At 32.5% G+C, this 64,475-nt stretch overlaps 10 protein-coding genes across 13 annotated transcripts in view; 5 read left to right on the forward strand and 5 right to left on the reverse strand.

Annotated features, from left to right (window-relative positions):
• LOC122605101 (BES1/BZR1 homolog protein 2-like) overlaps positions 1 to 1,489 on the reverse strand; it is a 1,712-nt gene extending 223 nt beyond the window's left edge. Inside the window, exons 1-2 of the mRNA XM_043777976.1 lie at positions 1,178 to 1,489; positions 1 to 617 (exon numbers count right to left, since the gene is read on the reverse strand). The exon at positions 1 to 617 is cut by the window's left edge and continues 223 nt beyond it. Coding sequence (XP_043633911.1) covers positions 1 to 617; positions 1,178 to 1,402 — 842 coding nt within the window. The 5' untranslated portion in view covers positions 1,403 to 1,489. The remainder of the gene's footprint in view (positions 618 to 1,177) is intronic.
• Positions 1,490 to 6,798: 5,309 nt separating this feature from the next.
• Positions 6,799 to 9,725, reverse strand: LOC122605900 (NEDD8-conjugating enzyme Ubc12-like). 2 transcript variants are annotated; one of them, XM_043778857.1, is made up of 6 exons: positions 9,632 to 9,725; positions 8,359 to 8,469; positions 8,041 to 8,149; positions 7,554 to 7,632; positions 7,316 to 7,432; positions 6,799 to 7,127 (listed from the first exon to the last, which is right to left on the reverse strand). In XM_043778857.1, the coding sequence occupies exons 2-6, from the start codon at positions 8,462 to 8,464 to the stop codon at positions 6,990 to 6,992; spliced, it is 549 nt and encodes a 182-aa protein (XP_043634792.1). In that variant the 5' UTR covers positions 8,465 to 8,469; positions 9,632 to 9,725; the 3' UTR covers positions 6,799 to 6,989. The 2 variants fall into 2 exon arrangements, with proteins under 2 accessions (XP_043634792.1, XP_043634794.1); XM_043778859.1 differs by lacking the exon at positions 9,632 to 9,725 and having other exon boundaries at positions 8,359 to 8,552.
• A 4,109-nt stretch (positions 9,726 to 13,834) lies between these two features.
• On the forward strand, positions 13,835 to 16,918 carry LOC122603574 (RHOMBOID-like protein 9, chloroplastic). The gene is made up of 6 exons (XM_043776312.1): positions 13,835 to 13,941; positions 14,555 to 14,991; positions 15,077 to 15,242; positions 15,624 to 15,794; positions 15,880 to 16,034; positions 16,593 to 16,918. The coding sequence occupies exons 2-6, from the start codon at positions 14,561 to 14,563 to the stop codon at positions 16,837 to 16,839; spliced, it is 1,170 nt and encodes a 389-aa protein (XP_043632247.1). The 5' UTR covers positions 13,835 to 13,941; positions 14,555 to 14,560; the 3' UTR covers positions 16,840 to 16,918.
• Positions 16,919 to 17,107: 189 nt separating this feature from the next.
• LOC122603624 (membrane protein PM19L-like) lies at positions 17,108 to 20,828 on the forward strand. Its single transcript, XM_043776377.1, has 4 exons — positions 17,108 to 17,688; positions 20,053 to 20,230; positions 20,338 to 20,386; positions 20,460 to 20,828. The coding sequence occupies exons 1-4, from the start codon at positions 17,556 to 17,558 to the stop codon at positions 20,634 to 20,636; spliced, it is 537 nt and encodes a 178-aa protein (XP_043632312.1). The 5' UTR covers positions 17,108 to 17,555; the 3' UTR covers positions 20,637 to 20,828.
• Positions 20,829 to 20,939: 111 nt separating this feature from the next.
• Positions 20,940 to 24,113, reverse strand: LOC122603623 (ultraviolet-B receptor UVR8-like). The gene is made up of 10 exons (XM_043776376.1): positions 23,960 to 24,113; positions 23,724 to 23,868; positions 23,333 to 23,443; positions 23,192 to 23,252; positions 22,917 to 23,035; positions 22,747 to 22,832; positions 22,435 to 22,636; positions 21,782 to 21,835; positions 21,458 to 21,625; positions 20,940 to 21,354 (listed from the first exon to the last, which is right to left on the reverse strand). The coding sequence occupies exons 1-10, from the start codon at positions 23,995 to 23,997 to the stop codon at positions 21,148 to 21,150; spliced, it is 1,191 nt and encodes a 396-aa protein (XP_043632311.1). The 5' UTR covers positions 23,998 to 24,113; the 3' UTR covers positions 20,940 to 21,147.
• A 1,342-nt stretch (positions 24,114 to 25,455) lies between these two features.
• On the reverse strand, positions 25,456 to 27,775 carry LOC122602795 (14-3-3 protein 4). The gene is made up of 5 exons (XM_043775392.1): positions 27,686 to 27,775; positions 26,496 to 27,010; positions 26,289 to 26,411; positions 26,062 to 26,178; positions 25,456 to 25,680 (listed from the first exon to the last, which is right to left on the reverse strand). Exons 2-5 carry the CDS (start codon positions 26,979 to 26,981, stop codon positions 25,636 to 25,638), a joined length of 771 nt encoding a protein of 256 aa, XP_043631327.1. The 5' UTR covers positions 26,982 to 27,010; positions 27,686 to 27,775; the 3' UTR covers positions 25,456 to 25,635.
• Positions 27,776 to 33,481: 5,706 nt separating this feature from the next.
• LOC122606007 (probable carboxylesterase 17) lies at positions 33,482 to 34,721 on the forward strand. The gene has a single exon (XM_043778977.1). It carries the CDS (start codon positions 33,506 to 33,508, stop codon positions 34,511 to 34,513), a length of 1,008 nt encoding a protein of 335 aa, XP_043634912.1. The 5' UTR covers positions 33,482 to 33,505; the 3' UTR covers positions 34,514 to 34,721.
• A 4,089-nt stretch (positions 34,722 to 38,810) lies between these two features.
• Positions 38,811 to 40,002, forward strand: LOC122605012 (ribulose bisphosphate carboxylase small subunit, chloroplastic). Its single transcript, XM_043777876.1, has 3 exons — positions 38,811 to 39,052; positions 39,167 to 39,301; positions 39,511 to 40,002. The coding sequence occupies exons 1-3, from the start codon at positions 38,882 to 38,884 to the stop codon at positions 39,739 to 39,741; spliced, it is 537 nt and encodes a 178-aa protein (XP_043633811.1). The 5' UTR covers positions 38,811 to 38,881; the 3' UTR covers positions 39,742 to 40,002.
• A 2,106-nt stretch (positions 40,003 to 42,108) lies between these two features.
• On the forward strand, positions 42,109 to 46,326 carry LOC122603504 (caffeoylshikimate esterase). 2 transcript variants are annotated; one of them, XM_043776224.1, is made up of 9 exons: positions 42,109 to 42,184; positions 42,300 to 42,511; positions 44,148 to 44,177; positions 44,254 to 44,380; positions 44,459 to 44,605; positions 44,925 to 45,055; positions 45,126 to 45,263; positions 45,334 to 45,501; positions 45,927 to 46,011. In XM_043776224.1, exons 1-8 carry the CDS (start codon positions 42,133 to 42,135, stop codon positions 45,472 to 45,474), a joined length of 978 nt encoding a protein of 325 aa, XP_043632159.1. In that variant the 5' UTR covers positions 42,109 to 42,132; the 3' UTR covers positions 45,475 to 45,501; positions 45,927 to 46,011. The 2 variants fall into 2 exon arrangements, with proteins under 2 accessions (XP_043632159.1, XP_043632158.1); XM_043776223.1 differs by having other exon boundaries at positions 42,118 to 42,184; positions 45,334 to 45,432; positions 45,927 to 46,326.
• Positions 46,327 to 47,322: 996 nt separating this feature from the next.
• LOC122603455 (zinc transporter 5) lies at positions 47,323 to 51,732 on the reverse strand. Of its 2 annotated transcripts, none has more exons than XM_043776165.1 (10): positions 51,506 to 51,732; positions 50,025 to 50,217; positions 49,789 to 49,874; positions 49,211 to 49,295; positions 48,886 to 48,964; positions 48,654 to 48,784; positions 48,363 to 48,553; positions 48,141 to 48,271; positions 47,820 to 47,972; positions 47,323 to 47,684 (listed from the first exon to the last, which is right to left on the reverse strand). In XM_043776165.1, exons 1-9 carry the CDS (start codon positions 51,565 to 51,567, stop codon positions 47,860 to 47,862), a joined length of 1,071 nt encoding a protein of 356 aa, XP_043632100.1. In that variant the 5' UTR covers positions 51,568 to 51,732; the 3' UTR covers positions 47,323 to 47,684; positions 47,820 to 47,859. The 2 variants fall into 2 exon arrangements, with proteins under 2 accessions (XP_043632100.1, XP_043632099.1); XM_043776164.1 differs by having other exon boundaries at positions 47,830 to 47,972; positions 51,506 to 51,729.
• Between the last annotated feature and the right edge of the window lie 12,743 nt (positions 51,733 to 64,475).

Raw genomic sequence — 64,475 nt, forward strand, 5'->3', positions numbered from 1 at the left:
TCCCACGCTTTCAACGTATTGCTCTCGAACTCAAATTCAGGACCCGGCCCACTCTGCACCACTACACCGTTCTGGAAAAACGATTGTTGGCTCGCTGGTTTCATTAGGTTAAATGTTGGTGAAGTTGGTGCAGCCGATGCAGCCATGGTTTGGAAGCTAACCCATCTGCCTGAATCAACTGTGGAAGCATCAGATTCATCACATTCTGGAATAGTAGCTGGAGGTACACGGTGGTGGCGTGTAGGGCTAGTTGGAGCAGACGCTGCAAAAAGTGGGTGGCGAAAAGACTGTAATGCACTTGTGGATAGCATCTCCCAATTGGGTTTTCGCTTGGTTCCACGAGAAGTTGGGGACGAGATAGGTGGGGTTACAGGGGCACTATTGGATATTCGTAAAGGGGGCAATGAAGGTAAGTTGCATAGGTAAGGAAGAATGTAGGATGAATGGTTAGGCGGGTTTTCACGAGTAGGGCTAGGGAATGACGATGATGTTGGGCTGGCGTGGTATGATGGAGCTGGGCTCGGGAAAGCTGACGACATTGGGCTCGGTTGGATCGAGGAACAAGTACTTATGTTAGTTGACATTCCAGCCATTTCATTTGGAGGTGGCTTGCATCCCTGTAAAAAAACCAGATATATGATCATTTAAGCATTTCATTTTTACTTTATGGTTATCAAATTCAATCCAAACTTCACAAAATTAGAAGGATATTGCTAAATAATGCACTAAGGTAAATGATCAAACTCAACAATTTTAATCACAGAGCTATATAATGAATTCATAGTTTTGATACTTATATTATAGGCATAAAAATGTCACTATAATCTCCCTAAACATAGAACCTATATGAGTTGATTAAATACTTTTGGTAACTGAGCAATGATAAGTTTAACCCTTTTTAGCAAACCCTTAATCCAAATTAAGTCACAAGTAACAACTTATTATTGTGCAGTAAACATATAGATTAAGAAAAACTTATTAATAAACAAACAGTAACCATTTATGTAAGATCTAAGTCAACTCACCATATAACAAACATTTTCTAATTTCATTAGTAGATCTAGTAACAAAACTAACAAAAAAAAAAAAAGTTACTAGTCTTTTAACATCATAAATTGGATTTAATTTACAACAACAATAAGGTGAAAAGTAAATAGTCATAATATAAAAATAATACCTTGGGATAAGTGGTACCATCTTCTTCAACAACCCAACCAGCTTCAGCACAAAGTGCTTTTAAGACTTCATTATTATCACAATGTTTAGGCAATCTATAGTTTCCTTGAGATCTAAGTCCAGCGTATATCTTTGCAGCTATGGCCCTTCTTCTTCTTTCTCTTCTTTTGTTGTTTTCTCTTTCTTTCCATGAAGGAAGTCGTCCAGATGAGCCACCGCCGGTCATTGATCCGGCGACTGTTTTATAGAGAGTGTATATGTGTGGATATATATAGTACAGATAAATGTGAATACTTTTTTGATCTAAAGACTGGTCAAATGGTCAGTCTGTGATGTACTGTCTCATGTATATTAAGAATAATTTTTGGGGAAAGTTTATTTGCACCTTTAGTCTTTGTTAGATGTTGGTGTTGAGTCCTTCTAGTTTTATTCAATGAGTTACGGGTTGAACTTTGGAATGAATACATAGCTTATTTTGTGAATCCTAATTTCTCATGCTTAATTAGTTTGTTCATGTGCACAATTTTTATAATGATTTATCTATATGAATATTACTATATATAAATCATTGGCCTCTCAAATTATAAGTCCGATATATATAAATTTTGCTTAATATTCAAATGCACCTATCATTTAACATATGTGATTTATCAAAAATACTCTTTATAAAATAATGTGCAACATTTATCTCTCTAATTCTGAAATAACTAAATTACCAATATCAAATCAATTATTTTTGTATCAATAACCTACATTACTCGTTGTCACCATCACCAGTCGATGTCACGACCACCCTTTGTCGTTACCACCATCACTCCGCACCACGCGAGCATAATTCTAGTCTGAAAGAATTCTCTCATTTAATGTTTACTTTTATAATAAAAATTTGTTTCTATGAGACTATTTACTTATAACTCTATATATTTCAACGAAGCATTTAAATACCCCATATGTGAATTTGGTGTTTAAGGAGGGGATATATGAAATTCACCCTAAATTAATTGTTTTAAAATACAATATGCATATGATTATTATCTTGATACCGAGAGATTAATACACAAGCTATTTATTTGTGCTTAAAATTGTATGATTGGTGATTCTAAAGGACTGGTTTGAAATAAGATGAAAAGCATAGGGTATTAATCGGACGAAGGCGCATACTTGAACCCGTTTTCTGAGGGAGGTGATGACGTGGAATTATTAAGCCAGAACCAAACCGTATCACGTGTGGACAAAAGGATGAGGCTAGGATTGAGTGCGGTTGCCGTGGGGACCATTACAGACACATCACACGCTTCTTTACTTTCAGATGGGACCCCCTCCCGACAACAACACGTGCATTAGAATAGCTATAACACGATTGGAGTATTTAATTCTTTTATATGACAACCAATTATTTCTCTGATAAATTAACGAAACAGTTAACAGTATGGGAATGAAACTACCAGGGACGATAAAAAGACTTGTTGCATGTGACAGCTTGAAAATACTCCGTAATAGGTTTGTATAAATGGATGAATATATCTATGTTGCCACTACACTAACTAGGGTGGTGTTCACGGTTCACCGCAATGGATCGGAGGGCTATTTACAAAATGCCTCACACGGGTCAGCTTAACAGCTAACTATATTTTGTAAATAGTTTTAATAAACTAGAAATTCTTATCGTTATGATCAATAAGAAGTTTATAATATGCCGTGTCCATGACGACTATTCTATTTATGTCCGCAAATAGAATAGATGATTAACATGTGTCGTAAACTATTTACAACGAGTGACGACTAATCACAATACCACAATTTTTTCTCATTAATCTTTTACTATATGTCATCGTTTAAATAATTAAATGCAGTCCTATTATTTTGTGCATGTTGTTAAATAAAAACTTGCTTTTTGTCGTTTGGGAACTTACGTTATGCGATTCAATAATAACATAGATGGAGTTGATTTCTTAAAAGGGACAATTAATCCTACAAGTAGGATAACATCTCAATTTTTTCCCCTCATTATAAATTAAAATTGTAAAGTAAGCAAGTTTATGTTTTTTGTTTGTGATATATCTCCTAAAACTAATAATGTAAAATACTTTCTTAATTTGTTTAAAACCAATAATTTACTTGTTTAACACAAAGAGACTAATGTTATTTTATTACCTCGTTACAGATATTAGTTTAAGAGTTAAATTATTAGTTGATGACTAACGTGATCTATCTTTTCCTTGTTATGGTCTAAGACTAGATTAGGCTCGTATCAAATACACAGATTGTTTATGACATTTTAAAGATAAAATTAAATATATTTAATAATTCAAAAAAACACTGTGAAACAGTAAACCAGTTAATTCAAATATAAAGAATGTAACTAAAATCATGAAATAACAAACTGTAAATTTAAATAATAAATAATGTAATGAAAATAAAATAACATAATGTAATATTGTAACATTGATGAAAGAGTTTAACTTTTTCGTCTATTAATATCATGTCTTGATGTTGTAAGAATTTTCTTAATATTTACCATGAAAGAAAATTTTTGTTGTGTTATTAATATCATGTCTTGATGTTGTAAGGATTTTCTTAATATTTAACATGAAAGAAAATTTTTGTTGTGGTATTTCTTTTTCATGAGAGTTTTAAATTGTATATTAGTTGTTTATTAGATATATTATACTTTTTTTAGATATAATCATTGATAATTTGATAAGTTATAATTATAGATAACTTGGATAAATTATAATTAAAATGAGATGAAGATTAATTGTAAGCAAAGTTAATTTTTTACTTTTGAATAAGTTATTTTTTTTATTAATTAGTTGGATATTTGGGATAAATATGAGTTTTATACAGTATTTTATTATTTTATATCAATAAAATTGTTATTTTAAGAAATAAGTTTAAAAGGTAAATTGATGATAAAATATTTAAAATATAGTTAAATTTTATTAAGGATGATTACGTGGGTATATGTATATTGTGGTTTATATTGGGTTTCTAATATATAGTTTTTATATATAGTTTGATTACAATTATAATTTTTTAATTATAGCTATAAATTTAAAGATTAATACTAAAAATTATAAAGATGAAGTTATTGATACGTTTGGATAAACATTAATAGATGTTTTTGAATCAAAAGAATTTGTTTACGTGAATTCTAAACTATTCATTAATTTTGTATATTCTTAATGATAAAAAAATTTTGGTCGAATTAGTTGTATTTATATCTATGTTTTTTTGTTATTAAAGAATATAACTTAGTCACATGTTTAATAATTTAATTTTGAGAAATTAAGAATTGTGATTGGTCAATTGAGGTTAAGTCAGTAGCCTTTTAGTATTTATAAAGATAAAGATAAAGATAAAGATTGAAGGGAGAGAATTCTTCTCTCAAGTTACCCTAATATGAATCATGTTAAGATAATCTTATTGCCAAAATTTATAGATGTCTTTAAATTTTAACCCTTAATTTTTATCAAGGGTCAAGATTTCAATAACTTGACTTAAGTTGAAAAATAACTTGGGGAAATCTCTTCTTAAAATGGAATCATGTGAAAAATAAATAAATTAGTCAACCTTCATTGTTTTTTTATTATTCAAAGACTTTATTGTTATAACATACCAACAAGGAATTAGCCTAGTGGTAAGGTAAATACTTGATAACCTTAAGGTCTCAGCTTTGATCCCCGTTGGAAACAAAAAATAATTCCTTTAAGGTACCCGTTGGGTATCCAGATCATGTGAAGTTTATGAAGGTATTTTACCGGCAGCATATGGCTCATATGGGGTGATGGATATCCAATTATGGTACCGGGGCGCTAGGGTTTACCCGGTACCCCTTTTTTTTTTAGAATAAATTACATTTTTCGTCCCTGAAGTTGGCACGTTTTTCACTTTTCATCCCTAAAGTTTAAAAATTACAATTTTGACCTAAAGTTGGCCAATTTTTTCAATAATTGTCCCTCACCAAACGTCGTTAAGTTTCAGCTGTTAAGTAGGTCACGTGCAAAACACGTGAGGGACTGAAAGTGCAAAAAATTACAAGTTCAGGGACGAAAAATGAAAATTACTTTTCTGTTGTCGGAAAACTTCATCTTCGTCGGAAAACTTGGAATGTCGATATCTCACTCATTTCTTCGAATTAGACCACGAAACCACCACCAAACTTCTCAAAATTCATTTCCGCACAATACCTAACAAAAGTTGCAGAGGTGATCATCATAGCTTTGTGTGTCTAAATTACTACAATACTTAATACATATGGATATTTATTCTTTACTTAAAAAGATTTTTGGTAAAACACAAAACTCCGTGTGGCATATAATTTTGGCACTGCACGTATTAACCATTTTGCAAAAAAGAAAGCACAAAATCATCCCTATGGCATGTATATTTCCACCTTGCCTAGCTTGCTATCTGCCTTTTATTTGGGTTAACGTCACTCCATTAACTGACAATGGTGAAGAAGAAACCACGGTGGAGACGTTTTCACTTCTATGGATATAGAAACCAGGCTGTTTAGGAGAAGGCAATGAACTTTCTCCACCCAACATCGAAGCAACAGACGGTGCGCTAGGTCTATCTTCCGCCAGTTGTTGGACACACAATAAACCAATGTGTATTGATCGCGACACTTCAGAAACGGAATACGATTTACCAAAAGATGTGTCAACTAGATCAAGAGACTTGCCTTCTTTGTAAAGCCTCCATGCCAGAAATCAAAGGTGGGGATGGTTTGTATGGTGTTTGAATGTGATCAACTTTTGTTAGGATTCGTGCGGAAATGAATTTTGAGAAGTTTGGTGGTGGTTTCGTAGTCTAATTCGAAGAAACGAGTGAGATATCGACAGTCCAAGTTTTCCGGCGAATTTTCTGGCCAATCAGCCGGAGAAGATGAAGTTTTCCGACAACAGAAAAGTAATTTTCATTTTTCGTCCCTGAACTTGTAATTTTTTGCACTTTTAGTCCCTCACGTGTTTTGCACGTGACCTACTTAACGGCTGAAACTTAACGACGTTTGGTGAGGGACGGTTATTGAAAAAATTGGCCAGCTTTAGGGTCAAAATTGTAATTTTTAAACTTTAAAGATGAAAAGTGAAAAACGTGCCAACTTCAGGGACGAAAAGTGTAATTTACTCTTTTTTTTTTATTATTGTTATAACATACACACATATTATAAAGCAAAGATCTAAAAAGATTACAGTCAACCTTTCGTTTGCAAGTTTTGTTTAACCATCGTTAAAATAAAAAAAGGTTTAGCAATCAGGTGATTCAAGTTTCCCTCAATTTTCCATAATCAGACTTTAGCTCCATCTAATCTAAACTTCTGGCTCCGCTTGAAAGTTCCTCCTATGGCCTGATGACCAATTTACTAGATACATCGAACTTGATTTAATTAAATTGTGTGTACGTTGTTGCCACACGGATGTCAAAAACAATATAATCGGTTAATAAACTAACTAATGCACTGTAGAAGATTAAGATCTGCTCAAACAAAAATTTGTTTATATTTTCACCATCTTGTAAAAAATTGAGGCTTAATGAGTTGTACCTTTGTATGATAAGAAGGGAGAAGTTTTTGAGTTATTAAAACCTACAGAAAATAGACGAAATTTTAACATGTTGTTACATAGAAATCTCGATTCTTCCTCCTTTTCATTGATGACCAGAATTCCCTGTAATTCCGCAAATACATCCACCAACAAATTCCCTGTATAGCATTCCTCTTTTTAATTTTAATGAAATAAAAAGGAAGACATCAATCATAACTCATAACACAAGTCTAGTTCTTCACCCATTGCAAAAAAAACAGATTGTTAGGTACATCGAGTAAAATGCGTTCCCCCCACACGTCCTCCACTCATTGCTATCTTAACGTTCGCTTCAAATGTTTTTGGGTTGTCCCTCAGAACAGTAGCGGCGTCCTGATTTAGAGGATCTTCATGGTTTGGTTCCTGCACAGTTGATCATTGGAAAATTATTATTCTTTAAACAACGTATGTTAATATTTGGTAGTCATTAGATGTTGACATAATTTATGTTTTTTAGTAGTTGAGGATTCAACTTTGGTTGATCAGTATCGACAAATATAATTCTTGACCGAAAATTGTGTATATATTTTATCAAAGAACGTAAGCTATACCGTGAAGAGATGAGACAATCCGTAGACAATTGTGTTGATGTTAAGAACCGGTTTCCAATCTTCTCGCAGAATATTGAGGCATACATTTCCTTCCAAGTCAATATTAGGATGATAAACCTGCAACAAAGAGGTGCGGTAAATGGATGTTAAGGTAAATAAGACTAGATGGTGCACCATTGAAAAAGTTGCAGAAGCTCAAAGTAAATATGGAAGAAAAAAAATTACTTTTACGGTTTACCTTGGTTTTACACTTGACCTTTGGCGCTTCATGTGGGTATATTGCAGATACATTGAAGGTAAACAAAAATTTCCCTCCCCTGGCACATCAAAAAATGTTGGTCAGGGTAACTAAATATTGACACGCTGGAAGATAAAAGTAGCAACATGGGTGGATCAAGCAGGTTGGATAACAGGTCAAAATAAGTATGGATTGAAACAAGTCACTTAAAATATAGTTCAAAACGGGCTGAGTCCAGTTGGGTTGACCATGTCACCAGCAACAAACACATTTTTGTCCATTCTTCAATAAAAGAATTTATGATACTGTCAGAATTAACAATATACTTTGAATTCCTTTCAAACTGTACAAAATTTGTTACGTTTTTATCTGAACTTTTTACGTTTCAACTATTTGAATTAATCGGCAACCCAAAAAGCAACTCTAATAAAAGATAAAATTACTGAAACAAAGCAAAACAAACATCGGGGTGTAGTGGATAACTTACTGGTAATACCCTTCATCAGGTTTCATGGAGATCTCGAAAGTCATCAGATCATCCTTGCCATTCGGAAAGGATATGGAGCATGATTTTGGCAGGTTCAGCTCACTTATGTCTGCAAAATACAAGCACACATTCGTTATAATTTACATAAGATATACATTATATCGATATCACTTCTATAAATAAAACATGTGACACATTATTATTTACATACAACAAACCCATAACTCTTATCAATTGATCAGTCTAATTTCAACAGCAGATATTACTTTTAAGTTACGTTGATCAAATTGAAATGTATAGATCGATAAAAAGATTGACCTTTATGAACACGCAGTTGCCCTGCACTTTGCTTCTTAAAACCCCTCCCGTTTGCATTTTCAGCTTCTTTACTTTGCTTTTCCTTGACTTTAAACAACCTAATCATCGTTCCTGTGGTAACATACAAGTGCCACAATCAAGCCTTGCAATAAATTTCTAACTAATGTATTGCACATACACAAAAAAAACGCCATTTGTGCTTAGCCCAAATAAAAGACAAGTAACAAAATCATACTTTATAATAGAATACAGAACTTAATTAACTAAGTAATGTATACATTTATAATGAGGTTAATTATCTAAAATAACAAAATTCTAAATGTTTTGTCTCTTAATAACAAGTTAAATATTCTCACTAAGAAATCTACTTTCTATAATTTTCCTTACTAGCCATTTTGGTAATTAACCTGGATACCGCAAATTTTTTTGGTATTCAAGTTGTCCTTACAACGTACATTACTAATAGAAGATTTCAAGTTAAGTTATTTCACACAGTCATATCCAAATTAAACAGTATGATTTTAGTGTATTTTGCGGTATCCTGTTATTTTACATTATCAATTGGTTTACATGATACCTTATATAATTGCAAATGAGCTTAGCTAGTAAATATCGATCAATACTGCATCATCGATGCTATTGCTTGAACGAAAGCTCTTTGACTTTGCGGTATTTGAGTAGACCTTACAACCAAAAAAGTGGTTCTAGCTAGCTATTCTTCTTGTTCATGTAGTACGTCTAAATAATATTCTCCTTCTAATAAAAAAAAAAGACTAGTACTTAGCGAGTTAGCAATACCAAGCTGGTTTTACTTAACCCCGGCTAACTTCTACGTACCTTTAATCAAATGCCAACTACAAACATCGATCCATGAAAACTAAACTGTCTATCGCGATGTGTAAAAATCTAAAACAATGTCTCGTGTTCTGAAGGACGACGACTCAAACATATATGATATATTCTTAGTACACAAACCTACAATATGGCAAATAGTATATCAAAACAACAACAATTAATTAACCGAATATTGATCATGCAATAATCCTATCTTTCTCAACTTCTCATGCAAAGTTAGGGTTAGGTCACAATAACTTATAATGATTATTAAGTCGAACGAACATAATTTTACGATATACACAATTTATATTGATAGACGAAAAGCGGTAACTAATAAAAACATACAAACGCAAAGTTATGATATGAAACCCTAGAGTGCGAATAATTAAAACAAAAATATCTATATACAAATAAAAAAAATGCTTAAGATCGTTACAAGTTGATATGTTACGTGCGGATGAATGAACACAATCGATCGATTAGGTATCCCGGGAAGCTTAATCCACAGGGTAAGGAATTGAAGGGAACAAACTGATATCCAAATTAAGCGTGAGCAAAATATATATAAAGGAGAATTTTAAATTGAGGAAGTAAGGGTTATTTTGCAAGTTTGGAAAGTGCGAAATAGAAAGCTATAGTTACGCCTTTATCTTATGAATAGTTGTCAAAAGAAGTTGTTTTCTTTTAAGTGCAAGTATTTTTATCCGCGTGTTTTCTCTAAATAAAAACAAAACTATGATGATAAAGGTTAAAAAATATTAAGCCGGAAAATAAAATTTGGGTAACAAAAGTTAAGAAAATAAAAGTTGTGGTAAAAAATAAAGAAAATAAAACTTTGGTAACAAAATTTAGAAACCAAAAGTCCAAAAGTACCGTGAGAACTCCTAATTTTTGTATTGAAAGTTTATTCACATGTGAAACATTATAAAACATATGTTGCAGAATTTTTTTTTCAAAATTAACCTTTAAAATATCTCGTGTGAACTTGTGAATAAAATTGTTCATGTTTTCGTTTACATGTGAACAAAAAACAATATAATAAGGTTGTCAAAAAATTTTGTTCTACATTATACATTTTTATAACTTTTCACATGTGAATAAATTTTAAAACATATCATCTAATTCATAATTTATGAGTTCTCATCATTCTTGAAAAATAAAATGATTTTTGAAATAAGAGTCCCCTATGTATATCCAACTCTAAATAATTTACTAAATGAGTTATAACAAATTTAAAATTTACAAAATAAAAAATTATCAGTGGATAAATTGGTATTTAGGGAAACTTAATACCTTGAAGTTTGAGGTAAAATTTTAATGTTAACAAAATGACCTTGAGAATGGTTAGAGAGACCAATAATAAGTTTATTCTAACAATGAAGTTGAGCATTGAACATATGAAAAAACACCCCATCGAGCTCCAACTCTTTGTTATAAAAACACACTAATATATTGATTAATATATTGATGTAAGTAACATTTTTATCCTTTTCCATTATTATGTTATTAATATATATGTCAAACCTCCTAAATGAAATACAATTGAACTAAAACTTCAGTAACACCTCAAAATGTAAAGTTACATTATAATTATAATATAAGTTCACGGTTAATAAGTTATAAATTATTATAACTAATATCTTAACCGCGTGTTGATGCAGACCACGCTATTTGAATGTTAATGTGTTGGTACAAACTTGATAAAGTTATTATCAAACATTAATTTGGGATTGTAACAAAACAGCTAATGCTCACTTGAAAGGAAAATAACAAACACAACAAACATAGCTACAACTAATATTAATTAATTTTCCATTAAAAAAAAGGCGGAAAAAAAAATAAAACCTCTAAAGTGGTAAAACCATAAATGTGTGAAAGTAAATAGACGAATGCAAGACGTAACAATAATGGAAATTACATATAATAAAATGGGGGAAAATAATCAAAATCAAATATTAAATAAATAATAGCAAAGGTGAAAATCGTAAGGTTATAAAGTTTGGGGTTGAGAAAGAAAAGGAACAAACGAATGCAAAATCATGAAGGGTAAAAATTGTAAATGTATGATAGCTGTGTGGTGAAAACATGATTACCGAATTGTTTGATGCTAAAAAATGATATTGAAAACTTGGTGTGGGAAAAAGTTAAAAACTTAAACTTTAGAGAATAAAAAATCAAAGAAGCACAATCATTATTATATATTAAAAATATTACATGTAATGAAACACAATAAAATAATCAAAATTAAATATTAAAAGGTATAAACGGAAGTTGTTTAATAGATAAAAACCTAATCTTAATCTTAATCTTATCTTAATATATAATATAACACAGTTGAACTAATAACTTATTAACCAATCAAATCGCTCAATTTCATCAAATTGATTCTCGCTTATGTCATCATTTAGATTAACTATAAATTAAAAATCATAATAATCATTATCCAAATATATTATTATATTAGTATTTATATTAATTTGTAGAAAAAATCTCATTAATTTACACTTTTTTGTTTTCCATCAATAATTTACATTTTTTAGCCTGAATACTTAATTTATATTTAACTTTAGCCATGAACTTGAGAAAACTTTTTAAAATTTATAATCATTTAATTAATTAAATAAATTTCAACATATGAAATATTGTATACAAAATATTATTTCAAAACCTAATGACTTATTAACAGATATTAGATTAGATTTTTATAAATTATAATTATTAATATTTAGTTTAATATTTAATATAAACACAATTTGAACTCTAGATACATCTTCCAAACATAATAACAGATAACGGTATACATCATCATTATCCTAAACACAATAGAAATCACAGAACATGAGACGATCACAGAACAAAACACGATTTACAACAGAGGGTTATTTGATTACTAAATCCAAATCAATATGAACTCTATTCAAGATTCATTCTATCTCTCAATAAAAAATGTTCATAATTTTCTCTTTTTTATATATTAGCTTTGCATATTAATGTTTGAAGTTACAGTTGTCACTCAAATCAAAAGTCCTAATTGTTATCAAAGAATCTTAAAAATAATCCTAATTGTTATTTAATTAGGACAGATGATTGAAAATAAATCTATTAGTGTTATGGGTCCGCATCATGATTAACATATACTTGAATGTCAAGTACATGATCACAAGTATGTTTATATTTTACAGTAATTCTTAATTATCTTTCATAATAATATAACATTATGAGTACATCTGGTTTCAAAATATTCTATAATAGAGAAATTATTATAACATGTGCCTTGTGTAATATAGTTATAATTCATATATTATAAATTATAGGGCTTAAAAACGTGAAGAATCAAAAGTTAAATATAGTTATAATTCATATATTATAATTTTGTATAAAACATGTTATTGTTGGGCTAAAATGTAAAAGATAAAAACTTTAGGGGATCAAAACGTAAAGAAGTAAAAGTTAATGTAGTTGATGGGCTAAAATGTAAAAGTTAGAAACTTTAGGGGGTTAAAAGGTAAAAAGATCAAAATTACATGCATTGAGAGTTGTACCTTGTGCATAGCAAGTTGTGAAAAGCAACTTAAACATGTTATTGTTGGGATAAAATGTAAAAGATAAAACCTTTAAGTGGTTAAAACGTAAAGAGGTAAAAGTTAAGTGAAGTTGATGGGTTAAAATATAAAAGTTAGAAACTTTAGAGGGTTAAAAAGTAAAAAGATCAAAGTTACATGCATTGATAGTTGTAGCTTGTGCATATCAAGTTGTGAAAAGCAACTTGGTTTTTAGTATATATATAATAGAACAAGGTCACAGAAGTACTTAATTTGAGTGAATAAAAGTTAGGAATGACCCTAGTGACTTGTGTTTAAATGGCCGAGACTAATAAGTGTTAAGGGTGGGGGAGTGCCTCACCACCCCTCCTCGGTTTTTCTCCTCCTCTCCGTCCGCTCCCTAATTGCAAGGAATACTTCCCCGCCTCTCTCCGCCCCTCCCCACCCACATAATGCCAAAAGACAAGAAAAGACAAAATACAAAAAAAAAAAAAAAAACAATATAAGGTGGAGATGGACCCGGTGACCTCCCTTCCCGTCTCTCTCCCCGCCTATTAGGTACCGGTACTACGAAATGGTGTTTTTTTAGGTAACGGACCGGTACCTACTCAGCTGGTGCCCACCCTAAAAGACGTAAATACTCTTTTTAATACAAACAATTTAATACTAACATATACATATTCATATATCTATTTTGCAGTATACTGTAATGTAATTAACTATTTGAGGAAAAAAAAATAGAGAATCAGAAAAGAAACAAAAAGAGCGAGAGGAAAGAGATTTGCGGGAGATTTATAACACAGAAAGAAACATTGATATTTTAATATTGATATGATAATTTGATGTTCATTATGGTACATTAAATTTTATAAGACATTGGTGGTTAAGAATATTAGGTTCGTGCGAGTCTAAATCACACCAGGGGCCGATCCAATTTTTTGGCCCACAAAAATCACAACTAGTGGCGTATATCTAACCGGAGGTATACGTGGCAGCAACCCATTGGACAAACAACTGATAAGCCCCATCCTAAGTATTTTTGTTGATATTCAATTCTTACATTTGGCATTTTAAAATGCTTAAATGGTTGTAATTTACTAGCTTAACATAACAACGTTGCCATTAATGGAAGCTCATCTTTAACTCACTGTCTCTTTTGTCTACACATTTAACACGTTCTGTGCTTTCTTCCTCGTGAATTTAGGTATGCAAACTCCCCCCCCACACACACATATACATACACATATATTATGTGTATTATTGTATCTGTCGTTTTTCAGTTAGATATATATTGTAGCTATCTATATGAATGTTTATGTTTATTTCATTATTCCAACGTGGTCTTTATTAGTAGTTAGACATATACTGTTTTTCCAAAACAGGTCTTAGGTTGGTAAAAAATTTGGGGTTGGGTAAGGAAATAGTCAAATAATACCTGGATCAGACTGCATATATCTGAGTCAAAAAAACTTGTCATTCCTAGGTAACAAGAAAACCTGGAACGCCAGTTTACAAACTGAAAATGGATATATTACTGAAGCATAATTGTTGACTAGGAAAGTAAACATGCATGTTTTTTTTTCCGTAAAAGGTTGTTACCCTGGTTGTTAAATTAAATTATTGATCAAAAGATATCTATAAAAAATATTATAAGTATGCCTTGTTGTATGTAAGTACATATACATATTGGATGGAACATGTTATAATAACCTGATTAGACCAAGAAATAAGAAATAACTCACTGTTTTGAAATAAATAGATGTAAAAATACATTGGTATTTTAAGGAAACTCATTTACATGTATTTTTTTTTCTCAGAGGAACATGGCAGTGGCTCCAATATGTTTCAAAATGTGTTACAAAGACCCAACTGTAAACAAGGACATGAATGTTTGCCATTATTCTGTTTGTACTTTAGTAAAACCAAACAAAAACGTGCTGAAATTTACAAACCATTTAAGATATATCTCCGCAAACGCATCAGAAAGCGAGAAACCTTCCAGGTTCACATCAAAGTCTAGTTCTAAAGAGAAGCAGCTTGAATCACTTGATTCTTACTTTGGAAAATCCAAAGAGGACACGAATCGGTATTCTTTAAGTACTTCAAAAAATAACGATATCGCATCCCCTACTAGAGAAGATTTTTCCGAACCCAAAAGATTTCTTGTCAGAAATGCACAAGTAACACAAGTGAAAGTAGATGATAATGGTGATTTGAAGAGTGATTATGATGATACTTCTGGCCTCTATATAATGTAAATTTCATTCCCATTATCAATACTTAACAGATTTTTAAACGCACATATGCGTTCCATAATTTGTTACTTTCTTGACTTGCAGAAGCGCAATGGCTTCAATAAACATTGCAGTTTATCTGTTTGAAATTGCCAGCCCAATAAAGGACACCGATATGGAACTCTTCTCACTTCCGGCACTATATGGAGCTAAGATAAATCATTTGATCCTATATGGAGAATGGTGGAGGCTACTCACCCCAATGTTTCTGGTACACGATTGATGGCTGGGTTCGTTCCATTCTAGAGTTGTTTCATGTTTTATGTCCCATGTTCACTCAAGTAACCACATGGCCTTCTATGGGGCTAAATAAAAAGTTCAAAAGCTTGACTAGAACAATGTTTTTGTCAGGCAACCCTGCCCGACCAACCCTGTTTTTTCCTGTACTTAACCATGACCAGTTTCAACCTGACCTTTTTTGAACAATTACCCAACCCACCCGACTTGCCAATCTTGCCACTCTAATCACAAGCATAAGATAGACTAGTAGGAGAGAGTAGCAACCAGCTAAGTTTATTGAATCAGATGAAGATCATCATCAAAGCATGCAACTTTTAAAATCTAAATCTAGAAATTATCTACTGCATTGCAGCACACGGGGATTCTTCACATCGGGCTTGGTAGTTGGGCGCTGCTCACATTTGGTCCTCCAGTTTGCAGAGCATATGGCCCGTTCACGTTCTTCTTAATATATATACTCGGGGGACTCTCGGGTAACTTGACCAGCTTTCTTCACACTCCTGATCCAACTGTCGGTGGAACAGTAAGCAAACAAGAATTTGACTTTAAAAATTAGTTTCTTATTAGATAATGGTTTGTTAAATGAGTGAAAATTTCGGATTTTTCAGGGACCAGTGTTTGCTATAATAGGTGCTTGGCTTATTTATCAATATCAAAATAAGGATGGCATGAGGAAGGATGTTTTTGAAAGCATGTATCAGAAGGCAATCTTTGCCACTGCTTTTGGCTTTGTTTTATCCACTTTCGGTCCAATCGATGACTGGTCAGTAAACTTCACAAGCTTTATCAAATCAACTATGCTTTAGGTGTTAAATAATTCATTTGAAAATTTAGTCAGCTGCAACAAAAACTGATTAGCTAAATGTACTAATTACCTGAAAGACAAATGTTTTTTATGGCTATTGAGGCAATGTTTTTTATGCCAAGTGAACCAAATATAGCAAAATTGTCAAACTTCAATTCATAAGGTATTATATGTATCAGGTCACTTTATTTTTGCTCTCTGACAAACTTATAAGTTATCACGTTATTAGTTTACAAGTTATAGAAAGTCGATTACATATTGCTAAGTGAAAGTTTGATACCTAGAAGACAGTACAAAAGTTTGCTACTTATACTTAATTGTTAAACTCGTACGACTCCCAAGTCAAATACCTCCATAAATTGTCACAACAGTCAAAGGATAGATTTTTGCAACTTGTAATATCTAGTTATTATGGCTTAAACCCTATTTTGTTATGTTAATTATCCTACAATTTGAGATAACATACTATTGCTTTGCATTTCCAAACACTTACTAGATCAGTTCAATGTATTTCAGGACACATTTCGGGTCAGCGTTCACAGGCATGGCTTATGGATTCGCTACTTGCCCAACAATACAAATAGACGATTCAGCGTCATCTACACCAGAAAACGGGAAAGAAAACGGAATCACTCTCATTCAACGAAATGTGGATCCTTGTAAATCACTTCTATTTTTCACAATTTTTGTTCTAGTTTTGAGTTCCTTGTTTATCATGTTTGAACCTCCACTAGGTTCATTAGTTATAGACACCCTTGCTTAATCCCAACTCCAAAAAAAAGGGCATGTATACATATGTAACATAGAGTGCTATAAAATGAATAAATTTTGTGTGACAAAAATGACATGAAACAAACTGTGCCACAATGGACATTATGCATGCAGTCCATGTGTAACATATACTCATAACACATATACACCAAGTTAACAAAAAGACAAAGGGAGGGCTAAAATACTTTAATGGTCTCATTTCTTATTACTTTTAGATATAGAGAATGACTAATGCGCTTTTACCGAGAGTTATTCCACAAACAAATAAATGTAACTAGGTTTGATTCTTAAAAGACAAACTTAAAATAATCAATGAAAATTTGAAATAATCAAGGGATTCTTAAATTATTAAGAATTACTTAGACACTAACTTATGAAATTAGTAAGTACCAACTGGTAGATGACTAGATGTCTAGATGGATGAGAGGTTCCCATCAAATTATTTTTGGATTAAAGTTGAGGAATCCTATATAGTGCCTTAATTTAGGTTGTTACCTTTTACTCGTGTCCTCCACATAATTCTAAATATTTCTAAAGAGCTGATGGACATGTACTTGATGGTGTATAAGTTGTACTTTAAGTTTAGGGTGCATTGAAAGCATACTCCTAACTGTCTTTCACACCAAGCATCTCTCTTCATCTCTATCTCTTCATCTTTCTATTTGTTTATATGTGTGTCTGAAAAATAGAGAAAAATTTGACTGAAGAATGGAAGTGGGAAATTTAGGTAGAGGTTTAATGGTGCCAATGTTGGCAGTTAACTTTGTAGTGTATATAATTGTGGTTGGACTTGCTGGTTGGTCTATTGACAAGTACATCGATGGCCAACAAAACCATCCTCGTAAGCTCGATTTCTTTTTTCTCTTTTGAAATTGCTTTGTGTTTTCTAGCAACCTTAGAAAATTTTGTGGCCTGTTTGTATATGATAAAGTTGTACAATATGATTCATGTTAACACAAATCAATGTCTATATAATTGTTAGAATACTCGCTCTGTTTTATCCTAAGTGGGTTTTCGGGTTATCTATGCAAAAGGGCAGTCTTTTTATCTTTGGGTAGAGATGTTTACATCTTATCTCCTCATATCCCGCTTCGCAGGATTGGGTACCGTTGTTGTTGTTGTTTCGGGTTAACTTATGTATAGGAGTGTAAGGTTTTTAGCTTAACGGGGAATACCAGGAAAACCTCGAGTCAAAGATTTGTCTTTCCCCAATTACATAAAATCAAGAAAACGTCTTCCGTTTAGTTGAAACTTTTCAGCTAATTGCTTTAGAGACTAATAATCCTTTTAGAATAATCTCTACCAACATGACTTCACAAAAATCTCAATCAAGTAAAAAAACTGTTAGTGGTTTGGGGGAAAAGTGAGACTTGTGTGTTAACTATCAAACCCTTAAAAAGGCTAGGTCAAATGCCCATAAGTGTTCATCTTTCTATTTTAGTTTGCCTCGGAAATTATACCGTTTCCGACACTGACATATTGTTTATCCTTAATCTTTATGAAAACTCTTTTTGTTATAAAGGCAAGTTTCTACAATTTTACCAAAAGTAATAACAAGAACACACATGTAGACATTGTTTGGCACAAGCTTTTTATGAGCATTAGCTTTTTATTTTAAACTAAAAGCTCTTAAAGTGTAAAAAATTTTGTTTAAAGGCAACTAGCTTTAACTTTTATTTGAAAGAAAAAGTTCCAAAATGAAACGCTACTTCAGGAGCTTTAGCTTTTCAATGAAGCTTTTAATCTTTAAAAGTTACACAAATAACTCTTGAAGTTGCAAATACAGCTACCATACCAAACACTTTTAAAAATTAAAAGCTCTAGCTAACAGTTTTGTTTAAAAGCTACAGTTTACAATGCCAATTAAAAGTTACAGCTACAGTTACTTTACCCAAACACTAGATTTTAGACCCGTGTCCAACACTGAACACGAGATTTACGATATTAACAATATTATATCTTCATACATTTAAGTCATAAAAACTTACAATTTAAAAAAAAACATGGTTTTAAGTGTTATATTTTATAAGTTGTAGTATAATAATCATATGTTCTTCACTGTCATTATTAACCTAGACATATTGATGAAATTGTTTGTCGTAGTCATTCCACAAGGCACATGCTATATATAATAATTTCTCCATTATAATATATTTTGAAACAGATTGTACTCATAATGTGATATATATTATTAGGAAAAATAATTAAGAATTAAAATATAAACATATTTGTGATCCTGAACTTGACAAGTATATGTATTTAATCATGATGCGCGTTCATAACACGCATATGTTTATTTTTAATCACTTGTTCTATGATAATATGATAACAATTAGGATTGTTTTTATATTATTTGATAACAATTAGGACTCTTCTAATATTTGTTAATAAGTTATTAGGTTTTCAAATAATTTTTTGTAGAAAATATTTCATATGTTAAATTTTTTTTATTTAATTAAATGATTGTAAATTTTAAAAATTCTCTCAAGTTGATGGCTAAAAATAAATATAAATTAAGTATTCAGGGCTAAAAAGTGTAAATTATTGATGGAACCAAAAAAGTGTAAATTAATGAGACTTTTTCTACAAATTAATATAAATATTAATATAATAATATATTTTGATAATGATTATTAAGATTTTTAATTTGTAGTTTATCTAAATGATGACATCATCAAAAGTCAATTTGATAAAATCGAACGATGTGATTGGTTAATTAGTAATTAGTTCAACTGTCTTATAGTATATATTAAGATTAAGATTAAGATATCCGTAATCTGGCTATTATATGATCAAATCTTTATTATGAATTTATAAAAGTGTGTGTTTTCAAAATAAACATATAATTTGTGACGAAGAAAGTGTTAATTAGGATATAACAAGATATAGACGTGTAATTAGAACTATACAAGTCCGAGTTCTATCGAGTAAAAAGTACGGCCTATTTTATAAAGAATTGAGTGGCAAAGACGGTTTTGAATTACGATCAACTCACAAAAAATTAAACACCAACATATGCCTGTATAATTGAATTTTGGTACCACTCAGGTTTCTATAGAGTGACAAAAAAGTTCATTTGATTCTGGATTTGATATTAATATAAGTTTATACGAGGTTGGAACCATTTGAGTACCTTTTTTTGGCTTGATTGACCAAGTTGACCATAGCAAAATTGACCTCACTTTATATAAATTGTTTGGAATAGACTTGGGAGGGAACCCAGCGACAACATACATGTTAGAGTTCGGATTACTTGGTGGCTCAGTAGGACTGTGCTCACTGGTCATTGGGGTCATGCATCACCGAGCATGGAATAGTGCCAGTTTGGCCAGTGCTTCATCCTCAGCATTTATCTCTTGGGCTATTACTGCTGTTGCCTTTGGGTACTATACATCTAATTTCTTTTTGGATATTATAGACTTAATTCTGAATCACTACAAAGATGTCATTTATCTTTTATCCACTACTGACAGCAGTTTTCTTAACGTAGTTTTGCCTGGAAGGAGATCAAATTGGGCGGACGAAGAGGAAAACGCTTGGTAATTTATATAGCTTTTTCTTTCTGAGACAATATAATTTCTTCATCTACTGAGAATCACCTTAAAAGTGCAGCAAACACTGGAATTGTTCATCACGATTTCAACATTCAGTCAACTGTTGTATCTAATGCTTCTGCAAGCTGGAGTATTTAGTCGCAAGTATAGACCTGATCTTCTTGACCACGGAGATGGCATGGTCACTCAGCGAGCACCCAACCAGCCCCAGCCTAGCACGTCGTCTATGGAGTAATACAAGATTTCATATAATGTACATATTGTATGACATAATCAGGGCACAATTTGTGTATATAGTTGGGAGCAATAGAAAATCAAGTGTATTGGTGCTGTTTGAATTGTAACTTGTTTTTTTTTATTTTAAAGACACAATCTCTTTTTCGATGTGTCACAATCAAATGCTAATACCACTAGGCGAAAGACCCTTTGGTGGATTGGACCATACTATTTCTAATAAAGTCCCAAGTCCCAACTGAACCTACCTGACCAGTAATAATCACTAGGATCAGATACTTCAGTAGTCCAGATTTTACTCAAATTATCATTAATCGATCAACCGATCATATATAATAAACATGTTACACTCGGGTTAGAGTTACCACTTGTTTAACAATATAACTCACAACTTTAAAGGAAACTGATAGAACTTCAACTTAACTAGCTCCTTGGATATTAGATAAGATACTTCAAATGATTCTGCATATTCATTTCTCATGGAAAAATCATCAAAATACTTGCAATCTCCATTAGATCAACCCATCCGCCTCATAAGCTTGCCATTTTACAATAGCGAGTGTATGACGGCCCCCACAGGCCACATATTTAGCACACCATCGTCCTGCTTCACTGCCGTCGCCATCTTTTGGAGGCGGAAGGTCAATAGGTACTTCCGATGGATGGCCTGTCGTCACCTTTTTACCATATCCTAATCTTCCATGATCACCACGCCCAAACTAACAATTCAAAATATTAAAGTTTGGATACATTACTTACTGGTCATAGAGCTAAAAATGAAGTGAAAGGAAGTGGCTTTTTAAAGGGTTTATGGACACTTACAGAAAACATACGACCATCTCGTGTCAACGCAACAGAATGAGTCCCACCACATGACACCTGCACTATATCCTCCCCAGCTAGAAGCTGAACTTGTTGAGGCACCATTTTACTGCTCTTATCGTCTCCAAATCCAAGTCTTCCATGTTCCCCTCTACCCCACCCGTATACCTGTTGAACACCACAGTTACATCTGAACATCTTTTGAGCTTAGCACGTAGGCAGAAACGAAGTAAAAATACAAAAACAATTAAGGAGAATATGGGGAAGTATTTGGATAGATGTATAGATTTGATTAATATTTGAACAAAATGGAACATGGGGTACCTCTCCTCCATCTGTTAGAGCGGTGGAATGCCAACCACCAGCAGCAACATCAACCTGAATTTAAATAGAAAATTATATTCCTGAATCGACAATATGGAATCAAATACTTCATTGTGGGAAAATTGCAGATTACAGATTTCTGGTAGATTTATTTTGTAACAACCTTATTTTTACTAGCAAAGAGACTCGAATTTTAATAAACTTCAATTCTATGTAATCTGACCACGTTACCCAGGCAAACCAATGACGTGTCAATAACTTTTACCACATTGAATTTTTTTATTCTTTTCTAATGTGGCACATCTGAAACCTGTTAAATTCAGTAGATCAACATACGTGAAACTTCCTTTTATTGGTGATTGTGGTGTCGAAACTTTGGCCAACTAACCCACAAGGGGCAAATCCACTGCGACACAAACTGGGCCGTGGATTATCATTTTTTTCTCATTTTGCACCACCCGTGATTTGATCCTAGGATCTAAAATTCCTGTGTGGAACTAAGTGACAGTTTCGGCCCTTTGTAGGTGCATATAAATTGTTCCAGCCAAAACAGAAAGCAGACCAAAGTTTGTAATCTTTTTATGCAATTCCCCTTTAAAACTTAAGTGGCATTCAACAGCATATTAGAGAGAGGTCGTATAATCAGAACGAACCAACTTAAGGCCAGATAATCCTTGAACAGGAACTGGTTGTGATCTTGGTTGAGTATCCCCTGTTCCTAGCTGTCCATATTCATTATTGCCCCAAACACATAGGTTTCCATCCTCAAGAAGAGCCAAATTGTGGAAAGCCCCGACTGCAATCAACTTAACCTTCTCTAGACCTTGTACTCTCACGGGTGTCGAAATTTGCTTTCTAGATATGAAGTATAATATCAGTTACCCAGCTTATGCAAAAAATATATAAAATCAAAATAACTAGCAAGACTGAAAACCATAAAGACCAAAAGCAAATGAACAATGTACATGTCTCCAGGTGGCCATGGCTGACCCCATGTCCATACATGTCCATCATGGGTCAGCACCACTGAATGAGTACCGCCAGCAGCTACCTGTATACGTTAAGTTGACTTGTGTTAAATAAAAAACAACTACCATGAGAAATTTTCGTTTAGAAGGAAAATTAAAAAGTAGACCTGACGAACTGAAAGCTTTGATGCACATCTTTGAGGAATTACAATATCTCTCCTCAAAGTCCGACCAGAATCACCCTTTTTCTCAAGCTCTTCTCCACACTGCCCATACTCATTTCCACCTACCAATTAGTAATTAAAATTTGTATTGAAAAACATTTACTATTGCCCATTAGGGGACCTTAATTTCACATCAAGAGGCATTTTGAACATGATATCATAGACAATAACTAAAAAGGTGAACATGTGACACATAAAAATTATAGGAGCAAAGATACCCCAAGCATAAGCATGGCCTTGATCATCAACAGCCAAACAATGCCAACCTCCAATTGCTGCCTGTATCAACAAACAACAAATTTTATTTAAAACTAGAACACCACTTGTGTAAATAAGCATTAGGTGAAATGTCAACGTACCTGAACAATCTTGACATTTTCAAGAGCTTTAACCTGACTAGGGACGTTCTCAGTTTTAGTCGATGGTTGGTGCCCTAGAGTTCCTCTTTGATTCCATCCCCACATGAACAACTAATACACGTACAACACATCATAAACTTCAGATTTCAAACCAAAACACTTGGCCTAATACCAGTTTTGCAATTACTAGTACTTTTATACAGTGTTACCATACTCCGTTAAAATATCACACGCACACACAATGACTAGTATAATAATCTAATAAGTTATTTCAGCAATTAAATATCTAAAGTCACAAACTTTTTATAACATCTGTACAATATAACTAGCAACAAACATTTCTTCATAATAAAAAAATAAACATAAACATATAGATATAAAAATGTAACACCTTGCCGTCATCGCAAACAGCGAGAGAGTTGCGGCTACCGGCAACAACAGAAGCAACAGTAACGGAATCAAGAGAAGTAATAGAAGAAACCCAGTCTTTCTCTTCATTGTCTCCTAGTCCCAGTTGTCCATCTTCACCTGAACCCCTGAAACATACAATGGAAGAAACTAGGGAGATTTAACGGCGCAAAGTAACGGCCGTTAGAATAGAAAGAATGAAAGAGAAAGAGAGAGTACCAGGTGATAACGGCGGTGTTAGTATTATTGACAGGCATTAGAAAGAGTGTTTACGAAAAGAAGAAGAATATGTCGATATTTGTAGCCCAACCATAGTGATGAGATGGATAGATATATATGCTTTTGTGTATGTATTTCCCCGTGTTTTTTGTTTTTCTTTTCCTTTTTGGAGCAAAATCGTTTAAATAAATCGAATTGATTGTGATTTAATCTTTGTGTTTCTTGAATGATTGTGTTTTTATATTTCTTTATTTTATTTTATTTTTATTCATTAGAAAGATATACTAAAAACGTTTATAGTGTGAGTTAAATACTTAAATGTCTTTACTAAAGTGTCTTATGTAAAGAGTATTTATTCTTAAACAGTTAGTATTTTTTGTCATATACAAATAAATGTTTTTATGTATATATATTTGTGTATGACAAAAAAAAAAAAAAAAGTTATGTAAAAGTATTACATATTGAATGACGTTGCTATAAATTTATTTAGAGGAAAAAAATTTGTTTTGTGTGTGGACTAATTAATTTTGAATAAAACTAATATATAAAAAAGCATTAAAAATATATAATTCTATAAACATTGTGCATGGTAGACAAAAGGGGCAGCATTAAAAATATATAAATTTGTTTGAAGCTCAATCTATGATAATCGAGTATGAATCAAAGGTTTTCATGAATCTATTATGTTTAGTTCAAGAAAAATGATAGATACAATCAATTTAGTAAGTTCATAAAAATATGTAAAAATCTAATGTTAACACATAACAAATCAAATGGGATCATAAATAGGACTACAACCGAGCTCGATAGTTCGACGAGTTTTCGGTACACAGGCTCGATGGCTCGTTGTGTAACAAAGATGGCTCGAGCTTGACTCAGAAAGCTCAAACATATAAAATTTCAGTACGGGGCTCAAGTTTGGCTCGCTATAGTAAGCATGCCTCGAGCTTGGCACGATAAATAATTACACAGATAGTTCCTATAAAATCTGAGGTTGATTATTTAAGTATTAACATTAACATGTATATATAATGTATTTAAAGCTCGAAGAGTATTTGAGCTGAGGTAATTCGAGCTTAAGTTGTTTGTTAAAAGTCAAGTTGCGGTTGTAACCTAATCATAAACTAGTTCATTGCATATCTCAATGATATCATATCATACAATGTCTTTTAACGTGGGAATCCGATTCGATATTGCAGCATTTTCAACCATATTTGTGCATATGTCCATTTAGTGGCCCATGGTTAAATGTAGACAAGTGATTGGTACCTCAACTTATCCTCACATGCCCCATTAATGATTTATCCATTATTTTTAACATCATGATTTTTAGAAGCACTACTCAAGGACTTCTGGGGTGTGTTACCTCCATATATGAAATAACAAATTTTGTTGAGCTATGTTCCAGAAAATCAAACATTCATTAAAAAAAGCTTTAACTCTGGAAACCTAAACCGAATATGATAACATGCTTCATCGAACAAAAGTGAAACCCATGAATCAAAAATAGTAATAAACTAACCATCACACTAAACCAAACATCCAAGTACTTCAAACAAGTAGACCATCTATCAAAAATCCATATGTTTCCAATATAAGCACCCTAAAAAAAAAACTTAAAAGGCACCACCAAGTAGAAGACAACCAGTTTCAATAAGCCTATTGATATCACGGGTTTACTCGGGCTTTGAAGCTTCCTTGATCTCATCTCCTGCATCATCCTGCAATATAAAAAACAGAACACCGACTTAGTAACAATGAACTACATATGGATTATTACTATTATAAGGGCACAATCTGAACCAGCAAAGATAAGAAACGTTCGGGACAGTATATTTGAAGTCTTTTTAGCTAATTGTGTTTTATACTGCAATACGCACTTTGTAAGTTTTCGGATGAAAGAAAGAAAAAAATACTTATTTGCACATATTTATATTTACATAAGTCCTAGTTAAGAGCCCATTGAAGGTACTTATTTCGAATGCAATATCAAGAATAAGCACCACTAAAATATGCAACCCCATACACTATCTTACATTGAAGTAAATATACTTTTTAACATCTAATAAATGAATGTATAAGCAAAGGAGAAAGAGACTGACCGCAACATCAGATGTCCACAAAGTGAGGTTATCACGCAGAAGTTGCATGATCAATGTGCTGTCTTTGTAAGAATCCTCACCAAGTGTATCCAACTCAGAAATGGCTTCATCAAATGCCTGTCATGCAACAAAACAACACTTGTCAAAAGATACAAATATATGTCAAACAAAACATATCACACAGCTTATCTACAAAGGAAATTTAGCATCTCAGAAGTATATATAACCTGCTTAGCAAGGTTGCAAGCACGATCAGGCGAGTTGAGGATTTCATAATAAAACACGGAGAAGTTAAGTGCAAGACCCAGCCTTATTGGGTGAGTAGATGCCAAATCTGTTAATGCAATATCCTGAAAAACAGAAAAAACCAATCAATAAACACAATTTGCAAGTTACAAAAATCAGCACAAAAGCAAAGATGGGCTATTGTCTACCTGAGCAGACTTGTATGCCAACAAAGTGTTCTCAGCAGCCTCTTTCCTTTCAGCACCCGTCTTAAACTCAGCAAGGTATCTAAAATAATCACCCTTCATCTTCAAGTAAAATACTTTAGATTCAGCAGTTGATGCAGAGGGAACAAGATGAGACTCGAGAAGACCTAAAATCCCATCACAGATTTTACTCAATTCAGTCTCAATCTTGGACCTGTAGTTCTTAATTAGAGTGACATGATCTTCATTCCCACGGCTTTCTTCCTTCTGCTCAATGGAAGAGATGATCCTCCACGAAGCTCTCCTAGCACCAATCACATTCTTGTAAGCAACCGAGAGCAGATTCCTTTCCTCCACTGTCAACTCCTCGGCTTCCACACTCTTCACAACCTTCTCCATAAACTCAACCATTTCCTCATACCTCTCGGCCTGCTCTGCTAACTTAGCCATGTACACATTCTCTTCACGCGAAGCTTCAGTTTGCACCATTTTTAGTCACTAATAAGTTACACGTAATCCTGCACCAATATCACAACATTCAACATACAAACCCAATTCAAGCTATACTTACACAAAACCATTAAACCAACTAGCACTTGTACTTAAAACCCGAAACAAATAAAAATCGTCCAACACTAGGCATCATTGAAATCGCCCAAAAATAAAAATCGGCCAGTCTTACGTCTATTAAAACGAAAAGGATCTGTACTTCTACCACTACGCATCATTATGAAATGAAAAGAAACAGATGAAGCTAACTCATTGTACACTAACAATATCATCTAACACATAGTTTTTGTATCTATATATTGAAATACAAATAACATGTATTTATACATCAATAAATATTGTTTCCAACACATTTGCAGTAAAATACATGATCCAAACAGACTTTATACATACAGTTTTCTTAAATCTATACCTAAACAATTATACACATCTAAGAGTAATAGATCTCAAATTCATAATATCAAAATCAACAGATCCACATAAACAAACAGTTAACAAACCTAAATAAAAAAGTCTAAAATACTGGGAAATAATATAAATAAAAAATATATATACACACATACACAGACAAAAAAATGATAATCATAGATAATAACAGATACAGTACTGAAAAATGAATATAATAGAAATATAAATTAATTATATTAAAAAAAAAAAATAGTAGAAAAGTGATGAAGAAATACCTCAAAATTGATAGGGTTTATATGTGAGATAGAATAGGGGAGAAAAATGAGGGTTTATATAAGAGGCGAATATATGAGGCCGGAGGGTCGATTAACCAATAGGAAAGTGACACGTGTATATAAAGGGCGGAGATTGCTACCCTATTGGCTGCTGCTGACCGTCAAAAGAATCAAATTTACTTTTACTAGTAGTAACATCTTTTCTATTTTTACTTTTCTAGCGGACTATACTATGAGCCGAAAATTGGAATTATTTTTGCTCATTTTTTGTTTTGTTTTTACTATATATAGATATAGATTTGATTTGCTCTGATCTGATCTGTTGCATATTTTTTAAATTTATAGAAGATATTTTAGATTTGTTGAAAAAATAAGAGTATTTTGCGTCAAATACAAAAAATTTGCGGTTGGATTTAGTAAATAAAATTAGGGGTGAGCAAAACCAAACTATAAACCACAAAAAACCAAACCACAAAACCACACCATAATGAAAAACCGAATTTAAGGTTTTTGTATTTAGAAAAACCAAATTAATGGTTTGGATTATGGTTGCATATAAAAAACCAAACCGAACCGCATTATGTATTATCAATAAAATTAAATTAAAAATTTAATATTAGTTTAACTAATATATATTTTTTCAAGATACTGTACGCTAGACTTTCATACGTATATAATCAAGATTCAAGAGACCACTTGTTTGAAGTTGAACTTGATTTTTTATTATTATTTAAGCATTTGAATTTTGTTATAGATCATTGAAGTAGACTTTGAGTTTTTTAATATCAATATTTGCATGAATAAACCATATAGTTGGATATTTTGTTTTTTAGTTTTTAGTTGACCCGGTGTTTAACAATACCCAAACCCCACCCATTTGAAACCAAAAACCAACCTGAAAACTGAAAAATCAAACTACTATAAACCATTTACAAATTGTTTGAAATCTTAAAAAACCATAATAATGGTTTGGTTTTAACTAAAAACCGCACCATACTCACCCCTAAATAAAATTAGATAAATGGTCTATATGATAGCTACAAGACATATGTATGTCTAAGCGGAAATAGTGGTAATGGTGGTGGCGATAGCGATGGTATCGGTGTGGTGGCGCGTGTAAAATCAATTGATATAAAAGGGGGTTAGTATGTTATTTAAGGGTTAGAGGATATCTTACTAAGGATATTATATGTATATTAAATGAAGATGTATAAGTTAGTGGATAAAGAAGAAGAATAACCTGGTCATCTCAATGTTTGAATTGTTTAAAGTGGGAAGGAGACATTAGGTAATAAATAAAGAATAAGAATAATATGATCATTTCAAAGTCCGAATAACTTTTAATAATAAAATTATATTGCAAACCATATTATATTAATCAATAATAAAAGACTTTTTATGGATTTTATAATAATAATAAAAAAAAAGTTTTCTATCAATTTGTCATTGGAGATGTCTAACTTATAAGTTGATAGATTTGACAAATCTTATTAAATCCAAGCTTATGCACATAAAAAAAAATAATAATAAAATAAAAAATTCTCAACCAAGAATTAAATCAAAAGATTACAAGTCCATCAACTCCAAGAATAATTATTCAAGCATGTCTCAACCAAGATCAACATTTTTTTTAAAGATGTGTAAGATCTATATGTTACCCATTGATTAAATAAAATAATACATAAGTTGTTAACATATCACCATACGTAAGCATTGAACTTAAGTTTAAATTAACTCATTTGAAAATTGAAATAATTACTCCATATTTGGTTATGGGATCGGTTAGTAGATAACCGATAGTCCGATAATGGGTAGGTTACCAATAATACAACGTACTAAAAGTCATTTTTAGTATCGAAGGTAGCTTATCAAGCATTAAACTTTAAGTCTTTAAGTTCAATTAAACTCATTTGAGAATTGAAATAATTACTCCATATGCAAATAACTAATGGGTGGTTTAAACGTTTAAGTTGTAAACAATGGGTAGTTTAAGAGCATAAATTTTGCTTTTTAAGAAAAAAAAAAGGTAAGGTCTTCCTAATGTGAATAAGTAATCAAATGATTCAATTAGTTGGACCAAAGTTGCATTCTTTTAAAACTAGGAATTTCATGCCGCCCAATGGGCGACGTAAGTTTTTGAAAACGTTTACGTTTATAAGTGGGGTTAAAAAGATCACAAATTTTTATGGGAGACAAAAAATATTGAAACGTAATTTAAAAAAATTACAAAAGGAATATACTAAACCAAAAAATAAAAAAGAGAACCAAAAAAACAAAAAGAAATATGAAAACTAAATAAATAAGTTATATAAAAAAACAAATGTTACATGTGAAAAAGGTATAAAAACGAAATGTTTAAAAGAGTACAAAAGAGATACAACGCAACAAAAATTTTTAAAAAAAGAATTAAAAAAACATAGTAAATAACAAAATATATAGAATTTTAAAAAGTTATAAAAAAATATTAAATGTGATAAAAGTATAAAAAAATAAAATGTTACAAAAGATTAAGAAAAACACAAAATATATAAAGTTAGGTGGTTAAAGTAATAAAAGAGAAACAAGAGAGATTGAAAAGTACAAAGCAAAAAAAGGAAGGGCTAAAATGCAAATACTTTACTATTAAAAAAAACAAAATATATAAAGTTAGGTGGTTAAAGTAATAAAAGAGAAACAGAAGGGACTGAAAAGTACAAAGCAAAAAAAGAAAGGGCTAAAATGCAAATAATTTACTATTAAAAAAAACAAAAAAAAATAAAGGGAGGAAGGCTTGAACCCGTGACCTCCACCCCCTAAGCTATAAAGACCAACCACTTTACTCAATCCACTTTTGTTGTTATAATTGCTAGGTCTGTTATTTTTATTAAAACTACATGTAAAGACAAAAAGATACTGTTCACATCCTACTTCTTTATTATAGTAGGTAATTATACTCCCAAATTCCAAAAGAGAATTTTCAAAGAATATGTCGTTAGAAATCTATCAAGTACAGACAATGAATTGGCAAAGAAACTTCTCGGCTGATTAATTTGGGGTCTAAATCAAACTTAGAAAATGAGGCCTTATGAATTGATACTACAACATACTAATACTCGAATATCTTAAAGTTATGGATCGATACTAAGATTACCGGTTTTTCTATTCATAATGGTCAGTTCCAACTATCTTTTGTGGCCAATCTCAAGTTATTTGTCTAGAAGAAAATTCAAGAAAAAAACAAGATTTTTTTCTACTAAACCATTTAATGATAATTATCTCTAAATATATATATAAAAAAAAATCTTAATTCATAATTGAAAAAGTATGGACCATTAGATATTGAAGTTCAACTTTTAAATTAAGTCATTATATATATTAAATGATGATTTTATATATCTTTTTTAACTTTTTAAGATTTAATTTAATTTTAATAAATTTTAATGATTATTATTTTCTTATTTAAATTTGTAGACATTAATAATTAATGTTTTTAATTATATAATTGTAGAAACCAATATTTTGATATTTTACATTATTTTTCATCTTTAAAATCAATTTTTGATTTTTTTACGATAATCTTTTTTTTCAATTATAAGTTTTTATTAAATTATGTTTTTGTATAATATTGTTATCATATAACGTAACAAAATTTGGTTATAAGTATTTAGTTTTATATCATTAATATTTTATTATTTTTAAATCAATGTTTTGAAAAACTGGACCGGATGTCAAACCGGTCTTCTTAATAAAGAACTAGAAGATAAATATAGAGTCTATAGTAAGCTATCAGAATTATATATCAGAAAAATAATTGTATGAAAATTACAATGATATTATGAAAATTGCTTAGTAATTTTAGTAGACAACTAGATAATTCAAGCAAAATGTTAAAGCACAAATACAATGACAATGCAGACGTATCCGGATGAATGAAAGACATTCAAAGAAATGAAAACTTTACTTAGCGAAACCTCTAATAGATGATGTATCCATTTTTCAATTGTCTAGTGACTGTTAACCGGAATGTAAACAACCACTAATGTAACTTCATCTATACTTCTATATCTATACTTTTATACTATTATATAAAAATTATAACCTATATGTTGAAAGTTTACATAAATGGAACATGCGAATTGACTAGAATACCCTTAATGTAATTACATCATTAGTCCATTATATTAGAAAATATCTCTACTAACTCATTTAAATAAAATATTTTTACCTACACCAATAGATGTCGCCACCATCGTCATCGTCGACTCGCCGCTGCATTACACGAGTACCATGCTCATATTTTTTAGTGGTTTTTAAATCTTACATGGTTTATATTTGTCGATTTATGATAATATAAAAATTTGACATATCATTGATTATATAATAATGTAGTTTGCATACAAAGTAAAACGTTAAAATGCGGAAGGCGTAAAGTCCAAATTAACTTTCACTGAACACCCTAGAATTGGCATAAAATCTTTCCGGGATTGAATAATATTGCAACTTTTTGTAGCTTGACACGGTTTAAAGTCCCATCGAATAAATTTATTCTATTAAACCTCCAAAATATATTCGCACATTTTCAATTTCTACTCATAATATATTCTAGAAAAACATCAGCAAAAAACTTTCCGTGCTTTTACTAGGTAAGAATGAATATAATTAACATTATTGTTTGAATAAATGTAGTTATTATTTCATTAACAAAGTATACATATCTACTAATGTTCAGGCCATTGGAAGGGTAGCGTCAGGATATATAAATCTTATAATAATTATGAAACAAAAAGTGTATGACCAATATCACAACTTAATGTATACGAAAGCTAATGAAGAAACATATAAAAATTAACTATGTATTAATATTGATTCCAGATCAACATTTTTTTTTTCAACTTTACTTAAATAAAAATAGAAACAAAAAATATATAACCAATATCACAACTTAATTAATACGAAAACTAAAGAAGAAACATATGAAAATTAACACTTTATAAATATTGATTTCGGTTTACCTTTTTTTTCAAACTTAGTTAAATAATAATAATAATAATAATAATAATAATAATAATAATAATAATAATAATAAAGATTTGGCCATAAGTTTTTTCTTAGTGTTAAGAATTTATGAAGTTTTTTTTTCTGTGGTATATTATAATAATAATAATAATAATAATAATAATAATAATAATAATAATAAATTTTTTATTAAAGGTTGACTATTTTTTATTAAAAATTTTTTAAAAAAATGAAGGATTAATAAGGAGAGAGTATTAGGATAAAGAAGGAGAATTGAGGGTGTCAAATGTACCATAATCTACTCTGTTAGTTATATTATATATTATTAGTTTTACAAAAATAATCTATATTCTAAGTTCTAACCAACATGAGATCTAGAAAAACTACATTGCACAATATGATAAAGGTATATGATTATATATGTTTATGTTTATATTATCTATATGAACCATCATGAAAAATCGATACATCTAAAATTCGTTTTCTCTAAGATTTTTGCTTGTTTACGCATTTGTTCTATCATGCATTATGAAATAGTATTTTGATCAGCATTTATAATGAGTTATTAAGACCCAATATGTTGGACCAATATGGGTAATGCATGCCAAAAGTTATGGGACTCTTATCCGATAAGATCACGAGATCTTGATTCACGATGCATCATTGACCAAAAGTCAATGACATTAGAAGACGACGAAGACAAAATACGTCCGAACATTATTCTGGATTTCAAACAGGCTTATATATATATAGTCACTACTGATCACATTTCGATCATATCACCAAACTACACAACTAGTTCATTTCTTACAAGTATATAAAATAATGGCAACAATATCCATAAGTCAAAAGTCAACTAACTTTCAACGTCCAAACCATAGCTCGGTGGTTGAAGAGATCAATGGCTTGATTCGAGTTTATAAAGACGGGCACGTTGAAAGACCTCCTATCGTACCTTATGTTTCTTGCATGGTACCCTTGGAGCTCGAGGTTGTAGCTAAAGATGTAACCATAAACAAGTTTACTAACTTGTGGGCACGCGTGTATGCCCCTGCTGGCAACAGGCAGTTTTCATCAACAAAACTGCCGTTGCTAGTTTATTTTCATGGAGGCGGGTTTTGTGTGGGATCAGCTTCTTGGGCTTGTTACCATGACTTCTTGACAAACCTTGCTCGTGTTGCGTGTTGTGTCATTGTATCGGTAAATTACCGTCTTGCCCCTGAAGACCGGCTCCCAGCTGCCTATGATGATGGAGTCAATACCATTATGTGGCTAAAACAGGAAGCGTCGAAGGGAACCATTCATGAGCTACAACGTTGTGACCTTTCTAGCTTGTATCTAGCTGGTGACAGTGCTGGTGCAAATATCGCCCAACATGTCGCGTCAAGACTAATTTCTTGGCCGGTTTTGTCACCAAAGGGGATCATTCTTATTCAGCCCTTTTTTGGTGGTGAATCAAGAACCATGTCCGAGAAACATTCTATACAACCTAGTAACTCTGCACTATCATTATTGGCTTCTGATACCTATTGGCGCCTCGCGCTTCCAATAGGAGCCACTCGTGACCACCCTTGGTGTAACCCTCTTGCCAAGGGTGCACCTAAATTGAGTGCTCTAAGGCGCTTCAAGACTATGATTCACGTGGCCGAGTTAGACATATTGAAAGATAGAAATATAGAGTTGGCAGCTGCCCTGTCTAGCGCAGGCGTGCCAGTACATTCAGCCATCTACAAAGACGTTGGGCACGCGTTTCATATTTTGCATAACTACCCAATGGCTCGTAACCGAACCCATGAGATGATGACTCATATTAAGGCTTTCATTAACCAATAATAGGGTTCTAATTATTAAATTCCAAATTATATACTATATGGTTTGCTAGCTAGTCTTTTCATTATTGTCACGTAGATAGATGTAACTATTGTTTCCTAATCTCACCTCGAGATTTATCGTCATTGGAGTATTTACACACATGTTATTTACATATAATCAGTAAAAGAGTTGTATCACTGACTATCGTCTTTAAACAATGAACTGAGATTTGAGACAAGTCTTTAATTAACACTTGTACGTTCCTGATATATAGACCATTATTTGATGCTATGTGTTACTTATTCCACAAAATTGATGTACTTTAATTGTATGAATTCACAAAGTTTAAATGTATTTACCGTACATATATATTCTAGTTTTGGACTAAATTGGAATGAAAAGTTTTAGTTCCATTTTTGGACTTTTTAACTTTGAAGAGAATATTTTACATTTGGAAGGAAGGCACTTTGACCAAATTAAATCGGATGTGGAACATATTCATTTTTATTTTACTTTTTCATCATATACATCCACATTCTTATTGATATAAGTTCCCTTTTTGTTCATTTATTATATTCATAAATATCCAATTAGGTTAATGGATATCCACTGAAAGTTTTGTCAACAAATTTGTTTGCTTGCACAACATTCACGTCAATGCAAACATTTTCGCGAATAGATATAATATACTAAATATTTAATTAGGCAATTGAAGATTATTTGTCAAGCTATCATATAATCTACATCTATATCTATATTATGTCTTAGTAGAATTGTGATAACATCTATAATTCTTAGAAAATCTCATTAGATATTATTAAACTTTTTTTTATTAATTAATTATTTTTTATCTAATTAATTTATGACATCATCCTATTAATTTTAATTTTTAGTCCCTTCATTAGTTTTTAATATCTATCAAGTCTAATGTAAAAATAAGCCTAACATATAATAATATATTTTTATGATGTAATAAAGGTTGAATCTTTTCTTTTCATTATAGCAACATTGAAAACTTGCCATTAAAAATATAAACATTTTTACAGTACGGTTTTTTATGCTTCATTATGATAATGAACATATATTTACGAAACTTGTTTAGAATACCCTAGTTAAACCCGAGTTAATTAGCTAGTATTATAAATAAAGCAAATAGCTTTGTTTAACATTTTAAGTTTCAACATTTCATCAAAACCAAATTACATCAACAACCTACACTACTCGCCATCACCGCCAACGTCACCACCACTTATCTTTGCCGACATCGCCGCTCGCCACCACCACCCGTCACTACCACCGCCGCAGCCACCATTACATCACCATCGCCACCACCTCCACCACCGTCGCCGCAACGCACGGGTACTGTTCTTGTATATTAAAGTATGCTTAGTTTAGTTGAAAACAATACACAAGATGAGCAAATCAAAATCTGTTCAAATGTGCGCGTGTATATATAGAATAATATTTACTTCTTCCGTTCCAAAATAAATGTCATATTTTGACATTGTGAAGTATCAAAACTTTAAGCGTAAATTTTTTTTGTTTGTGTTATACAATACTTGATGTAAAATATATGGATATATTGAGTTTTAGATATATTTCATTGATTTAAATTTCATTAGATATTATATTATACAAACAAACCTATATACAATCAAAATTAGAGATTAATAACTCAATAAGTCAAATTTCGACATTTTAATTAAGGCACGACGGGGTTATTCATGAATGGGCAAATTGTAATTTATATCGATCAGTTAACGTCCACATCTACATTCGTTCATCAAATTTTTTTCATCCATATCAACTTAGATATACTGTATGGTAATTAGATATCTATGAGGTTGGATGGCCATTACCACGCCTACCAAATTCAAAGGAATCTGTCTTAGCAATATTAGTGGGACACTTTATACGGAGGCTAAAATATCCCAAAGCAAAGCAACATTCTTCAACCTATGATAGAGACGTAGTCAACTGCTTCTTAAAGTCATCCAAGGTCATGACTTTTGTAATTTTGGGCAACTATATACTCGTACTTGAATAATAAGATTCGTAGTTTCGAACCATGCAACAAACTAATTAAAATGGCTAAATCAAACGACGAGGCTTTAGTTTTTGAGAAAGACAGGAGTTTATTTTACTTGGATGCATCCATCTAAAATTTAATGTAAAGTGTCAGATTTTTTTTACCACTAAATATTAAGGGATTATTACTTGTGAAAGTACGTAACTAACTATGACAAAATGTCTATGTTATGTAAAGATCTTGTAAAATGTCTATGTTATGTAATCAACTTTCAAATCTCGATTATTGGATGTATCTAACCAATAAAAAAGCTACACATGACATCTTATATCGTTGCCACATTTACCCGATTACATTCAATAACCAGAATTTGAAAGTTCATTACATTACATTACATAAACATGTAACAAAATCTTTACATAACATAAATATTTTGTCATAGTTAGTTACATTCACAAATGATAATCCCAATTATTAAAGATGGTTTTCAAACTATGCAATAACTATTATAATAATGTTACAGAAGTTTTCACTTCTCAACACTTAACAAATCAAATAGAAAGGATTATTAATCATCAATAGATTCCTCGTTTTATGAATCTCTACGTATCATAATGAAAATTTCATCAATAGAGATATATACATGCATGCCAAGAATTTATTCGTTGATATATAGACATCGTGGAATTTTTAACCAAGCTACACGAAAGGTCATTCGTGTGTGAAAGATCATTCATAATCATATGATTCATATCAATTGCCGTTGTTGCTATGTCCAAAACACGTGCATGGCCAGGGTGATCGGTGATTAGGTGATTTATAGGTGTCCTTCCCACAGCAAGATAGGATTGCGGTGGGTACCAAAATGGTACCGAAGATCAAGGAGTTCCCTCCAAATTACCAATTTTATAAAATCAGTCGGCATCATTTGTTACACCAACCAACTTAATTTGGATGAATTTTAGGTGCGTGCATCTGGTTTTTTAGTGCCTATTATTTTCTGACTTGATAATATCTTTATTCGTTACAGAGAACTTCTAATTAAGAACATACGTGGGAAGCCGGCTCGGCTCATTGATGCTCTTGTAAAGGTTAACACATTCAATTCTGCCTTTTAGAAAGAATCCGGCCAATCTTTAACTATTCAATATAACATTTCAAGTTACGCACTTACGCATGCTATAACCCATTATCATATCTTCAAAAGATTTGCAGAATCGTTATAGAATGAGTTTTTATCAAGAATATATTCCATTGTCTCTTAGTTGGCTTTGATATATATGTATATATATAACAAGAATCAGCCGTATTGTACCTCTCTTCATAGAGGAACAATATAATGAACACGTAAAGATGGAGCATAAATTTTCTTTAAATTAAATAATAAAAAACGATTACAAAACGACTTTCTACATTTTTCAATTTTCCAGACACTACAAATAATATTGCATTTGTTCACATTTTTAGTAAGTGTGAACAAATTAAAAATTTTGTCACGCTTTTTTTGTCTATAAATATATAGAAATGAAAGTGTGTATAAAATTCTCACACTTAAAAGTGTGTAAAACTAAAAGTTCACACTTTTCAGTGTGAACTTTCATAATTATTTTGTAACACCTCATTTGTTCACGCTAACTTTTTAGTTACCGTGGACAAATGAGGTGTTACAAAATAGTTATGAAAATTCACACTAAAAAGTGTGAACTTTCAGTTTTACACACTTTTTAGTGTGTGGAAATTTCTACACACTTTTAATTCTATATATTTTTACACATAAAAAAGCATAACAAGATTTTTAATTTGTTCACACTTATTAAAAGTGTGAACAAATGCAATATTGTTTGTAGTGGATGTCCGAATATTATTATTCGTATAAGCCCATCAAAAGTTGGCCCACAATACTAACAATGGCTTTACTGTTTTAGCAAACTTGGAAAGTTTTCTATAAATATTTCATGGGCCTTATAAGCCCATTTATATGTACCTTAATGAGGACTGAGAGGAGGGTACCACAAAAGGAAAGAAACAAAGAACCCCATAACGGCCTAACGTATTAGCCTCTCCTTAAACCGAAGAGATAAGATAGTGGAACACACCGCCACGTGTCACATCGTCATGGTGGTTAATGATAAGGAATTACATCCTTCGAAAACAGTTATGTGGACATGATGCATGAAGTGTCATGAGCCACATGATCCAATGGCCACAATTACGTAAGAGGTTAAGATAGATTTGATTTTGTCCGTTAGATAGTCAATTTGCATTATATATACAATGTTACAATGGGGACTAATTCATTCATTGGATTCATTGAAGTCCATTCCTAGCTAAGCAAAAACAAGTAAGGAAACTTGCTAAAAATGGCATCCATCTCCTCCTCCGCCGTCAGCACCGTTAGCCGGACCACTTCCGCTCAAGCTAGCTTGGTGGCCCCATTCACCGGTCTTAAGGCCAACACCTTCCCCGTCACCAAGAAGGCTAATGACTTCTCATCCCTCCCCAGCAACGGTGGAAGAGTGCAATGCATGAAGGTATACATAAGTTACAAACCATATATCTATTGCATTACGTATATAAACATATATACTAACTTTTTATATAACAAAACAATCTTATACATAGCTACATTTTGTGAATATGTATAGGTGTGGCCACCATTGGGTTTGAAGAAGTACGAGACTCTTTCATACCTTCCACCGTTGACCGATATCCAATTGGCTAAGGAAGTCGACTACCTTCTACGTAACAAGTGGGTTCCTTGCTTGGAATTCGAAGTCGAGGTCTATATCTTATATATCCCTTTTATTTATTACTCGTATTATAATGTTCCAAAATAATTGTCCACTAATTAAATACCATTAATATGACACGTACATTACTTAGAATTATAAAACTTAATCAATATCTAGACAGCATTTGATCATTCCATAACATTTTTGGTTAGATCATTATATATATACTGACTTTGTGATATACTATGTATATATAGCACGGTTTCGTTTACCGTGAGCACGGAAACACCCCCGGATACTATGACGGAAGATACTGGACAATGTGGAAGTTGCCTATGTTCGGGTGCACTGACTCAGCTCAGGTCATTCAAGAGCTAGCCGAGTGCAAAAAGGAGTACCCAAATGCCTTTGTCCGTATCATCGGATTCGACAACGTTCGTCAAGTGCAATGTATCAGTTTCATCGCCGCCAAGCCCCCCGGCTACTAAGCAATAATGCATGCATCATTCACCAAAACAGTTTTTCTATATTTTACCAAAACTTTCGATTAAACACCTCTTATTATATAACAATGAGTAGGGTTTTTTTGACTGTTTAGGGTTTTGTCATTTTTTTTCTTATTTTACTTCCCTTTAAATTTATCATCATCATCATTGTTTCTGTTTCATTTCGTTGTTTGTTTCCGGATTTCCGATGAAATGGATAAGAGATATCGTATAAATAATAATACGGGGTAATTGCTGTTTTAATTTTGATATATATGTAATATCTACTGCTTCTACTATACATATTAATTATATGCATGATTTTGCCTTCTTCTCTTAATATATCATGCATACTCGTATTGCTTAATTAAAGCATCTTAATTATATTTACATTTTGTCTAATAAATAAATTGACTAGATAATCGTACTAGCTTGGAATGCAAGCTGAAAATTCAAAACTTCCTATTTATCGTCATTAAAATCTAGTAGTAGTATACGTACACAAATTCATATAACGGAATCATTGAGACATTGGAACGTTTTGTACTATCATTAAACATATTTAGTAACTACTACAATAGGTTGTTCGATCAAACACCCAAGTTGCTTAATCTTTATTACATTATAAAACATCGATATCTCATATTTTTTTCAATTAAGAACTTGATAACATCAAAATATTCATCTGTTCGTTAACTTAAATATCTTTCATTCTAATATACTTATAATACATTAATACATTTAATGAAATTATTTTAGTATATATATATCCTTCGACCTTTAAAATTCTTATACTGCCTCTTTTACATCAATTACTCTTACATACCACACCGCTACCACCGTCACTTCCACCCGTCACTGCCATCATCACCATCACCAATGTGCCGCCGCCACAACTGTCGATCACACCGCCTTTATCACACAGACATGCTTCTTGTCTTTATAAAGTTCTCAGCGTAGTGGCAATTTTATTTTTAAGTATTTAACCAAAGGGAAAATGGGTCAAGACTCATAATGCTTTCCCTACACACTCATAATTCATAAGCCCCTAATATATACATTCTCGTCCTATATGGAAAGAAGAAAAAAACATTAATTAAACTTTTAATTGATTTATTAAATGTCCAATTGTTTTAGCCTAGTGGCGACAGGTGTGATAAAAAGACCTCTGGACGAGTATGTTATGGGTTTAAATGTCCAATTGTTTTAGCCTAGTGGCGACAGGTGTGATAAAAAGACCTCCGGACGAGTATGTTATGGGTTTAAATGTCCAATTGTTTTAGCCTAATGGCGACAGGTGTGATAAAAAGACCTCCGAACAAGTATGTTATGGGTTTGATTTTCACTACGGGGTTTTTCTTAATTATTTGGGTTTTCCTCCCAGTCGTATTAGTTATATGATTGCATTGCAGTCATTGAAAACAAAAGATGGGGTTGTGGTGAGAGATCGTAATTGTTTTTAAAAAAAGAAAAAAAATTGATTTAATAAATAAATGCCCAATCAAAAATCCGAAATATCTTGTTTGTCGTTACTCCATTTTGAACATGTCTTGCTTGTTAAGTAGCTGTCATCATATGAGAGAACGCATCTACTAACGTAAATTTGATTACCGAGCCTAGCTAGACTATATGTGTTCTAAGTCGATAAAATCCATACTTTCGACAAATACTTTTGATACCCCACATGAATTGAATGACGATCAATTTCAAATAACTAACAATCAAACCCTATAAAAGATGAGCTGTCAATATTCAACCAATCTGAAAACCAAGATAAATTAGGATATTCTTGTGTGTTCTTGACCTATCAACCTGCTAATCCGTCAATTTACAAAACTTTTTTTTTTTTTTTTGTCGGAATAGGATTGAAATTTTGAGTCGTAGGGTCAATCCGTCTACCCGATATATTTTTAAACTATTTTACATACATTTTATCCTTAAGTCATTTTAAAGGAAAACTATTTTCCAGTTAAGCTAACTTAAATGTTTCGAATGAAACTAATTAGAACTTCATGAAAATACCACAACTTTTCATGAATCAGCTTAAGGTCGTAAACCAGATTCAAAACTTTAAAGATATGTATGTGTTATGATTTGAACCTTCACTCTTAAAACATACTCGGTCATATATTATGCTATACAGTATACACTTATAAAGTTATAATCCATTATGGCATTATGTTATATTTTGTTTCTACCGACCATTTTCTTGGAAGCTATCATCTCATATTCTCTTTCCTTTGTTTACAATGAAATTTTATCCAACTAGTTTATATAATTATATTCAAGGGACCATAATTACTTTGCCTAAACAAATTCCAAATTCCAAATCCATGGTCACCAATATCAACTATATTTATTAATTAATATTGGATTTGGTTTCTAGAACAACACATGGCATCTTTAAATATTGCAAATTTTACAACCAAGACCTCTTTTTATTATGGTAACCATAACAAACATCAAACCTCATCTTCATTTCCATCAATCTATCAACTTTCTATTCATTTTTCTTAAACAATAACCTCTGTTTTTCTTTTTCTTCTTTTTTTTATCATTAGATTGTAGGTTTAGAATATTTGTTTCATCAACAAAAAGAAGAAAAAGAAGATTTGAAGGTGTTAATAATAATAATAATATGTTAAAGATGGAAAATTTAACACCTGAATTGAAAGAAATACTTAATGCCAACATGGATAACGTGCAAGAGAGGCGCCGTGCACGTGAGGCTTTTAAGGATATTCAGCTTAACATTGATCATATTTTATTCAAGGTAATATAATATTTAAATATTATAATCACACTTTTTTGTTTTGTATGTATATTGGTAGAAATAGCATTATTAATCTTCTATGTTATCTGTATTGTTTTTTTATTGAATTTGGTGATGGGTAACACAAGTAAAATGTGATATGAGATTGATTTATTGGTGGGATATGATGTTGGTGAATGCATTTATTGATTAATGACAATAATAAATAAGAAAAAGGCAAGAAATTTGGGGAAAAAACATGTGGGGTTTGTTGGTATGACATTATTTTGATTTGACAATAAACAAAAGTTGCAATCTTTTTGTGTCATGCTTTTATTGCAGCAACATACCTGAAAATCCCAGATTCAAGATTGTCTGATTTGCCTTAAATGGAATTCTAAGGAGATGTCCTGACTTAGTTTATTTTGATAGATAACAAAAGTTGCAATCTTTTTGTGTCATGCTTTTATTGCAGCAACATACCTGAATATCCCAGATTCAAGATTGTCTGATTTGCCTTATATAGAATTCTAAGGAGGTGTCCTGGCTTACTTTATTTTTGGCTTATTTGTGTCCGGGTTATTTTTGGGCTTACGAGCTTATTTATCGGCTGTAGTTTGTTAGTTATGAATGACAAACATGTAACAGGAAATAAGATATAGTAAATCCAAATAAGCCAATAAGTATTCAAAATAAGCTAAGCCAAACACGCCCTAATTGAGTATTTACCTATGTTGTTAGGAAGATTTTTAACTAATGTAGGGATATAAAGCATGTGGGGTGTGTATGTATGGTTTTATGTTGATTGGTAATACACAAAAGGTACAATCTTTTGTGTCATGCTCTTATGCAGCATACCTGAAAATCCCAGATTCAATATTGTGCCTAAATTGCATTGTAGGGAAAGCTTGTTGGAAATTTGACTATTTTGAGAAAATGAATGATATTGGAAATTTTTTTTGATTTTAGTCTTGTGTAATTAATAAGATGAAGGTTAATTTCTGAAAAAAGACTACATAAATATGCCTTAAAAGGTATTACCATAAAAAGGCATGTGGCCTAGACATACCGTGGCGGCAACCCTACATCCAACAGTTTGTGGGTTAAGGTCCCATCATAGACAATTGTATTATTATGCAGTGATATGTGTGAAATAGTTGTCTTTGAGAAAGGGTATTACGGGGCAGTAGCGGATGTAGAAAATCATATTCGAGTATGCGATTCCTTTGTAATAAAAGTATACAATATGCACTCTCCATATTTATATTATACTTTTTTCAAAAACCAAAAAATTAACACTAGGATTTTTCTTTGGAGGGTGTGCAAGTGCATACCCTCATTACTAAGTAAATTTGGCCCTGGTGCTGGGTTAATGGAGAGAATCCTTGTTTAGGACTCCAGGCTACCCGGGGAATTCAAGCCTTCGCCTTTGACAGCATGGCCTAAATAGTATTTGACACTTTTTTTGGGATGGAATTTATGAGACTAGAGCCTGGGATGTTATGAATATGATATGGTTCTATTTGGTGTCAAGAATTTCTTATTTCATATGGGGTCTGGTTTAGGATCCGTGGCTAGTAAGCATAGTCTACAGCCTCTTGAAGAGCCAGGTACCCTTCAAATAACACTTACGTTTTCTTTTTTGAATGTTTTACAGACAAAGTATGTTGGATTGAAGACAAAGGAGGTAAAAGCATTAAATTTGATATTACATATTAAGTTTTTTGTTAGATGAAGATGGTTTCTTGATTATGCTTTTCTAGTCATATGAGGTGAACTCTAAGGGGATTGAAATTTTCTCAAAAAGTTGGCTTCCGGGGACAGGTTCTCCTAAAGCAGTGGTTTGTTACAGCCATGGTTATGGAGACACTTGCACATTTTTCTTTGAAGGTGCGTGTTAACAATTAATAATAAAAGTCGTGGTGTTGAAAACATCTAGAGTTTCAACAAGTATTGTGCTGCTTACAGGAGTTGCCAGAAAGTTGGCTTCATCTGGATATGCAGTTTTTGCATTGGATTTACCAGGATTGGGTCTTTCGGAAGGTCTTCATTGCGATATTCCAAGCTTTGATGGTCTAGTAGATCAAGTCGTCGAGCATTATTCAAAAATTATAGGTATAATCTTTGGAGATATGAGTGTAGTCTACTTATGTTTATTGATTTGAATCATAAGTGGTGAATGGATGTGCATTTTGAAATTAATTATGGGATATCATGTGAGATTGAGTTATCAAACATTCAACACTCAATGTTTATTATAATATTAATATGTTTTCCAAACATTAAGAAGTGGTTTTGTTCAAGTCGTGATAATCAGATAAGGAGTGTCAAAACACAAATCTAACTACCCTCATAGTCATTATGGTAATTGAGTTGATGCTATCTTTAGCTGCTAGCAACTAACCATATTCTCATCATAATTTTCGGGTTGTAGAAAATCCAGAATTTCGTGATCTTCCAAGATTCTTGATGGGTCAGTCGATGGGGGGAGCTGTGGCTCTGAAGGTGCACTTGAAGCAACCTGATGTCTGGAGTGGTGCAGTTCTTGTTGCCCCAATGTGCAAAGTACTATTCTGCCTTTACATACATATGCTCTGATATGTGTATGTAACAACTCTAATTAAGGGTATTGTAGATTGCAGATGATGTAGTCCCACCATGGGCGGTAAAAAAATTTCTCATTGGTGTGGCAAAAGTCCTTCCAAAGTATAAACTTGTTCCACAAAAGGATCTGGGTGATATGGCATTTAGAGACCCGAAAAAGAAGCCCCTGGTTTGTTCACCTTTACTGATTAACTTATTATGTACTTCCTAAATTGGTATTAACTGTTTACCATATGCAGACAACCTATAATGTTATTGCTTACAAGGATAGACCACGTTTGGGGACGGCTCTGGAGCTCTTAAACACGACCCACGAGATTGAAAGTCAACTTGAGAATGTATGTATTCTTGAGGTTTGGATTTGCATTTTGACTTTTTGAGAGCAATTATGCTGTCAACTTGAGAATGTATGTATACTTGTAAGTTTAACGCTTTGCAGTTTCTTATTTCTGATAAGACTCATTTTTGTGGCGGCTTCTTAGACTTATGAGCTAATCATGACTTATAATTGCAAAATAAGCTCACAAGTTAAAAATAAGCCACAAAAATGGGGCTTATCAAACATAAGCCAATAAGCTAAGCCATATACCCCCAGGTATCAAATTCATATATTTGACCCTAAGACCCTTAAATAATCAGGTTATGAAGATACAAAAATCATGATTGTCCCAAGGTCTTACCGATAACCAACAAAGCTGTCGGTTTTAAACCCTAACTAATCTGATATGCAGAAGCATAGTCTCTTCATCCAAACATTATAAACTAATTAGTATGAAGACAATAACTACTTAAGTATATATCTTTCATGTGTTCGTGTTGTATATTGTGGCAGGTTTCATTGCCATTGTTGATCCTGCATGGGAAAGCTGATGTAGTGACTGATCCAGCAGTCAGTAAAGCTTTGTATGAGAAAGCAAAGAGTCCGGACAAAAAACTTAATCTATATGACGATGCTTCTCATTCCCTTATGGAAGGTGAACCTGATGAAATCATTCTTAGCGTTCTTCACGACATTATTACATGGCTTGATGAGCATAGTGCTAAAAAGTAAACCATTTATCAAGAAGAAAATAAAGGTCACATTTTTGTTACAACTGAAGTACAAGAAATTCTGAAGTGTAAATTTTATTTAAAAAAATAAATGTGGTAACGCCCCTTAATTATTTCTTTGTAAAGCATATATTATATATCTGTAGGTTCTTCCATAGCAGTGTACAATTTTTGTTGCACCATGTACAGTTGACTTAACTATAACAATTAGCACTTGGCTTTATTTTGCCCTACTGTGCTTTGATAAAGAAAGTAAGAAACTGATTTCTTTTATGGGCTTGTTATTGTTAAGATTTATTTTACACACAGGCATACACATACGAATGTTATTTATATGGTTTAGCTGATTGGTTATATATCTGGTTATCGGAATCATTCTTATATTTCCATGCCAGAAAATTTTTGTGTGCATGTCCTTGATATGGATTTTTGTCAAATTATATGTTTTCCTTTTTCAATTGTGCATAGCTGGCTCAATCGAAATTAATCTATATCTATCTAATAAAACAAATCATTCTTTTTTTTTCTTTAAACTTTTTACTTTTGAAAAACCAAAAATACCATTCTCTTTTATTCACTAATTTAAATATCTTCATTTAATATACCTTTAATGAAATAATCAACATTTAAAATAACAACAATATCACCTTTAACATTATCACTATCCCACCGCCATCGTATTACGCGGACATAAGTCTTATGCCCTAGTTTGAAAACTAAAGCAAGCTCACCTCACATATTTTAAAATTTCATAGTTACACAACCAGTTTAAATTTTGAAATCAAGTAATTCACTTGGAGTAACATTTTGGAAGCGGCTTTTCCATCCAATCAACATTTTGTTATTGTACGCTACATTTTAGCTAGTATAGGTTAGATGTGATGAGTAATTTTATCGTCTACCAACCTTGTGCCTGTTCCATAGCGTTCTGCTTGGCATTCAAGATCTGTAATCATGATAGCATTGAATAACGTAACCCACAATCATGGCGTGGTATCAAACAACTATGATCCAATATGTCGTAAAAGTTGAAGGAAATTAGGAAAATAACAATAAATGTTATGCTTTGGGTCAGCTCTTATGATTCCCATGTACAAAATTCAACCTCCTATGAGTTATGGATCGGAATGGCAAAGGGCCCTACTTATAAGTTGAAAGCTCTTTTGTTTTGGTAAATATTAATACAAAATTACTTCATGGAATTTATGCAAACAGGTGTTAACAATGCTATATTGTGGAAATAGCAAACAGAAACTGTACTGGTAACAAATGTTTTTTCGTTTTAGCAACAATTGTTTGTACAGGAACTTTTCACCATCATGATGCTTCCAATTTCTCATAGTAAGAGGAGGAAACTTTTCACAGTTGTTTACACATACCCATCTCATCTCCGGAACATAGATTGACCCGTGCCCTGTGCATCCATTGGCAGCTGCATATATCTTGGCTTGTCTGAAAGTTAGTCCTAAGAATAAATGAATCACTAATTCTGCAACACTTGTTCCAACGTCCTCTTGTAATGTGCATAAACGTAATGATACTGTAACACAAGATAAAAAGTGTTTACTAGCGTCTCTAGCGACTGGTAAGGTACTCTAGATGAATGCATTTGCCATATCCTAATATTGTTTTTAAAAAAAGGGGGCACAGACAATGGTATATCAAGAGAGCATACATTAACATACCAATTGACAAACACGTCAGTCTCAAGTACTTCATGTTGGAAGAGGAGACCTCAAATTTTGGTCCTCAAAAATCCCGTTTGTAAGATCAGTAACATGTACATTATCCTTTTTCCCACGTTCCAAAGTTGTTGCTTCATATATTCCTACAAATCACAAAAAACGCTGTTAAAATTATGATATGAAAGAGAGAAAAGAATAGTAGCTGAAATAATCATAATAATGAGCAATATGGAAAGACTGATGATATGTTAAACTGCGTAACAGAATTATATACTCGAATGCAACATTAAAAGTGATGTCTTTGTACATACCAAACCCTAACAGAGTACAGCAAATTAAAAATCCTGGTAACGAGAAGTCCATTTTGTAGAAGATTTCCATAACAATCAAACATCCACCAGCAACCATTAAATGTCTTGGAGATGAGAAAACCATATGCAGCCTAAAAATGATATTCACAACACTAAGACTTTAGCTCGACACTAAGATTATAATTACTATCTTAGAAATGGCAAATGAACATAAATTAATACCTTTCCTCAGCGATGTTGTCCACATAAAATATTAATATTATGCCAAACAGAATGGTACTTGTAAAAGCCCAGGCAGAAAATGGCAATTCTACATTGGTCGAACCCACAATCATGTCCCACATGGCCACGGGAAAGAGAAAACATGTTGCAGATGCGATTGTAATGGCATGAAGCCTTCTTTTGAGTTGATTCTGTAAATAAAAAATGGCAGTAAGCCAGCATTCATAAACTTAATTATAGGGGTCGGCCACTAGATATTGCACGAATAAGTTTATAGAGTTGAGTAAATACCTTGAGTGAGGTACGTCTAGTGATTACCCTTCTCAATGCTGATAAGATTCCAGCAAAGATAGGAGCTACCATGCTCCTCATATCCAACAATCGCTCTGTCTGATCCTCACTGTCGTGGCTATCATTAAGTGGTATTTTCTAGTTAAGTCCATCATAAAGAATAAAAGTCCATCCGAATATCGCTAATTTCTTAAAAACTACAGAGTATCAGAGTTCAACTAAGAGAGGATATAGAAAGGAGAATATGTGGCCATTGCCCATCCTTGAGACAAGAAGTAGAAAGATGCTAACATCGCAAGGAGCCCACCAACCTGATCAGCAACGAGAACTTAGTGAACTTAGTAACAAAAAATTAAAAGGACTGAAGTTATATACTATATTTTACCACACCAGAAAAAGAATAAAGGTCTTATAATTATATCACATTTATGTATAATCTAGAGTTTAAATTTGCCATATACAAAATGTGTCAGTATAGTCATCATATGTTACTGATGTATTTGTTAGTAAATAATACATCCTCACAATTTCTCAGATATTTGCATATGTAACATTACCTTTTTCCAGATGTGCCCTTTCCTGCCATATAACACTGCAGAAAGAACTCCAAGCACGGCCCCTGAGTATTCTGCTAAAATAGCCCTGAAATTACACTCGATACTTAATATGTCAACACCAAACTGTCCAAACAGCACAACATAATGAATACAGCTAAACAATGAATGTCGGGGAAGGATTTCCTTTTGTTGGGAAGCCAGAAAAATAAGCATCTTGATATCAAAATACACCATAGATATATATATTTGATCTGCCAATACTTAAAAATAAAAGGAACAGAAACCAAAATGAAGGAACTTTGAGTTCATGTTGCAACTTCTGCACAGCAAGTCATTATAGGCTACTTTATGTCAAGGATGTTGCAAAAAGATTTAATAAACCATGTACGTTCTTACACCTGCCAGACGTACTGTTTTTTTTGTGGTTTGATGTTAGTTACATTGGTCTATACAAAACATATGTATCCTATACGCAATCAATAATAACTGCTAGTGCACCCATAATCCCTAAAAAGCATACCAAAAAATAACGAGGAAAGGTAACTTTGCCAGGTTTACCATCAAGCAGCAAAACCTACCTGACAGGACCACAGGATTTAAGGCCTATTCCCCACAAAATAAAGTATAAAGCTGTAATCCCGCCATTAATAATAGAAGGTACGACCTGAAAATAGGAAAATTTTATCTTATGTTAGAGCTTTCTTAATATAAAAATAAAAAATAAACACCCAAATTACACCTTAAGAGCCAAGAGGTTATGACTTATGATAACCTGGTTATCTTGTTAAATTGTTAAAAGTGTAACTCAGTTTACCTGTGTGTTTGAGAGTGGTCTGCCCTTCCAAGGCTTTTGCAGAATTAAAAAGATTATGGATGATGGAACAAGACAACTGAAGATAAAAAGTACAACAGAAGTTCCGGTCTGAGACAAATATCTGTACATCGAGTATACCGACCATATCCTCAAAAAGTTTCCAAAGACATGGATAACTTGCAAGGGGGTGTGCCTGTTATACACACATTAAAGAGTTACAGTAGCAATGAAAGGCAACAAAACTATCAAATGTCCTGTGGCTGTACCTTAGCTACATTAGCAATACCAGATACATATAATAACACAATTAGCACCAAGTTCCTAGCATCTCCAGGCTAAAGGATCAGGAAAACATGATTACATGTGCATCAGTGCATGCAAGCCCTAGGCTTGTTTCCCTTGTGTGCTATTTCAATTGGGATTGATATCGGGAACATTAAAAAAAAAAAAAAAGACAGTCCCTCATTATAAGGAGTGTTACATGAGCTACCAATTAACTTGAATACCTGGGAAGTATTGTTCTTGTTAAATTCAAAAACATATCAGTATCATTACGTTTAGCAACAATAATGACTACAAATATCAAGATAACTTGTAACTAGAACTTCTTTGATAATTTCAAAGGAACAAAGTAGCAACATGCACAAAACAGAAACGGGCAACATATTAATAAACAACTTTAAAGATGCAATATAGAAAAAAAACTTGTTTATTTAACATCATATGTTTTTCATCAATGGTCTCAAAATCGTAAAACAGCTGATACGCTCGTGTAGCTCCATGTTATTAAAATGACGATCTTATACGGATACTGATAGAATACTCACCGTGATATTTCGGTCACTAATCCATGGAGTTTTTGTAAAGATTGAAAACGCTTAGCAGTGTGTTATGAAGTGTTAGGGCTCTGAATCATGATGTGTGTGTGTGTGTCACGCTGAGCATATGTTTTGTCACCATCTATTGTCCAAATTAGCTTTTTAAAATTTAACGTTCAACCGTTGGTAAAATTAAACCTCCGTTCCATGCACGCGTACGCTACATATGTATAAAGCTATCTCTATTCTACGCTAATCTTATATAAAGACTTATTTGGATAAGGGGGGGTTACCTCACAAGTAAGCTCAAAGAACACTCGATTTGTATTGAAACAAATGACACAATGACCTTGCCAACTAAATCACACGGATTGATTTTTCTCAAACACATTTACTAATCCAAACTTCATTATCTACTTGACATTATATCATCACCAACAAGCATATCGAACACGATTTACCTCACACATCGAAACCGCCTATATCTATAACTAACTTAACTTACATTTTACTTCATTTTATATCCAAATCAAAAGTGATTACGCAACATTCATGCCAACAAATAAATTGTATAAGTATTCACATTTGTATATATTCAATTTAGCAGAAAGTGGACTTGATGATAGTAATTTGAAAATTAAGCAAAATTAGGGTTTCGAATACCTGAAATTAGCCGCTGAAGAAGAAGATGCTCGATCTTCGGGATTATGATTTGGGGACATCATCCTTATTATTATTATTATTTAATTGCAAATTATTCTATTCTTTTATAAATAATAATAATGAAATCTCAATCAAAATTATTGACAGTTTGAAAATTAGTGACGTGGTCGTCTTTCTAACTCGCACACAGAAAATGATTAATAAAAATAATAATTGCAGAAATTTCAGAAACGAAATTGGAAGTCGTGAAATACAGACGACGACACTCTTTCTTTACTACATGAGATCGCATCTTGGGCCTTATTGTAGACTTTGTTGTTAACTAGTTGGGCCTAAATTTGGAAGATACCCTTCCAACACATGGGCCAGCTGAACTAGGGGTGTTCATCGGTTCAGTTTTTGGTTATATAGTCTATTTGGTTCGGGTTTTCTGTTTTTTTGCTTTTATTTTTCAAAACCAAAACCGAACCAAAACCTATTTTAAAATAAAAAACCAAACCAAAAACCAAATATGAAAACACAGATTCACCATTTTTTTGTCTAAGTTGTCTTTAACCAAAATAGGTTCATAATTTCAATTTTCATCAAAGTAGTAAATTTAGACTTCAAGCACCATATGGATAAATAAGTAATATAAGTGAAACAGCTAAACTCTTGTTTGTCATCATTATTAAAAATTATTCATCAATTTTTCATTGTTTGTCAGTTGAATTTTTCAAATTTCATAAAAAGTTGATATAATAAACAAATAGACATAAAAAGTAAAAAATGCATTAATAATTTTTCATAAAAAAAGATATGTATTAAATATATTTAATAATACATAACAGTAGTATAAGTTATTCGGTTTTTTCGGTTTAACCAAATTCATTATCCTTTATCTATAACCAACCAAAAACCGAATATATAATTCGGTTTCGGTTTTTTAAACGGTTCAGTAAACAATTTAACCGGGTAAAAACCAAACCGCGAACAACCCTAACTTGAACACCGATGAGAAATGTTTTAAATACTGGCATATACCGATCGGTATTCCTGGCATTAGAGAGTTCTTTGACATTTTAAGTCCAGTATTTTTACTACCATAATTCCATAAATGGTTTTATATATGAGAAGTAAAACTGTAAATTAGCAAATGAAGCTAGCTCAACTGGCAAATGTATCCCTAGTTTTCCCACAGGTTTTGGGTTCGACTCTCATGAGTGACAAGTTAGTGGGTTTTTTCCCCTGAATCACCTGTAATGGCTTATGGTCTACATCTCGTAGTCTAGAGTACGTGCAGAGCTTTACCATTATACAGTGAGGTATTCCTTGACATCAAATACCTACTAACTATTAAAAAAAAACTGTAAGTTAAAAGTAATGAATAAATTAGGATAATAATACTCAAGGGTACAATAGTCAATCGCATCAAATTTCGATACCCAAATAAAAAATCTCGGAGTAAAAAGCATGTGCCTTTATTTTAATAAAAACCATGTCTATAAAAAGAGTATTTCAATGTATAACATTTTAAAATAATACTTCCTCCGTCTAATTAGAAGTGTCCTACTTTAAATATTTAAATTCTTAATCTTTAAATTTTAACTTTAAATATATCTTTTTGTATTATATAAAACTTGATGAAAATTATATCATTGAAAGCAATTCTAAAATATACTTAATTCATATAATTTTTATATCATCTAATACTAAGAAATTTATCTAAGATTAAAGTTATAAAACTTAAAATTTGAAAAATCAAAATATAACACTTTTAATGAAACGTAGAGAATAATTATTATGGTATATAATAAAATATTATCATGATCCTCTTAATTAATTTACACATCAAACATTCCAACAGCACAATATGTAAGTTAGTACTTTATATAAGATATCAGATAAGAACTGATACAAGTACCATTAATTTTAACAGATATACAACAATTATGCACGACTAGCTAATTACTTACATCTACTTAAATTAATTATCCGAAATTGAGTTTTGAATGAATTACCTAACTATATTATTTATATCAAGTAAATTTATGCAAAAAGTGTTTTGGACTATAAATATGATTGTTTTTGTTTAATAATTGAAAAAACGTAAATTTGAAAAGACAGGTACGTTTATATTTTTTCAAACTACAATTTTAAAAATACAAAATCTAAATTAAAATGCATGTGCAAGCACCCTAAATAGCATAGCTAATAGCCTAATACTCGTAGTACATTAACGAAAAAGAAAAAAAAAACTATGAGAAAATGAGTAATTATAATGTGAATAATAATTTATTTTAATTAAATTAAAGTCTAGATGGATCAAAATTTTATTTAAATTATTCTATTTTATTACACCACCAATTCATTTGTTTATTAGTATTGTTTTTTAATTTTATTGTTGTGAATGAATCTTAATTTCTAAAAAGAAAATTAAAAATTAGTATTAGTTTTTTTAATTTTATTACTCCGCGTACAAACACTTCACGCGGTAAAATAATCAAATATTAGCTTTACATATACGCAGATTATTAACCAATGTATATACCACTTACATCAACATTAGATTCAGATACAAAATTTTCTTCTATCTCTCTACGACTCTACGGTATGTTACTTTCAAAGTTTTCTTGCGTTTTATTTCGATGTTAATTATTTTGTTTTATGTTTTTGGAATTAGGGTTTTATAATTTTTATCGTATTTAGGGTTTGCATTGAGCCTGATTAGTTTCTTGATATTGTATTTTATAAGTTTGTTTTTCTCATCGATTTTAGATTATAAATTTTTTATGATTCTAGGTTTTTTTTTTCATGATACATCTATATCTATATATAATATATATCATTAAATAAAACAACTTTTATTAACAAAACCCATAATCTACACTCAACATTGTCGCCTATTAGTTTTTAAATAGTTGATTGGTTTAATAAAATATATTGTATATGGTATCTTGAAAAGAGTTGTATTTAGTTATAACTTTTTTTCCTTTATTTATTCTTTGATATGATTTGTAATCACATCTTCAATCATTGTCGTTTATATCGAAACACCATCAACAATCACCTTATGTGCAATACTATCGCCGCCTATAAATCACGATGCCTTTAATAGTTGGCTGGTTTTTTGATATAAAACGGTAATTTTGGAGACATGTTTTTCATGTGATTAATTTGTTTAGGTTTTCCCTGAATTTTGTATACTTAAATTTTGTATTGATTCTGGTTTTGCCCACAAAAGCATTGATTATCTCTGTGATTTTTTCACAGTTTGTTTTATTTGGTTTTTCTTCCGTATGCATATATTTTTTTTGGATACCATTTATTTCAAAGAATGACCATCAACCAAACATGGTATCTTGAAGTTGGACCTTTTTTTTTTGGCAAAAATGGTATCTCGATAGCTTTCGCAAGTTGACTGGTCATTGCGTATCAATCTTCATTTCATAGCTTTCGCTTGGTCCCTTTCTATGATGTAAACGATTGGCCCTTTTGTCAGTGTGCTCTCTAAAGTAAGATTCAGACCCTTTATTTTAGTATGCTTTTCGATGTATCTAAGGACGCTGCATGGTAATCACATTGATGATTTACCATGTCAAATCAATGTATGGTAGCTAGTGCCAAAGTTTTCTTCTCTGTACCTACGAAACGTAAACAAAACAATCCCAACCCCAACCTTCTAGTATGTTTAATGATACAAATAGTCGTCCCTTAGAGACATGTTTTCTATGTGATTATTTGTTTTGGGTTTCCCCTCAAACTGTTAATAAATTTTTTATTATAGATTGTTTTATTTAGTTGTTCTTTCCTATACATTTAGTTTTTTTGGGTACTATTATTTCAAAGAATGAGCATCAACCAAACACAATATGCATCATAGTTGCCTATACGTTGATAGCTTCTGTTGGTCAATTTTTTGAAATAAATGGTATCTCGGTAGCTTTTGCTAGTTGACTGGTCCTGTATATAAATCTCGATAGCTTTTGCTTGGCCCCGATTTAAGATTTAAATGATTGGCCCTTTTGTCAGTATGCTCTCTGAAGTAAGAATCGGACCCTTTATTTTAGTATGCTTTTCGATGTAATCTAAGGACCCTACATGGTAATCACATGTACCCTTTAGATCGGTATGGTCAATTTATGGACCCTTTCCATCAGTAAGCTTTCAAATGTAAATTATGCATCCTTTTAGTTGGTATGCTTTCCAAGGTAACTATGGACCCCTCTTGTGGGTATGCTTAACCATAGACCCATCTTGTCGGTATGCTTTTTCCATTATAAGTTTGGACCCTTTCCGTTATATGCTTTCAATTTAAGTATGAACCCTTGGTTTTGCGATGTAACTACAAGCCCTTTCTGTTGGTACTTGGTATGCTTTCAGATGTAAGAATGGGCTCTTTCTGTTGGTATGCTTTTCGATGTAAATACGGGCCCTTTCTGTCGGTATGCTTTCCGATGTAACTATGGGCCCTTTCTTTTGGTATGCTTCTCGATGTAATTATGGACCCTTCCAGTTGGTATGCCTCTCGATGTAATTATAGACCCTTCCAGTTGGTATGCTTTACAATGTAACTATGGACCCTTTCTATCGATGTGTTTATCCATGTAACTATGGACCCTTCCTGTCGGTATCCGATGCAAGTATGGACCCTTCCTATCGGTATCCGATGCAAGTATGGACCCTTCTTGTCGGTATCCAATGCAAGTATAGACCTTTCCTTGTCAATATGTTTTACGATGCAAGCATGGACCCTTCCTGTCGGTATGCTTTTGAGTTAACTATGGACCCTTCTAGTGGGTATGCTTTACAATGTAACTATGGGACTCTTCTCGTCGGTATGCTTTTTGAAAACAAGCCAATAATGTATCATATCCTTCATGAAACTAAAAAGATAATTTCTTTTAGAAAAGTCGAGTCGCCACAGCCGAGACTCTTTCCATTAAGTGATTAGCTTACTAGATAATTTCTCTATCATCACAGAATATTTTGTTAAAAAGTTGGCTTGTAAAGTTTTGCCACACAATGCAATGTATGCATTTCTTATGTGATCTCTTCTGAAGTAATCGAAGGCAGGAAACTTAACCTGATCGAATAAGTTGTCTTATATGTGTACATTATTATAAGAATCCCAAAAGCCTAATTATATGGTCTCGCTAAATGAGCATTAAGTAATGCATTAAAAGCCCTCATTTTATGAGGTCTGATATTCAATGTCTAAGGGCAACTGAACAAAACCCTTTCACCATGCTTTTGGTGAGCCATCTGTTTGTGGATTCCTATCTTTTCTTTTAATGTTTTTTATAGGACCTTTTTTAGTTGTTTGTATATGCATTGCTGGAAAATAATCAACCCTCTTTCATTGATGGTGGTTACATGTGAGCTGTCTGATCAACTATTATTTTATTTTTAACCGATGGTATGTTATCTGTGTTCAATATCTGTTATATGTGGCGATGGACCCTTTTGTCAGTATGATGTCTAGTATAGTCTATGGACCCTTTAAATCAGGATGCTTCTTTGATGGAATTTATGGACCCTTGAAATCTGGATGCTTCTTTGATGGAATTTATGGACCCTTTCCATCAGTAAGCTTTCATCCATTTCCATCAGTAAGCTTTCATTCGTAAATTATGGATCCTTTTAGTAGGTATGCTTTCCAAGGTAACCATGGACCCTTTTCGTTGGTATGCTTTTCGATGTAACTATGGGCCCTTTTCGCTGGTATATTTTTCGATGCAAGTATGGGCCCTTTCTGTCAGTAGGCTTCTTGATGTAACTACTGTATGTACCATTCCTGTCGGTATGCTTTATAATGTAACTATGAACCATTCCTGTCGGTATGCTTTACGATGTAATTATGGACCTTTTTTGTTGGTATGCTTTAAGATGTAATTTTGGACCTTTCCTTTGTCGGTATGCTTCTCCATGTAACTATGGACCTGTTGATATGCTTTACGATATACAATGGATCCTTCTGTGTCAGTATGCTTTACGATGTAACTATGGACATTTCCTGTCGGTGTGCTTCTCGATGTAATATTGGACCCTTCCTGTTGGTATGCTTCTCGATGTAATAATGGACCCTTCCTGTCGGTATGCTTCTCTATGTAATAATGGACCCTTCCTGTCGGTATGCTTTACGATTTAACCATGAGCCTTAACATTGCGATGTAACAATGGACCCTTCCTGTTTGTATGCTTCATGTCGGGATGCTTTATGTCTTTGAAATGGTGCCAATGATGTAACATATTATTCATGAAACTACAAAGATAATATGTCTTTCAAAAAAAAATGAGTCGCCACACCTGAGACTCCTTCCTATTTTCGCAAAATATTTTGTTAGAAAGTCAGTTTGCAAAGTTCTGTATGGTTTGGCCACCAATACAATGTATGTATGTATTATGTGGAGTACTTGAACACAAGCTACTTAGAAACTTAACCTAATTGAACTATCGAAGTAGTCTTATGTGTGTACATTAATCCCAAAAGCCCTAATCATATGGCCCGACTAGATGAGCATTAAGTAATGCACCATTAAAAGCCCTCTTTCTAGTCGAGATGCTCTTGGTTCCTTATTTGCGGATAAGTTTAAGGGGTCTGATATTCAATGTTTTATGGAAATCGAACCAAACCCTTTAGACATGCTTTTGGTTAGCCATCTGTTTGTGGATTCCCCTTTTTTTAATTTTTTTGTTGGCCCTTTTTAGCATTTCGTATATGCTTTGATGTAAAATAATCGACCCTACGACTCTGTTTCCTGGATGGTGTTTACACCGTGAGCTGGTTATCATGTCGATGAACTTTTATTTTATTTTGAATCAATGGTATGTTATTATTGTTCAAATTCTATTATATTTGGCATTCGACCCTTTTCTTAGTATGTTGACTAGTCTATGAATCCTTTAGATCAGTATGCTTCTTCATGGAATTTATGGACCCTTTCCATTGCTCACGTGCAAATGGACGCTTTCAGTTGGTATGCTTTCCGAAGTAACTATGGACCCTTTCTGTTATATGTTTTTCGATGCAACTATGGATCCTTTTTGTTATATGTTTTTCGCTGCAACTATGGACCCTTGTTGTCGGTATTTCCGATGTAACTACGGGCCCTTTCCGATGGTATGCTTTTCAATGTAAGTATGAGATCTTTTTATTGGTCCTACCTGTCGGTATACTTTATGATGTAACTATGGACTCTTTCTATCCGTATTTTTCTCCATGTACATATGGATTCTTCCTATTCATATGCTTAACGATGCAACTATCGACCCTTCCTTGTCGGTATGCTTTACTATGTCACTATCGACCCTTCGTGTCGGTATGCTTCTCGATGTAACTATGGTCGATATGCTTTACAATGTAACTATGGGCCCTTTGTGTCAGTATGCTTTTTCAAATGACGCCAATGATGTAGCATATCCTTCATGAAGCTACAAAGTTAATGTCTTTTCACATTAAGTGTATATTTTCACACAAAAAATTTTGTTAGGAAGTTCGCTTGTAAAGTTCTGTATCTTGTAAAGTTCTGTATGAATTTCTTATGTGATATCTCTTGCGAAGTACTCGTAGACAGGTTACTTAGAGAAACTTAACCTGATTGAATAAGTAGTCTTATATGTGTAGCCCTAATCATATTGTTTGGTTAGATGAGCATTAAGCAATGCACCAAAAGCCCTCTTTCTATAGTTGAGCTGCTTTTGGTTCCTTATCCGTAGATAGTTTATGGGGTTTGATATTTGATATCTCAGGGAAACTAAACGGAACCTTTTAGCCTTGCTTATGATGAGCCAATTTATTATGGGTCCTGTTTTAGCAGTCCGTATATGGTTTGTCGCTTTGATGTAAAATAATCAACCCTTTTTCGTTGATTGTGTTTACATTTGAGCTGGCCATCACGCCGATAAACTATTGTTTTATTTACCGATGGTATGTTATCTGTGTTCAATATCTATTATATTTGGCGTTGTGTTGGTCCTGTTGGACCCTTTTGTCAGTATGTTGTCCACTATAGTCTATGGTCCATTTAAATCAAAATGCTTTTTGATGGACCATATGGACTCTTGGTGATTTACCATACATGTCAAACCGATGTATGGTAGCTGGTTCCAAAGTTTTCTTATGTGTATGTAAGAAACGTAAACAATCAGCCCCAACTTTTAGTACGTTTAATGATATAAACAATCGTCCCTTTATGTTAGTTTGCATTTTGACCTTGCTGTCAATTTGCTCTTCCAAGTGTAGCGATCATTAGAACATGAGCTGGAAATCAAGTTGTTGATCAACCATATTTTGTCAAATTATTGATATGTTAGTTGTGTCAAAGCTCTGTTGCTGAGAACTTGACATGGAATTGTGTTGTGAGATCAATGATGACATGTCTTGACATTATCCAAGCATATTCTTAACCTTTTGGATGTTTTAATAATTGGCTGAAGTAATGACATGATTTTTGTTTTTCATTGGTTTTACATGCAAGTATATCTATATCGAACACATCAATTTGGCTATTATTTTCTTTGTAGCTCAAATTGCATAATATTTTCATACGAGTACATTTTAAGTGGAAGTTATTGTTTCTTAAAAAGAAAAGAGGAAATATCTTGTTATATTTTGCGCCTTGAGAGATATATCATAATCGGGTTTAGATCTTATTCATGATTGCAAGTGAAACCTTCAAGGATTGTCCAACAAAGACTTGATTGAAGTATGCACACTTGCATAGCCAATTTGCAATATTTTAATGATTCCATTGCATTTGACATGCTTTCAGGACTTTGTATTGTATAAGGCTAAGTCAGAGGATAGCATGGATGGAATCGTAGGTTTAAACGCGAATGATGTTAGTCACCACTCAGCAGACTTTGTAGGTGACTAATCAGAGGTATAGCTATAGCTATTATAAGTTACTGGTGCATAATAGAAACAGAACACACTTTGTAAGTTTTTCATGCTCAAGCTGGTATTGATTTTGAACAACTTTGTAAAATCAGCCTCATTGTATGAAACGAATGGCTTTACAAGTATGCCTTTAGATATATACAATTCACATAGTTGAAACTAGGAGAACTAGAGTTGGAATGGATTCCTTAATACAAAGCTCACAAGATTTCAAAGCTATGCATACCAATTACCAAAATGAATAACACTTCATTAGGAATAGCTTTAAGTGGGATAGAACGAATGGGGAGTGGAAGAGCAGCTGAGGGTTTCACAATCATGTGTAAAAACTGTCAACTGTGAGAAGTTTATGGTGAGTTGGAGATATGTCACGACTGCTTACGTGATAAAGGTCCTTTGTAGCAAACTCGGGGTTGGATATGAAGAACTGCCATTGTTTGTAAACACACATGCAACGAAATATAGATAAAACTAAAAGAAACGCTTAAATTAGAAAAGAAAAAATGAAGGGTTAAGACATGAAATGTAAGCTACTTTCTATAATCATGTATTTTTTTCTGTTAGGCTATCGTACTTTAACTTAGTTAGTATTCTCTATCTTGCTTAACTTTCTACAAGAGTTTGGAATCAGAATCAACATCATCCTCTAAAATGGCTGAATTGGCATTTCCAGTTAAGCAAATATGGTAGTTTAACTAGATTTCCTAATGTTCATTTGTGAATAAATGGGTCCATACGATAAAGATATTATTTAACTGTCTACGATGTTATGAATTAGTATTTGGTTTAATTTGCTAGGGAGACACATTGGCAGTGGATTCCTGACCCTTAAGCTTCCGGTGATCTTTTTTAGTATAAATGAAATAATGGGGGCCGAGTTTAACCAATGATATTCTATCGGGACCACTGGGGATTAATCTGATGGAGTTTTCTTTGATGCATGGTCCGTATGCCTCCTTAGAAACTTCTGCAACGGTATGTCCTTTGGTGAAGTTAAACCAAAGAACATCAGTTACCTTGAATTTAATTTTTGCTGCCCTCAAGGTGTAAAATGTGGCGTTTGGAGGTATTGTCCATCCGTTTGGAGGTATTGTCCATCCAACAGCATCCCCAAAGTGTGTACACAGTGGCAGCTGCTAGCGTGTCGTGAAATTGCAAAAACGCCACCATGACGATAGTTATAACCACCATCAGATTCAAACTATAACCTGCTATGATTAAAGATCACGTGAATTTTAATGATTGAGGTGTTGTTTTGGTGTTTTTAATATGGTTTTGTCAATATTTATAGGGGAATACAATATAATTTTGTATAGTTTTGGAGTTTGGAATTTTGGATTCACGCACACACTATAATGTAGTATCTCAACTGATCATTTAGTTTGTTTTCTGAATATCAGGAGGATTTCTTAAGAATCTAACGAGACTTGTTTTATTTACTTTCATCAATTTGAAGTGATTGTTCATAACTCGTATATATATTCATCGTTGAATACGATATTTCAGAGTGCACTGTGTTATAATACACTTTTTCTATTTAAAAACTTTGTTTAACCTCTCAAGCCGTACATATATTTACTTTTTGGTTAAGATTTTAGCCTCTTGTCCTAAATAGTTTATTTTGTTTTTGAGTTAAAATAATCTGTCTAGGTTTTATAATGTACAACATAACAACCTAATAAATTTTAAAGGGAAGGATAAAGATATGGTTTCGTTATTATTACGTTATTGCCAACACCATATTATGGTTTCTTTATGCAAATCAATTAAGAAAGTGAAGTATAACAAGACAATAGTATTATAATAATATGAAATAATCATATAACATTATACAAAAAAAATCAATCGATATTTGCTAATAACATAAAAAGGCAAAAGGAATATCTTAAACAAGAAATAATCACGACCGCATTTCATCAATAAGTCAGTTAGTAAAAGAAAGCACAGGCAACTGCCAAAAAGTAAAGGGTATAACTGATGTGAAAGATCGTGCAACACCACTAGGCGATGGTGGTGGTAGGATGGTGTTGCCATTGGGCAAAAGGGTAGTCCCATCTGAGGTAGACGGTCCAGATGTTGGTGGTGTGGTTGCTTGTTGCGAAAGAGCATGGAATGAGGTAGGCGGTGTGGTGGAGGTAGAGGGGGCAGGGGTAGGGACAATGTAGGTGAAGAAGTTGGGGCTGCCGTTGGTGGAAAAACGGGTGAAAGGGAAGTTGTTGGGGCCGCGGTTGGTGGAGATGCCAGTGAAGGGGTGGAAGAAGCTGTGGAAACATTGATAGCTAACTTTTGACCAATCTGGAAATGAGTTCCAGCGGTATAAATATAATAATGTGTTCTAGGTGCATTCAAAGTGAGTCTAGCCAGGCCCGTGGAAACAAGACTTTAGGGATGGTACTTGTACATGGACCATACGCAGCCTGTGCTACTTCCACAACGGTAAATGCACCGATGACAAAGTAGAAGAGCAAAGTATCGCCTACGGAGAAGGTTTTTGCTGAGATGGCCCGATTGGCGGAATGGTCCAGCCTATGTTAACCCCTACGGTATGAGTTGTTTGTGCCACAGTGCTATGAAAATGTATAGATGCAAGCATGAAAACTATGTTATATGCTACTAGAAAAATATTGGTTATTCCCATAAACTAAATATTTGTTTGCTTCAAATCTTCAATAAATTTAAATTTGTTTTGACTAATAAATAATGTCAATCAATATAAATTAAAGTAAGCACCCAATGTCGTTTTTTACGGAATTTGAGTTTCAATACCTCTCGACGATGTGTGAGGGAGATTAAGATGTCGATAACCTTAACCTTACCACAACCGTGTAGAGAAGCGGCTTCAATGTATCTAAGATAGACTAGAATCTCCAGCCTTATAAAACATATTAACCATTTATCCAATAATAGTACTAATGTCTTGTAAATTCTATTAATTTTTACGGGAAGTGATGTTTATCCATTCGCTTTCTCTACTTTCGGGGAATTCGATAAAAAGGCCTTGGACACACTTTCACGTATGAAGTCTATTTCTAGTATTCACTCAAATAATGCTAGGAGTGGTACTTATATCTTTCATAGGTTATGTTTTTGTATTAAAAAAAAAGTGGGAGCACAACTTGTATCTAGGCTCCCATTCAACTTCATGTAAAAGGTTTGTTTTAAAAATAATAATAATAATAATAATAATAATAATGTCAATCAATTTTTTTTTTAAGTTGTAAGGTTTGTTAAAATTATAAGATTATGTTTCTGCAATACATGCCAATTAATTTCGTTTGCTTGAATCATTGATGCATAATTCTAATATATGCATCGACAAGTATTTTCCCAATTCTTATATTTTGATTTTAAAGGTTTTTAAGTTTTTAAAAAGATCAAAATTCTAATCATATGTTTATTACGAGTAATATACAAGATCAACACTAACTAACTAGACCAATACCCGGTCGTTGACCGGGTTATGAAATTGACCTAAAAACAACTGATTTGACATACTTAATCAAAACCAATCCACTTAAAAGCATACTTGACTAACCAACTTATCTTACTTATCAACCCGCTAACCTATAATTTGATCAACTTATTTTACTTATCAACCCGCTAACCTATAACTTGGCCAACTCTGTAAACCCGGGTCGATCACGAGTTGAACTTTTGAACATGAAACTTTTAATGTTTAGAGTTAGATCAGAGAGTGGAACATGTCAACATAACTGGGTCGTGCTTATATATATTATATATTATCGTAATTTAAAAGTCAATATAACAACAAATGGTAATGTAAAAACAATACAAATAAAAATTCAACTTTGTAGTAAAAAAAGGTAATTGGATGGAAATCATCTAATGTACCATTTGGTATCCACTAATCCTCCAGTCAGGCTAGTGTCCAGATGATTCTCAGTCACTTAATAATCCTTTGATTATCTCAAATTTGACCTCCCCTGTAAAGTGGTGGCTAGTGGCTACTGGAGTATTACCCAAAGGTTTTCAACTTTGTAGTATGATACACCTTAAACTCTCTATGTTACACAACTCTCACGGATGCCAGCAGCCAGAAACCGTCACTTACTTTTTAACTTCATGCCC

Source organism: Erigeron canadensis, chromosome 6 (genome assembly GCF_010389155.1).
Source record: "Erigeron canadensis isolate Cc75 chromosome 6, C_canadensis_v1, whole genome shotgun sequence".
NCBI classification, from domain to species: Eukaryota; Viridiplantae; Streptophyta; class Magnoliopsida; order Asterales; family Asteraceae; genus Erigeron; species Erigeron canadensis.

Coding starts and splice junctions, on each gene's coding strand:
- LOC122605900 (XM_043778857.1), bottom strand. CDS start 8,464: ATGATTAGGTTGTTTAAAGTCAAGGAAAAGCAAAGTAAAGAAGCTGAA. Junction 8,150..8,358: donor GCAACTGCGTGTTCATAAAG/GTCAATCTTTTT, acceptor TGTATTTTGCAG/ACATAAGTGAGCTGAACCTG. Junction 7,633..8,040: donor CCTGATGAAGGGTATTACCA/GTAAGTTATCCA, acceptor TTGATGTGCCAG/GGGAGGGAAATTTTTGTTTA.
- LOC122603574 (XM_043776312.1), top strand. CDS start 14,561: ATGGCAGTGGCTCCAATATGTTTCAAAATGTGTTACAAAGACCCAACT. Junction 15,795..15,879: donor ATCCAACTGTCGGTGGAACA/GTAAGCAAACAA, acceptor CGGATTTTTCAG/GGACCAGTGTTTGCTATAAT. Junction 16,035..16,592: donor TTCGGTCCAATCGATGACTG/GTCAGTAAACTT, acceptor AATGTATTTCAG/GACACATTTCGGGTCAGCGT.
- LOC122603624 (XM_043776377.1), top strand. CDS start 17,556: ATGGAAGTGGGAAATTTAGGTAGAGGTTTAATGGTGCCAATGTTGGCA. Junction 20,231..20,337: donor ATTACTGCTGTTGCCTTTGG/GTACTATACATC, acceptor TTCTTAACGTAG/TTTTGCCTGGAAGGAGATCA. Junction 20,387..20,459: donor GACGAAGAGGAAAACGCTTG/GTAATTTATATA, acceptor TTAAAAGTGCAG/CAAACACTGGAATTGTTCAT.
- LOC122603623 (XM_043776376.1), bottom strand. CDS start 23,997: ATGCCTGTCAATAATACTAACACCGCCGTTATCACCTG. Junction 22,833..22,916: donor CAAAGCTTTCAGTTCGTCAG/GTCTACTTTTTA, acceptor TAACGTATACAG/GTAGCTGCTGGCGGTACTCA. Junction 21,836..22,434: donor GATTATCTGGCCTTAAGTTG/GTTCGTTCTGAT, acceptor ATTTAAATTCAG/GTTGATGTTGCTGCTGGTGG.
- LOC122602795 (XM_043775392.1), bottom strand. CDS start 26,981: ATGGTGCAAACTGAAGCTTCGCGTGAAGAGAATGTGTACATGGCTAAG. Junction 26,179..26,288: donor CTTGCAACCTTGCTAAGCAG/GTTATATATACT, acceptor GTTGCATGACAG/GCATTTGATGAAGCCATTTC. Junction 25,681..26,061: donor TGTGGACATCTGATGTTGCG/GTCAGTCTCTTT, acceptor TTTATATTGCAG/GATGATGCAGGAGATGAGAT.
- LOC122606007 (XM_043778977.1), top strand. CDS start 33,506: ATGGCAACAATATCCATAAGTCAAAAGTCAACTAACTTTCAACGTCCA.
- LOC122605012 (XM_043777876.1), top strand. CDS start 38,882: ATGGCATCCATCTCCTCCTCCGCCGTCAGCACCGTTAGCCGGACCACT. Junction 39,053..39,166: donor GAAGAGTGCAATGCATGAAG/GTATACATAAGT, acceptor GAATATGTATAG/GTGTGGCCACCATTGGGTTT. Junction 39,302..39,510: donor GCTTGGAATTCGAAGTCGAG/GTCTATATCTTA, acceptor ATGTATATATAG/CACGGTTTCGTTTACCGTGA.
- LOC122603504 (XM_043776223.1), top strand. CDS start 42,133: ATGGCATCTTTAAATATTGCAAATTTTACAACCAAGACCTCTTTTTAT. Junction 42,185..42,299: donor CAAGACCTCTTTTTATTATG/GTAACCATAACA, acceptor TTTTATCATTAG/ATTGTAGGTTTAGAATATTT. Junction 45,264..45,333: donor ACCCGAAAAAGAAGCCCCTG/GTTTGTTCACCT, acceptor TACCATATGCAG/ACAACCTATAATGTTATTGC.
- LOC122603455 (XM_043776165.1), bottom strand. CDS start 51,567: ATGATGTCCCCAAATCATAATCCCGAAGATCGAGCATCTTCTTCTTCA. Junction 48,272..48,362: donor GACAACATCGCTGAGGAAAG/GTATTAATTTAT, acceptor TATCATTTTTAG/GCTGCATATGGTTTTCTCAT. Junction 47,973..48,140: donor CTGTACTCTGTTAGGGTTTG/GTATGTACAAAG, acceptor TGTGATTTGTAG/GAATATATGAAGCAACAACT.